The sequence below is a fragment of the Coffea eugenioides genome, chromosome 7, assembly GCF_003713205.1.
Source record: "Coffea eugenioides isolate CCC68of chromosome 7, Ceug_1.0, whole genome shotgun sequence".
NCBI lineage: Eukaryota > Viridiplantae > Streptophyta > Magnoliopsida > Gentianales > Rubiaceae > Coffea > Coffea eugenioides.
In genome coordinates this window covers 13,110,146-13,182,234 of record NC_040041.1, presented here as the reverse complement: position 1 = coordinate 13,182,234, position 72,089 = coordinate 13,110,146, and the positions used below count along the sequence as shown (strand labels likewise).

Below are 72,089 nucleotides of genomic sequence, written 5' to 3'. Positions count from 1 at the left end.
ATATTGAAATTTCAAATACTCTTATTACGCATTTGCATGAACCCAAATCCGGCTTGGGAAAAAAAATTACACTGATGATATACAAAAAGATTAATCTAAAACAAAATATTTAAAAAAAAAAAGAATTAGAAGGAACAATTACTGGTGCGACTTTTGCACTGAGCAAGGGCAAGCCAAAAGTCAACTTCCAATTCCAAGGGTAGGAAGCAGAGCATTTTGCCAAAGGTCAACTATATATATTTTTCTTCAAACCAGCTGAATGCGTGCAAAAAGGTCTTTGAGATTTTTCATTTAAGGAAATAGAAATATAATAAAAAGAATCAATTAATTTAAAGAAGCGAATTAATTGCAACAAGAATTTTTTTTAGAACTTTTCTTAATAAAGGAGGAGTAGGATCTAAGAAAAGGGCAAAAAAAAAGGAATTTAAATCCAGAATACGTGAGGGATGGGGTCACAGCCAATGCAAGGTCCATTTGAAACAGATGACATTGAGTTTTTTTTTCAGCCTATTCTTCTCTCTGTTCATTTGACTATAAAGCCGCCGGTAATTAGGTAATCTCCTAACTGGGTACTTGAATTTTTTAGCTTCTTGAAGATATTTTTTCCCGTCAAGGTCGGCCTTCCAGCTATGGCTGCTTGCTGACAGAAAACGACACTACAGATGATATTCTTTATCCAAAAGGACTTAGCTTTTGGGAAATATTTTTGCTGGAAAAATTGACTTTCACCATTTAATGCCTCTGAAGAATTTGGCCAGCCCTAATAAAGTGCAGAATACAACAACAATTTTATCAGCTTAGCCTGCTCCTACCAGACACCTTTAAATCTAATTTAGACAGATACACTATGCATTCGTATAAATTTAGAAAAAATCACATATAGTAACACATTGATGGGAGATAAGATTTGAATCTTTGATTTCTCACCTCATCAAGATTCAAAGTTTTGGTGGTGGCCAATGTTACTTTTGGTTACAACAATTCCTCTGATTGGATTCTCTATTTTTTCATATGCAATACTATAGTAGTACACAAATAAAAATAATTCCAAAAATACCACATCCATATAATACATCAAAAATTAATTTCAAACATACAAAAAAATTAAAAAAATAAAATTTACACCATTTCTTCTTCCATCCATCACCACCACCGCCACCATCCCCTCCCTCTTTCTCTTGCTCCCCTTCCACTCCCCTCCTCCCTTCCCCCTTCCCCTCTCCTTTCCTGCCACAACCCCACCACCCCTTCCTCCCCACCCCGACCTACCCACGACCAGATCTGGACTCGACTAGATCGCGATCATTGTGATCGCGATTTGGTCGAGTCCAGATTGAAGGAGGGGAGGGGCGAGGTTGGGGCAGGGAAGAGGAAGGAAGGAGAGGAGAGGAAGAGGATGGAGGAGGAAGAAGGAGGGGAAAGATAGAGAAGGAGAGAGGGAATGGTGGCGGTGGTAGGTGGTAGTGTTAATTTTTAAAAAAATCCTAAAAAATTTTTAAACTTTAAAAATATCCCAAAATATATCTCAAAAACAACTTTAAAAACACTACTAAGAACATTTATAGTAAAAGTTTTTCATATATATTGTTACAGTAAAATATTTCAAAAATACTCCGAAAATAGCTAAACCAAACAAAGAAATATTTTTCTAAATTCAAATTGTTTTAAAGGGAAAGGGACCAAAAGGAAGGAGAATGGGACGTGGAGAAGAGTAATAAATATTTAAGGTCTGTTTGATTACCTAATTAATCACTTAAACTTAATGGAATCGAATCTTAATATGTTCAGACGCATTTGATAACAAAAAAATAACATCTAAATTAATTAAATGGCACTGAATTTTCTAAGTAAAATTTGCTCCAAACAATAAGTGATAAGTTATTCATTTATCACTTAATGTGGTATATATTCAAATATATTAGATTCAGTAAAAATTCTGTAATGTAATGATTTCATTTTTCATTTTTTAGTTTTTTATCAAACACACCATTAAACTAAGATTATACTTATGTAATTTTACAGTATAGAATACAGTTAAACTTGTGGTAATAAATTGTGGATTTGGATAATATATATGTTCTAGTTTATTTACTTGCAAAACAAATCTAGTGGACGTTTAACATTGCTGCATGAGTATCAGCTTAATTTTGTTCTTGATGAGTTAATTAGCATACCAAGAAATGATTTTCATGTATATGACAATGTTTTACTATTTCATCTACATGTGACTTTTTTTTGATAAAACATCATAATTTCGTTAAAATCTTCTTTCAATGTTATTAGATGAAATGGTCATATCTAGTTCATAATTTTAATGTTTACAAACCTTTTACATCTATCAAAAATTAAATTATTTGTACCTCAAGCAAAAGTCAAAATTAATTTAACAATTTTGGCTTTTAGATATCTACAATTGGCTTGTCCCATAGTTCTCTAATTACAGTAAATAAAAAGTCGAAAACAGTATGTCATCTTAATATTGCATGGGCCCTTCCTGGACAGCTCGTTTGGTTACGGAAGCTCCTTAGCAACCGTTGTCCATCTCCCCCACCAGGGATCGAGTCCCAGGGTTAACGTGCTCGAGGGACGGGGCCTTTTCTCTCGGGCCGGGGGGATTTAGTCGGGTTCGGTTTATCTAGTGATCCGGATACCCCTCCGCCCGAAAAAAAAAAAAAAAATCTTAATATTGCTTGGACTGGAAATATACAACTATATCATAAAAGCTTCGCCTCACGCAATAAATACACTGGATCTCTTTTCCATTTTTTGACTAATTACAGGGATTTGTTTGGATAATTTATTATTGGGTTTTTTTTCTAGAATTCATGTAACTTACTATGTATATGCACATGTTAATAATTATTACCCTGTATTTTATTTATATACTTTTCCTATTTAATCTTACCTACCCTCCCTTGTATTTATTTATTTTTTCACTTAATTTTACATTTCCAAAAATATGACACTTGAAATATATCAAATGAACACTCCTTAGACAGACCCTTTATTATTTATCCAAAAAACTATTTGATTATATCATAAACATTTTTTTTCAACTATCTTTTTATCTCACATGCATTATGTCACAAAAAGTGTTTCATTTGTTTTTCAAAAAATTATCCCCCATATCGTCATATTAGCATGAAATTGATAATCAAGTATTAAAACTAATCATCCCATTATTTCTTTCCACCTTGATTGGCATCTGTTTGAAATTTTTGCACCTTGATTCTTGACATGGAATCCTTCAACTTGAAACGCAGGATCTTTAATCTTAATATGAAGGGGGCCTTTCAGTTAGATATTCATATAGGCATATGATTTCATTTTCAGAAAATGATTTTCATTTTAGGTTCTTTCAAAAGAGCCTTTCCCTCAATCTTTCCGGATACTTATAAAAAAATTGATTTGGCTGTTCATTAGTTCAAATATGTCAATGGCATTATGAATAAAATCCATACAATCAATTTTGTTAGATTCAAACCTGGACAAACTAGCAAAAACTAAAATTGTTAGCTTGCAACATATCCAAATATATCAAGTTAAGGGCAATTCTTTGAATTACCATTCTAGATTAAAAGAAGGATAAAGAAAACTTGAAATCTTTTATTCCATGAACTTGTCATCCCCAATTATTAATCTAATAGTTTTATAGGGTTTGTTTATCCTATAGCTAAAGGTCTCTCTAGCTCATGCTCTATTCCCATAGAATGTGAGCAGAAAAGACCTGTCGGATAACCTTTTCATCATAAATAATTGATTTTGTAAAAATTAAATTTTCATATACACCAGAATGAATATACAAATGGATATGAATGCATGTCATACTACAAAATCTGAAATTTAGTTTAGATTGTGAAAGATGATTCTCCAATTTGTACACCTCAAAATGAACCAAACATGAGATAAGACATGATTACTCATTAAGTCCCTTCTAAATTTATGAAACGGATGAGATCCAAATGATGCCTTATCTAGTTAAGAAGCATATACCAATGAGCATGACAATGTCTAATTAAGTAATTGAGCTTGGACTTTTATGGATAAAATCTCTGTAATCTGTTCTAGAATTGCAAATCAGAACTTCATCAATTGTTTAAAGAACGTTACTATTTGCTTCACATTTTAAAGATAGCAATGACAAAGTAACTGTTTGCTGGCATATGAACTAATTTAAAGTGGAAATTGAAGATGAGAAATTTTTTTAAAAAATCTTTGTCTCTCTCTGTGTCAGCAGTAACTTTTATCTTTTAAAAAATCAATTTACGCACCCTAAGTTTTTGCTTAACCTTTAAGTTATAATACTTTGTGGGTAATGATGATGACAGTTTTATATTTAATGAGATATGAACTAACAAATTATGCTACGTTTGCATAATTGTGAAACTCAAATTTGAAACTTTTCTATATACATTTGTCTGGCTACCAAAATTTTAGGGTGTTTTTATAAGCTTGTAGAACACAGTCAATTTCAGTGACTATGACTTATTTTTTTCACACTTAATTTTCACATAATGGAATCTTTCTTGAAAAGCATATTTTTCAGGAGAAGGGCAGGAAGAATCGCCAACTGCTTTGAAACAATGTGTATATCTTTACAATTAGTTGTAATTCATCGTGTAAATTACTTATATATGTAAACAGTGTACATTTTTACAATCAGTTATAATTCATCGTACAAATTACTTATACAACTTCATAATAAGAATATAATACGCAGTTATTATTCATGTCAGTCGATACAGGTCAATTTTGTTGGGATTGTATGGTGTATTTTTCACTCTAGATTCAATTTTTTTTTGGTGGCCAACTTATGAATCGTTATCCATTGACAACCTTCTTTGCCCTTATTCCCCACGTTTCATTCCATTACCAACGACAACCAAGCTCCTTTTTTCTTTTTCTTTTTTTTATTAAAAGTATATATCTAAGCATCTTTTTGGGTGTCAACTTTCAATTGAAGTCATTATCATATGACACCAAACAAATGTTGGTTAGCAAACGAACGGTGGGCAGAGTACGTCCATTCATCTTTTTGGGTGTCAACTTTTTTTTTTTTTTTTTAAATCTTTCCATTTTCTTAGGGATAATTCACATTTGTCTGCTTATTGATTATTCTCATTCCTTTTCTTTGCTATTTTTCCTATTTAATTTTCATAATGCATTATAGCAAACTTTAATTGAGACAGAGAAGTTGAGTACCATTCATCATTGCAAAAGGAATCAAACTAAGGACATTTTAGAATGTATCTAGCGATAAGACTTGGTTTATTTTCTTCTTATTTATGGAATTTTTTTTGGATTAATCTTATACATATAGATAGAGTTTATACTATCACCTTAGATGCTGGACAACTAACTTGAATATTAAATTAAAATTAAAATTTTATTTAATTGAGCATTCAACCGTAACAATATACACATCGCCAGTGTACATAAAATAAATTCTTTCTTTTTATTCTTAATTTGTTATGTTATTCATACTTTGGGGTCTTTGTTTTTGAGATCTCGTTATGTGTAAGTTTCTACAGATTAGGGGAAGTAATGTTTAGTACAATTAGCATCATAAAGGATACAGCAGGCAAGCTTATATGTTACCATTTCTATGTGATTGTAGAATAGGTTTTGTAGGTGTTATATTTTGAAAATATAAAATTAATTGTGAAAAGTAAATAAATACAAGGGAAGATGCGATCTTGCATTTGCACCAGCTCAATAAGGTAAATTAGATAATAACTGGAAAAGGATAAATAAAAGAAAAATCTTGTGCTTTCGAACCAGTCACTTGATTTTACTAGGTTCTTTGTTATTGGTATGATTCTAAAACTGTCTGAATTGTGATATCACATTTGTTATTGTATAAATAGATAATACCTTGTCCATAAACTCAAAAATTTATTGTGAAAGCAAATCATTCATCTGAGTACAAAAATATTTGTTTAACCAAAGTTAATGATAAAGACTCCTCATCAAAGACAATTGATTTCGTAAAAACCTCTTAAAGATAGTACTTGCCTTTAGCCTTTGTTTTCTTTTTCTTTTTCTTTTTCTTTTTGGGGCTGTTCTCTTTTCCATTATTAAGACTTTTTTTTAACTAAAAAAATATGAATGCTTTACCGTTTTGGGTTGAGCTTTGGAAAGACTTAATAAAGTGCATTTTACTGGTGCTATTTGAATATATATATATATATATATATATGTATTTATGTATATGTTTGTGTGTACATACATATGTATATATATATATATGTATATATCACATCACCCCTATTGTTAGGCAAGTCCTCAGTTGATTTGATCATATAATGTTACACTTGGTTCAATTGTTGGATAGAATTCAAGAAGTGCCCAAAATTCATGTAGGTCATATCACATCAGTTTTATGTGGATATGTATATATATCTATATGTATATATCACCCCTATTGTTAGGCAAGTCCTCGGTTGATTTGACCATATAATGTTACACTTGGTTCAATTGTTGGATAGAATTCAAGAAGTGCCCAAAATTCATGTAGGTCATATCACATCAGTTTTATGTGGATATATATATATATATGTATATATCACCCCTATTGTTAGGCAAGCCCTCAGTTGATTTGACCATATAATGTTACACTTGGTTCTATTGTTGGATAGAATTCAAGAAGTGCCCAAAATTCATGTAGGTCATATCACATCAGTTGACTAGCAACTTCATTATCGTCGTGTCAAAGTGGAGATGGGACAATGAATTTGGACTTTGGTCCCTTCTTTCAATGGTATTATGCTTATTTTGTCTTTAAAGACGGGTTCAGATACCAAAGTCCTAGCAAACAGGCACTTTGGTGGAATTTATCAAAAAGGACTTCACTATTTGACTGACAATTTGACCTAGACTCTTTCAACAATGGATATGATCCAATTGTTTCAATAATTTTTAGGACATTCTCGTAGTTTTGGTTCTTTAATTTCATGAGCAGTTTTATTTGATCTGTCTTGTTCTTATTTCATAACTTTTGGCTTCAATTCTTTTACCCACTCTTTGGCTAAGTTTTTAATCTCAAATATGGATTACTATATTTTTTTTTTAACTCCATCATTGTTATTAAGTTTTTTACGTGAGTAGATTCAGACACATCCTACATAATCTTTACACATGCAGTATGCATCGAAAGCCTTTGTTGCACAAAATTTTTTATAGTAATAGTGTAGGAAAAACTAATTCCTCAATATAATTCATGTTAACTTTTTTATTTTTTTAATCTTTTTTGGTAAGTGAGAGGTTTTAAATTCAGGATCTCCTATTTATAATTTCTCCTGCCTTACTACATAATCCAACCTTTGTATTTTTTTGTCGTTTTAAGTAATCTAGCTATTTTTATAGGACACTGAAGGTGTTGAAATTGAAACTTTAAATCCTTGAATTGTTTAGAACTGAGTAGCTTGCAACACAGAGGACCAAAAACAATCAAGTAAAACAATTAAAGAAATAAGACACCAAATTAGAAAGAAGTTAAATATGCTGACACAAATACATAAAAAATTGAAAGTGGAATAAAGATTAAATGGGTGCTAATCAAAATTATACTTGGTCCAACATTCCATAAGAACAAGACCTGTAGAACAAGTCCAACACAACCGATTCATTTTTGAGCAGCTGACTTTAACTTGAGGTCAAAATTTTCAGTTGTTTTAAATTTAAACTGTATTTTTTGACTTGCCCTTTTCTTGTGGTGAGACTAGTATCAAAATATTATAACCTAGATCCAAGTACTTAGGAAATGAAAACAGAAAATACGTACAACTAGGTCAATTTCCGCTTACATTGAAGTTTGGGATTTGATAAGGTACATAAGTATGTTGGAATTTGACTAGTTCAAGAGTTTGCCTAACTTAATTAAGTGCAGTTTGTTGTAGTCGCATGGGATAAGTTGGTCTTCCTATTCCAAAATGTTTTCATTCCATCATATTAACCTTTTTTTCTTTTGTTCGGATGGAAAGGATAATTCATTACAATATCTGTACTAATAGAAAAGAAATACATCAAACATGACACAGAAACATATAATTCCAAAAATCACTCTATACAATTGATTTGATAAACAATAAACATTAAAACTTCAAGAGAAGTATCTGTTGAATAACTATAATCCAATAGAATTGTACATGTTTTCTAACAGTCAAATATGATATATAACTGTTTCAAATCCAAAGAGAAATTTATATTGACATAGTAGACACAGCAATTCTAGATCTACGAAATCTCTCAAATTTCACAAAAAAATGAGAAACAATAAAGAAACTCTCACAAAATTTCTGAAAAAAAAATAAAGAAACTCTCACAAAGAAATTCTAAGAAATAAAAAAACTAAAAGAGATCAAACCCTCACTAGAAAATCCTTAGAGAGAAAAATCTCACTAGGAAACCCTAATGACAATTTGGTTCATGGGATGATACGGGATTAGATTACTAATCCTATGTCATTCCATATTTGGTTGCATTTTATACAAGGGATGATTTGTTCCTACTAATAATGTTAAGTTTTGGACTAATTTGTCCATATAAATGATATACCATAATTTTGGGTTGATTTGCCCAAACTATTAACAAAACTAAACTTTTTACTCATTTGCCCATATTAATGAAAACTAAAGTTTTGGACAAGTTTGCCCCTTCTAATAAAAAAATTTATGTTTTGAACTAATTTGCCCAATTTAATGAAATACTTAAATTTTGGACTAATTTACCCCTATTATTGATAAAACTAAAATTTTAACTAATTTGCCTCTACTAAAATTTTTGACTAATTTACCCCTACTAAAAACTGAGTTTGGGCTTACTAAAACCCAGTTAATAACCCTTATTGTAGGTTTGTCAAAGAAGGTACTTTGGTCTATAAATAAGTGATCCCATTTCATCCTACCTCCAACAAAGCACAGGTTGAGGTTATTTTCTAAGACATTCCATCTAACATAAAACTAACCAAACACTGAATAACAAGTTTACTCATCCGAAAATGATTCAATCCAAGATAAATAATCCAACCATAAGTTATTCCCTTTCCTCTAGTCTATCAACCAAACACACCCTAAGAGAGTTTATTTAAACAAAGGAAAAACTAGAAAGATGGCTCCCTCCCATGGGAAAAGATCAGATTATTCGGTTCATCTCTCCCATAGAAGAGGTGGAGGGGGTTTTGGTTAGAGGAGTTTTAGAGAGAAGGGGAGAGAATGAGTTTTAGAAAGAGAAAGAGACCTTGGTTTAGCCAATCAAACTTCTCAAATTCCACCATATCACTTGTAACTATACATTAATGAGCATATGTTTATGGCTGGTTCAGTATTTAATTATTTAGACATACTTTTATTTATTGTACGTACATAAAGCCATTATTTTTAGGGTAAAAAGCCATTTTATTCGGATAAAAGGCTCCTACAATTACAGTTTGGATTGTAGGGTACAATCAACGGTGAGAATGGATTCCACTTGAGATTGGATGGATAAAATTGATTTTGCAACACAATTTTGAAAAGATGTCAAAATTTATTGTGTTTTTGTATATTGTTGTGTTAGTAACTATATTTATATGTTAATATCTATACTTGTCTTACTATCTACATTGTATCATACACTTAGGACTGCTAATTAATAAAGCCCCGAATCCCATTTTATTTATGAATAACTGGGCTCAAATGCAGTTAAGTCACGCTGTCAACCGTATGTAGTTGATAGATGATCTACAAGAATTAGGGTAATCATGCTTCTGGATTAAATTAGTTAACCTAACTCGTAAGTTTTTAATCTCCAATAAAAGTACATTTTCCTTGTCATTTTTTGTTGATAAAACATAAGTCAATATTATTAATCATCTAGTTCGAAATTGTTCAGCATGATTTGCTTGACAAAGTAATCTGCACTAATGTCAGAAAATACATTGAACATGTCACATATATATTTGATTTGAAAAATTATAAGATTTAACAGAGTTATAAAATATAAAAGATTACACTGTGAATCACAAATTATCAAATCTAACCAATTGAACGAACAGTTCCATAGATATCTGTGCATGTCTATTACCACAGATCTGTTATCCAACTGGTTCAAACTCAAAACTGATGTTGAAATCTGACGAGAAGACTCAAGAAATTTTGGATTTAACATATAGATTTGAAGAAATTCTTAGATCTGAGAAAATAAATAATAAATAAAAACTAAACAAAAATCTCATCAGGAGAGCTTGAGAGAGAAGAAAACTCTCACCAAGATAGTGTGGGAGAGAAGAAAACTCTCACTAGTATATCCTAGGAGAGACTTTATTAAATAAAAGTAAGAACAAAGAAATATAAAGGGAGAACAAAGGAAGAGAAAGGGAGACCTTGGCTTAAGACTAAGATCTCCTTTCTATAGAGGAAGAAAAGTAGAGAGAAAGTTGAGGGTAGAGAGAGGGGAGAGAGAAAGTTTCTCAAAAAAATTTTCCTTGCCATGTTTTAGCTCAATCATTCTTGTGCATGTTACCTACTTAAACTAATTTGTCATCCAAACTCTTATGGCTTAATTTGATCTTTTCTTTCTCCTTACTTTGGTTCTTTTACTCACAAAACAGAAAAGAGAGAGCAGGCAGAGAATCCGTGAAGCCTAAGCCAAGTTTCCGTCTCAGGCAAGAACTACTGAAAAGAAGCATCAATAGCAGCTGCAATAATTCTATATAAGCCAAAGAAAAAAACTTCTCTAATTCTTTATCATGCGTGTATATATATATATTGATTCTATGCAAGAATGTTTTGCTAACCGATTGCACATAAAATATTAATGGTGTTAATACACTGTCAACTATAGCAAAAATTAAAATGCTTAAACAAACTTGTTGGTTGATTTTTTTTATTTTATTTTGGGTAGTAGCTAGCAAGAATTTCAAACTTGAATTGAGTTTGTAATATCTTTGTTCGTAAACACAGACATTGGAGTCCTGCGCCAACTTATGAGTAGATATTTAATTGGAGAATTAGGGATAATTTTAGATACCACTAATGTATTCTCCTAAATTTTGTGTAAACGCATTTGGTTTTTCAAGTTGTCAAAATGCTCTGGAATGGTAAGATCTTTTGGAAACTCTCGATTTTCAGATGTCCACGTGATTCTTCAACTTTACAGGCAAAATCCCATTCTTATTTTACAGTTTAGCGGGTGGCATTTTTGGTTAATTACATTTATTCTCCTTTGTAATCAAACTCAAGATGTTCACAATAATAACATCGTCGGTAAGTTCAACCTTGAGATTTCACAATCAACTCCGAAATGATTTCTAGTTGAATAAACTAGAATTATCAATAGAATTAGAACTAATTCTACTTTCCACTCCTGAATTTGTACCACATTCTCATTTTGCACTATAAATTTCAATATTGAATACTTCACACCCTAGCCTCTTGGAATAATCTAATTTAAGTCCAATTGATAACATTACTAACAAAACAAACAGAATAGACGAACGCAGAGTAATGATGATATATTGAAAGCAGTAAAAATAAAAAAATAAAGGGATCGCAACTATAAGAAAATGAAATATTATCATTGATTTACACGAGCCTCTATTCCGTTATTTGTTAATGACATTATTATCAATTAGACTTAAATAGGATAGATATGAGAAGTTAAGATGCAAAGCATCCAAAATTAGAGTTTAGAGTTCAAAGTGAAAAAGGTGCAGAAGTTCGAGAGTGCAAAGTAAAATTTAGTCCACAGAATTATTGTCAATGCCAGCTCTATTTTGGATGGTTGTTTTTGTTGTGGTGCTTTTAGAAAGATCTTAACTGTATTATCTATATCTTTAAATTTGTCTTCAAAATAAATATGTGGTTGAAAAATATGTTTAGAATTTCCAAAAAGACGTTCATAAAAAACAGGCCCAAACAAACGAGCCTAATCTGAATCAAGTAGACGCGGTATTGGGACCACACAGAGACACAACTAATCCATCAGCACAAATAAGCTTACTTGACAGTTGACAGGAGACATTTCAGCAGCGGTATTGAGACCGTAAACATTCAATTATCAGCACAAAAGAGTTTCATATCATCCCAATAATGACAAAGGAAATGTGTAGATTATGAAAAATGAGAATATGGATTAGTTGTTGATCTTTCATCAAGAAAAAAATGGGCATAAAAATTACCACCAGCATCAAAGAGACAAAGAAATCTTTTGTCTTCACTTCAAGCCGGCACATGATATCTTGGTTAATCAGCAACAAGAGAAAAATTAATATGTTGATGGAACCATTATGTTGTCATTGTTGTGTCACATTGGATGTTTTTCATTAGCTCAAATTGAGTTTCAAGAACCTAATGTCTGCTCTGTCTAATTAAATAAAAGTTTTGTTGGGACATTAACATCCAACGTTTGCAAAAAAAATATGCAAAGTTTAGACTAAAAGATGAACTTTTTTAAGAACCAAAAAAAGCATCATATAACTGGTACAACAAAGTGAAAAAATGTTCTAATAGGGTTTTACTTTATATCAAGCAACCATCAAAGATGTATCTACAAGCAATGAGACACATTCAATTAAAATGAATGAAGATTACTGTTTTAAAGTTGTACCAAGAATTGCTCAAAATGAGTGAGCACCTCAGCTTCGTTTTCAATGAACAGTAAAGGAGTTTTTTGATTGAGAAGACTTGGTCTAGTAGTTCAAATTGAAATTTTAAAAGTTTGAAGTTCTGGGTTTTAATTCTCCTACCCCTTTCTCACTTCCAAATCCTACACTTCCTCTTCTAGAATAATATTTTCAAATAATAGAACAAAAGTAAAGGATTTGTTTGTAAAGCTCTAGGGTCAGATATTTAAGAAAAATAAGGAAAAGAACAATTTATGGTAGCAACTGAAAATTTGGTTTTTTAGGGTAACCACATGTTCGTAAAAGAAGCTAGAATTGTAACATTCTTTGCAAGTAAACCAACATTGCATCTGTCCTCGGGTCCAAATGAACAGTGCTATAAACTTTAGTTTTGTACTCCAATTTTATCAACGTATTCATATGGCTATAATATGCTAATTTGTTGCTTAATGAGTAAAAATTTGTTTGTCAAATTCTAGATAGTGCATCTAGGCTCAGGATACCGTGGCTAATTGTAATATGGTTGATTAGGTAATCCTTTACACGAAATGGAACAAGAATTAGATTTATTTATTAATTCAGTTAATTGCAAGTCAAATTAGTTTTTTGCTCGATGCACTCAAATCTGTTCGTATTTTATATTGACAGTGTATAAATACTTGACCTTTTGAATATATATTTGCAAGTGAATTTAGTGTTTTGCCCAAACCATCCAAATTCTCTCATGTAAAATATTTTTTCACAGTGATTGTGTATTAAAAATTGATCCTTTAAATATATATGGTAGAATAATCGTTCGACTACTAGAAATTTTGAAAAGTCAATTTTGGTTATTAAAGGATTTTCACAATTTTCACATCATCCACACAACAGTTGAAGCCATTTACATTTGTTTATTTTGTTTAAATTCAATGTTCATTCAAACGAAAACCTTCTCATATGTAACACAAGGAATAAAAATCTAACACCAACTCAAAGAGAATTGGCAAAGAAAATCTAAAGTGTGATTTGGAAATAAAATTATTATGGGACTAAAAATGACCGTAGTGGCCAATTTTCTTGATCTTTTCCTCTTATTTATTATATACAAAAATGTTCAAGCACTGCTCCAAATTAGCTTCCTTGCATGGGAGAAATAAAATACTTCCTTGAACTACGATCGTCCCCCAAAGGTTTGTCCCGAGATACCAAAAATAAACCAAAGTCGGACCAAAATTGAAATGCAATTTCCGATTCCAAAGGGTCCAATAAAATACTTTGTGAAGCATAGAATTTGAGCTCTTTGTATTTTTTGTTTTTAGGTAATCAGAGTTTTCAAAAAGTATTCGTTAGAATTAGCAATTGACATCCAAATACCTCTAAATTACTCCTTCCAATAAATAATATGGAGTAACTGTTTGTTGTGGGTTGGGTACCAAATATTTTGTCAATTAGGAAAGGAAACTTTGTGATATGTCAATGTGGCTTTCTGGGCATTTACCTGCCTCCTGATGCAAAAGTCAGTGATCAGAAACTGAAGAAGAATGAACAGAATGTACATTGTTGGCCACTGTGTTATCAACCCGATGCACCTGTTTTGTCCCTGGAGAGAGAGGTGCTTCTAATATAATAATCATACCCAAAATGGGCTGTTGGGAGCATGCATGACGTAGAGCTGTTAAACGAACCGAGCTGTTTGGTAGCTCGGTTCGTTTCGGCTCGTTCGTGTTCGTGAAAGGCTCTCGTTCGAAATTTTAAACGAACCGAGTTCGAACGAATTTTTTTGTTCGATTAATAATCGAGCGAACACGAGCATGTTCGCGAGTTTTAACGAACGTTCGCGAACATGCTAAACGAACATTCGCGAACACGAACATGTTCGTGAGTTGTAACGAACGTTCGCGAACATAGACATAATTATCATTTAACAAATTTTAGGGTTAATTTTATGGCTGGACTTTTATATTTTGAGGGCAAATTTCTTTGTTTTATTTGTTGTTTTTATGTTAATGTTAGTTATATAGTTAATGAATAATAGAATTTAGTCACTTAGTGCTTTAATTATTTTTTAGAATGATTAATAATTTGCATGGCATATTTAAGGCATAAAATAATTTGGATTCGAGCATTTCGAACATGTTCGCGAACGGCTTGTTTATGTTAAACGAGCCGAACTCGAACTCGAACTCGAACACGAATTTTACTTAACGAACCGAACACGAACACAGGTTTGGAGTTCGAAAATTAACGAACGAACACGAACGTTGTTCGAACTGCTTAACGAACAGAGCTCAAACATGAGATACTCGGTTCGATTCGGTTCGTTTACAGCTCTATGCATGAGGTTTGTTTTTTGAAATTTTTGGACCAACTTGTAAAATTCTTTTCTTTCTTCTCTCATTTGCTCTTGTGAGATTTAGGGTTTGCTCTCTCACATTTTATTTGTTCTCATTCCACCTTGTGATGCTTAGATTCTATTTGAAACCAAAAAAATGAAATTTTCTATAGGGATAGTACTCATTTATGCCTCGATCCGCTTTTTGATTTATTTATTATTACTTTCTTTTTCGGAGGATAACGATGTGGACACCAACATTTTTCTATAGGAGATATGTACAAAAATAGATGTATTATAATGACCTTTCTATTTGAGTGAGTTAATTGCAAGAAAACGTTATTCTACTATATTATAAACATTTCATGTTTCTTAATATTGTACTGTGATATAAGCATATCTTACTTTTTAACAATTCATGTTAATTTCTAAATGTCTCAAACATTATAGATTCAAAAAATAGTATATTATTCTTTGAAGTATCAAATGAAATTTAGATCAATATATATTAAAAGAAATGTCAATTTTAAAGAAAGTCAAGGGATCATTATCATTTATTTCAAAATGCTATTACATTATTAAACCAAAACCACATACTGTATATTTTTGCAAAATTGTTGAGTTCTTTTTTTTTTTTTACTAAAGGCCTTAACTATTTTTTTTATTTTTATTTTTATAAAACACACTTTTATTGCCTTAAAGGAAAGACATCGCAAGAGGGGCCATAGACCTTGCCTCCCAGGAGTACAACGAAAATATTAAGCTACTTGACTGGGAAAGGGAGCTCGCTCACACCCAACAAAGACTCCTACGAAGAGCCCTAGCACTTTCGAAGGGAAGGGAGACCAATCTTGTCCAGCCTAAAGTGCCCTCGAGCTTGAATTAGAGAATCCCCTCATTAGCTAGAAGCCTAGAACAATTTGGAGTTGGATTAGCCTCATGTAATAAATTAACAAGTACTTATATTCACATTCTAAAACCCAAATCAAAATGCATAATACAAAAAAATAAAAATAAAAATGCAAATAATTTTACGTACCTATATAATAGGTATTTATATTTAGCATTCTAAAAATGCATCATTATTTTTATGCTTAAAATTTTACAAATTAACAATAAATAAACGTGTTTTCATATGTTGAGAACAGTTGAATTGCAATGAACTTTTTGGCCGGTTTCCACAATAATCTTCTTTTTCTTGCAAGGAAGAAATTACTCGAGAACTTTCATTTTTTCGTTTTGGAGTTAAAGAGATATGCTTTCACCGTCAGTCTCACGTAAGCGATTCCGTCACCAAGATGACGTAGGACCATACGCCTTTTGTACCACGCACAATTTGTCTAGTCTTGTTGTCTTATTTGCTCAAAAAATGAAGCATATTATAACGCTACATAAAAAAAAAAAAATAAGGCTATGTGGATAACCCTATTCAATTTAAATTTAATATATTCAGATTTTAATATGTTCAGATGTACATTTGATAACTAAAATTAAACATTGAATTAATTAAATGATACTGAATTTTCTAAACAAAATTTGCTCCTAAAAATAAGTGTAAATTATTCACTTATCACTTAATGTCATATACAATTAAATGTATCAAATTTAGTACTTAATAATTTAGTAACTTAATGGATTCAAATTTCAGTTTTCAGGTTTCAATTTTGTCAAACGCACCCTAAATATACATTAGAAAACTCTGCTATTTTTCTTTTGTTGCTTAAATTAATAAATAGTTTATTATACTTATAATAAAACCTTGCAACGTGTAATGTGACACCACCAAAGAAAGAAGGTGTTTGTACAGGATTGGCAACTTTTGGTACCCTCAATACATTAATATTCTTGATTGTTCAACGAAAAATGATATTAAAAATATGCAATGCCTGCTGGTTTTTGTAAAACTTTCATGTCTTCTTCAGCATGGTTCATGACTTCATGATGGTTAAGGTTTTTTTTTTAAAAATTTTTTATTAATTAATGACGCTTAAGCTTTTTGCTCCTCATATATTATAAGAACTAGGGCCATTGAATCTGATTTATTATTGTTTATAAGTATTTTCACAATTGATATTAGGAAAGCCAATTAAAGGTAGAGTTCCATGGATAAATTAATACCCTTTTATTCAAAATTCACACATTTTCGTGCATTAATGGCTCGTAATACTAATATTAAGACTAAGGCCCTATTTGATAATTCAGTTCAACACTGAAATTTAATGGATTCAGATCTTAACAAACCATTTGATAACAAAAAATTGAACATTTGAATTAATTAAGTGGCACTGAATTTCCTAGACAAAACTTGCTCCCAAAATTAAGTGATAAACTATTCATTTATCACTGAATGTGATATGCACTCAAATGTATTAGATTTAATACTTAATAATTCAATAACTTAATGGATTCAGATTTCAGATTTCAAATTTTAGACTTCAGTTTTATCAAATGCACCCTAAAACATAGAATGTTAATTTGTAATGGAAGAGTGGCCTCTTTCTTAATTTACATTCCTTTTTTTTTTCATGCTTTTCTTGTCATTCTAGCTTCACCAAAAGGCCACGTGCATAAGTTTTAATCAAGTTAAAAAAAAAGATTATTCTTGGTTGATTCTTGCAAATAGAAACCTCCATTGGAGATTGCTAAAAGACCAAAACTCCAAAAGAATTTAGAAAAGAAAAAATTACAAGAAAGATATATAGACACAACATCTAAGGAATTCTATAAGGAAGTTTTATAAGGTAGATAACTAACTACTCAACTACCGACCTCATTGATAGACATTTGGAACATGTAAAAAAAAAAAGTCATAAATAAGATATATCGACCAATTAGTGGATCCAAATAGATGATATTTGGATATAAAGAAAAATGATAACTTAAGTTCTGGGGCTATTGAGAAAATATTACAAGCTGTGGGTCCTCCAATTAGAATTCCTCTAAACTTGAAAACTACTGAAAAATAAATCATACATGGGAAAAAGAGAATGACTATTTGCTCGTTCAACTTTGCCATCTTCAATGAGGTCCAGACTCCAGACTGGGGAATGTCAACCCTAAAGTAAACTCCCAATTCCAAGAGTAGTAGGAAGAGTACTTCAAAAAAAAAAAAAAAAAGGAAGTAGTAGGAAGAGCATTTACCTAAGGGTCAACTTTCATTTTCATCATATGTAAAGTTCCTCGAACCCTGACCAATTTCATTTCTGCCAAGAAGCAGCAAGCAGAGGCAGGCACATCACAGGAGCAGCAGCAAGAGGCGTTTCTGTCCGTTTCATTATTCCCTTCCCCAAACCTTTCCTTGTAATAGAGTAGGATTTTAAAAAAAAAAATATTTTCTATTTTTAACTTATATTAGGAGGATTCAAATTTTAAATTGAGAAGATCTACAACACAAGTGCAATGTCGTATGAACTAAATTATTTTTCATCATCTTATAACCAGTTGAAACTGTGTAAAAAAGAATTTCTATTTCAAATATATTTTTTCTTTTCTTTGAGTACGAGGAAGTGAATCAACTACTCGAAGTAAATACACTAGTAAATGTTTTGGCACTTTATTATGAGATATTTGGTAAAATTTTAAAAAAATTTAAACTAATTTTTAGATTATCTTTTAGAGTATTTTGTCGTAACTTTTATTGTATTTGAAAAACTAATTTTTAAAAAACACTCCAAAAACAGGAGATCCAAACAAAGCCAATCGTTTTTATATTGTGTCTCTTGCAGCCCGATTCAAGTCAATCAGGATTACTATTCAAAGATACTATTCAATCGTAATTGTCAATAGTGCCCATTTCCATTGACTTTTCATGTCTCCACAATCTGTTGACATATTGTATTGTCTTTGCACTAAAAATATCGTGTATTGATGACAAGAACAACATCAATGCCGTAGCTTTAAGGGGAAACACACCCTCCCATCCCAAAGTTTTAGAGAATTGGATTTTGCTCCTATAAAAAATTTAAAATTATTAAAATGGTCTCTGAAAGTTTTAAACTTTTGGCCCACAAAAATTTGAAATCAATTTGTATTATGTATATAGGTTTAGATATATCTGAATTTGCCCGCTGAACCTAAATTTTTCGGTGATTTTAAATTTTCTCAATTCTACGATCACATAATTTTGTCTATAAATAGATGATACCCTGTTGATCACTAAAACTTTGTTCTCAAAGGAAATCATTCATCTTAGAAGACAAATGTTTGTGTAATTAAATTAATTAAATTGAAAATCATATGATAAAGACTCCTTATGAAAGGCAAGATTTCATAAACAAAAAAACTCTTAAAGATATTGCCTTTAGCGTTTTTTCCTTGCCTGATTACAAAACTTGTTTTTTATAAACAAATGAAAATCTAAAAAGTTTAGTAGTGCACTTGTCTAATCTGGAGGTTCTTCTTCAAACCTATACAAAGCCCAATTGAACTTTCCTATCCCTCCATAGCATAGGAGTAGAATAGATTGTTGACATTAGACAAAAATAAAATAAAATAAACAATGAATATCTCTAACATTTTTGGATGAGCTTTGGAAAAACTAAAAAGAAGTGCATTTAATTGGAGTTATTTAAAAAATAAAATCACCTCAATTGTTAGGTCAGCCCATAGTGATTTGACCATATAATGTTAGACTTGGGTCCAGAACAAACTGCTGGTTTTGCTACATCAAGTTCATGAAGTGCCCATTTCTTTTCTTTCTTGGCCTTAAAGACTAGTTCAGAGGTCTTAGCATACAAAATTTCTTGGAGAATTTATCAACAAGGACTTGCTCTTTGACTATCAACTTGACCTAGACTTCTTCAACAATAGATATAATACATTTCTTTCAATAATTTTAAGGACACTCTAGTGGATTTGGTTCAATAATTTCTTTTGTTTTTATAATATTACTTTTGGCTTTAATTCTTTTACCAATTCTTGTTTAAGTTTTTAATGTGAATGTGGATTAGATGCACATGCAATCTAAAGTCAAAGAATTTAAAGTCTTTTATTTCATATGCAATGTGCAATGCATTCAAACTATCTCTCGTGCAAAAATTTTTATTCTAGTAGTGTAGGAAAGATTGATCTCTCAACATATTCCACATTAAGATGTTTTTCATTTTAAGTTATCCGATTATATAGAAATCTGAGGGTGTTAAAATTGAAATTTTCAATCATTGAGATGTTTTGAAATGAGTAATTTCAAACATAATAACCAAAAATATTCAAGTAAATAATTAAATAATTTAAAGTAGAGGACACCAAATTAGAAGAAATTGAATATGCTGAAACTAGGACACAATTAATGAAAGTGGACTAAACCCTAAACAGGGTGCTAATTATAATTAATTATTGTCTGACAATCAATAATACTAATACCTGTAGAAGTAGAAGAAGTCCAACGGTACAACCAGTTCTTGTTTTGGAATTATCCAAAAGTCATCTCTTACCAAGACGAAATAATGCAGCTGAATTTAACTTGAGATCAAATTTTTCAAAACTTTGAAACTATACTTTTTGACTGTCCCTTTTCTCATGGTGAGACCAGTATATAAATCCATGTCTCTCTGATTCTAAGGGAGAAAAAGACCCAAAAAAAAAGGTACAATTAGGTCAATCTCCATGTATACTAAAGTTTGGGATTTGATTAGGTAAGTAAGTATTTTGTAGATTTGACTAATTCAAATGTATGTTTAATTAGGCAGTTTTTGCAACTTAAGTGCATTGTTGCGCATACGCTCAAGAGTGTGTTGTTGTCGCACAGATAATTTGGTCTACCTGTCCCAAAATAGTTCTATTTCACCATATAACTGATAATTATGTTTATGGGCATATGATAATGGCTTGTTCAATATTTATTAAATTGGCAGGGCATTAGACCAGGCTGGGTCTTTAGTTTGACCGGACAAGAAATTGACCCGATCAAACCCGGTTGATCCGGTGGTTCAACTGGAAATCGGCCTGATTTTTCAATTGACCCAATTTACTTTTTTTTTTTTAATTGCGGGTCTTTGATTTTGAAACAAAATATATATATACTTTTGATAAGGTTTGTACATTGGATATTCATTTAAATATATATAGACTTTATTACTTGTTTAGTTTTTATTTGATAACTAAATATTTTTTAATAAACTTGTTTATTTTTTATTATACAATTAATCCTTTTAACTTTTAAACTGACAATATTTGATTTGTTAGAAAATTACTTTATTTTTAAATAAAAATAAAATAATGAAAAATAATGCTATATTTTTTAAAACAAGCGCTATAAATTTTGTTTTATACTTGACTATATAATTTATTTATTTAAAAGTATGATAAATGAAATTAAATCTTCTATTAATATCTGTATATTTATTATATATCTTTCTAAGTATAATAATTAGTATCTAAAAGCACTTTATTATATATTTTATGTATATTAAAATTATTATTTTATATTTATAAATATTAAATTAATACTTACCGGTTCAACCAATGATCCAATCCCTCTGTCGAGTTTCTTATCGGGTCGGGTTTAATAACTATGATATTTAATTATTCAGATATATTTTCATTTATCGTTATCAAATAAAGCCATTCCTTTTAGGGTTGAAAGCCTTTTTATTTGTGAAATATTAACTAGGTTGAGATGTGAAGTTAAGTTTCAATTCATACCGCTTTTAGTTTGTAGTTTGTAGTTAGTAGATAATCTGTAAGAATTACTTTAATTTTGCTTTTGTCTTGAAAAAGAATAACCTATCTATTGAATTATTACTTTCAACCAAAAAAAATACATACATAAACACACACACACAACACACATAACTAAATATATACATACATATATACATACACACACGTGTTTGTGTGTGTGTATTCACCGCCATGTTTTAGCACCATCATTTTTCTGTGTATGTTACTAAGTAAACTGATCTTTCATGTTAATTATTGTCTCTTATTTCACAGCAGATATACTACGCTACTTCGGCCACAACCCACCCCACCATCCCGAGTAGAATAAGTCTTGATCTGGATTTCCCTACTATGAACACTTCAGATCCTTTTCATTTATTCACTAGACAAATTCTTACCCACCTTTCCATCTCAGGCAATAAGAAGTAGCAGGAAAGAACCAACAGCAGCTGCAACAATTCTATATAAACAAAAAGGAAAAATACGCTTTTCACTAATTCTTTGTGATGAGAATGTTTTGCTGACCAATTTGCATGTAATATTTGACTGGTATTAAAACAGTGTCGACTACAATAGTCTAAACTAAAATGCTAAAACAAAATTGTTGGTTCTTGTTTTTTTTTTTTTTGGTAGCAGGAACTTCACTCTTTAAGTAAAGTTGTAATAGCTATGTTCTTAATTCAGAAATTGGAGTTCTTTACTGATATATGAATAGAGTATTGAAAGAAGAATTAGGGGGTATTTTAGATGCCATTACTGAGGTATTTTCCTAAATTTTTTGTGAAATCAATTGGTTTTTCAAGCACTAAACCTACTCTGGATTAAGCAGCATAGAAATTTTAATTACATGGTTCTTCAATCTTTACACAAAAAATCACATTCTTATTTTGAATATTTAGAATTTTTTTCCTATTTTCATGGGTAGTTTGTGGGTTTCATCTTCTTTTGAAGTACATTCAAGAAGTTCGCTGTAAGACTAGGGTAATATTAACTGTAAGTTTAAATTAGAGATTCCTAAATGATTTCTAGTTGAAAAAATAGAATTATTTTATACACCAATTCCGTCCGGATTGTTTTTTTTTTTGTTGGAGGTGTTTTTAAAGCATTTCTGTGTAATATTCGATAGATGCATCTAAAAAATAAAACAGTATTTGAAAAATGTGTTTCAAAAATTTCAAAAAATTTGTTTCTTAAAAACAGGTTCAGATAAACAGAGGCTAATTTTAATCATGTAGATATGGTATTGGAACCACAGAAATGCACAACTAAATCTATCAGCATAAAACAGCCTGCATATTATAACCATGGTTTTCTTTGAGCACTTTGACAAGAGAAACTTCAGCTGGTATTGTGACCATAAAAAATACAACTAATTTATCAGCAAAAAACAGCTTAATTATGATTCCAATAATGACAAGAAAGATGTGAATTTTCTGAAAATTAGAAGATGGATTAGTTTCTAATCTTTCATTAACCAAAAAAAAAATTTGGGCATCAAAATCATCACTAACATGATAGAGACAGAAATATTTTGTCTTTTCTCCCAGCCGGCAAATGGTATCTTGGTCTATCAGCAACTAGAGAAAAATATGTTGCCGGAACCATTATGTTGTGCCACATTGGATGTCTTTTATTAGCTCAGTCTGGTCTATCAAATCAAATGATAGTTTTGTTGGAACATTAACATCCAAAATTTGCAATGACAAAAAAAATTGTAGTAGAAAGTTTAGACTAAAAGATACACTTAATGAACTACAAAAATGACAATTCAGTAGTACAACAAAGTAAAGAAATGCTTAGGATCTGTTTGATAATATAAAAAAGTGCTGAAACTAAACCTTTTCAGACATTCAGATGTTTTGAATGTTTGATAAATGAAAATCTATCTACTGAACTTGTTAAGCAGTACTGCACTTGTGTGTATTTTTTTCAACATAAGAATCCTAACTGAATGCTTAATTCTGATAAGAATCAATAGAATTACTTCAACTACTTTATCTTATCTACCAAATCTAGTCTTGTTTGTTAATTATGTTCAAAATTCTTATCCAATTAAACAACATGATATTCTCTATCTAACGGTTTTCAATTTCTCTTTTCTCCCTTTTTAATGACTTTCACATCTTCTCCATACTCCTCATATAAAATATTTCATTTTTATATTAATTTGATTTAAAAATAAATAATGTCATTTTCATATCTAACAATTTTAAACTAATTAAATCATAGATTTTATTTCTTTTTTGAATGAAAAGATATAAGGGCAAAATTATCAAATTAAACTTATTAAGCATTCAGTTATAAATATTTATCAAATAGTATAAATAGGCTTAGCATTAAAATTCAGACATTCATATCTTTATTTTCAATGCTTAAAATTCAGTAAATTAATTGTTTCAGTATTCAGATTTCAGAATTCAGATTCAGTTTTATCAAACGTAACCTTAAACTTGGGTGATATTAATGGATGAAAACTAATGATTAAATGGTTGTAGCAAGAATGGCCTGAAATGAGAAGTCCAAATCATGTCAATTTTTAACTTCGTGTCTTATCATCAGTAGGGGATTCGTTCCTAAATGTTTGAAATGGGTTCACATGAAAAAGGGAAAAATATGGAAGAAGCAGACAATAGAGGACAATCGCAGTAACAACTGAAAATTGGTTCTTAGTGACGTCTTGACATTCTTCGTTCCTAAAAGAAGCCCAACTGAATTGTACGGATTGTAGCCCAACAATCCATCTGTGGTTGAGTGGGAATGAATCATGCTACGGTTCAGTTTCTTGCCCTTCCTTGAAAGACTATCATTTTGTGGAGTATCAAGTTTTGGTATTAGGCAGGTCACTTCTGTTTTGACTAGCCCAAAAATCAGCAATTTATCACATAGCCCAAAAAAATGTGAGCAATATTGAACTTTGATATTGATACACAAATGGATGAAACCAACTTCACCACAAGCCTAAACATTGCTACAAAATTGAGTTTCATGCCCAACGATTGAAAGACTAGAGTACAACATTTTGTAATGGCGCCATTTTTTTTAGCAGAAATATACTTCAGTATTATTAATAAAACCAAGTTACAATGGTGTAGTGAAAAGCAGAGATAAGTAAAACTACGCCCTTACAACTTGTGTTCGGACAAAAGGAATTTCCCTGCCATCCAAAAGTATAGTCGCTTTGACGCCCCCAGGAAGTTGTTGAAATGCAGTACTGAGAAAATCATCCTGAGCCTCCATAGTTGCTAACTTGTCAGCCACACTATTCGCTTCCTTGAAAATGTGATCGACTGTAGAGTGAAAGCTCCGAAGCAATTCCTGAATCCTTCGTAAGGAGTTACACAACGGCCACTTTGACAGACTCCCTGCTTCCAGCAGATGGACTAAACTCTCCGAATCCACTTATATTTATCACTTTGTCCTCCCTCTCTTACCATTTTTGTTGAATTTCTTACCCTTCTTAGATTTACTCTTCATGTGAGAAATTCTGTTAGCTTTCTTCTGCCTTTCCTTCCGAACTTGTTCAATATCTTTAATTTCTGAACGTACGTTAGCATTGGGGATTGAGTGACGCTTTTGTCCCCCTCTAAACCGTCTGTTATTTCCTTGGACTCCAGGCGCCCCTGTTGAAAAATAGACGCATGATCAAATTTTGAACTTGTTACTGTTTTTTCTCACTTCCAGTTCAGAACCCGTTCCCCACCTTCCCCAAATTGAAATACGTAGGCGAGAAAAGAAGCTTCTTGCAGAAATATTACTGTTTGATAATCATAGAAAACTCTCGACCGACCATATTTAGTGATGTCTTAGTAGGCAAGTAAATGAAATGACCTAAGCTATGATTACCTGCAAAACTTCTAGAATCTTCACCATTTCCATCATTAGCATCTCCCTTTAGAGACACTTTACTGTGTGATCGTTCTTTCCACTTCTTGTATATCCCGGTTTTCTTAGCTTTCACTTTTGCACCACCTTCTGTCTTTACCTACAGACGCAGAAGAAAGACTTGAGCTTCAAAAAGCTCAAAGACCAATAGAACCACACAAGATAAAACTGAAGAAATATCGTCAGGAAACATCAGATACAGGATAAGTAGAGAAGGATACCCTCGTATTCGTCAATAACCATTTTACAATTTGCAATAAAGGGAACCTATTGCCTAAGGAAGTGAAAGGAAGAACTTCAAAGAAAGGACCAACTTTCCACAAGTTCCTGGCTCCGTGCACAACTTGCACTATGTTGCATATTAGAATTACAACAAAGGTCACCAGGGTTTCAAACTTAAAATCACCAGGACCAATATAAGTCTACTCCAAAATGATCACAAAGGGTTGGAATGAGCCCTTACAGTTTTTGAAATCTATAGATATTAGATTCACACAATCAAAAGAAAAAAAAAAAAGAAAAGGAACCAACACATATTTTGTGCATCATATGTGAAATATGACCCTCTTGGCTTATTGGAAAGAGAAAGTTACTTGTTACCCTGCTTATGAAAGATTATAGAAGAAGAGACTAGCAAAATAGTGATTTGAAGCATTAGGTTGTGCCATTATCTAAACACCAGCCACTGTAGTGACATGCAGGTAATGTTCAGTGAGCAGATTATCAACTTTTCCACCCAATGTAGGCATCACTGTACTTGAAATACAAAATTTGGTATTTCTCCTTGGGAGCAGCTAAGCAAAAACTTTATGTTCTCAAAATTTATTTGCCCGTAAATAGCAGCCCAAAAAAACCATAAAGCCTATCAAATATAAGCAGCACAATATGCACAAACAAAAGTAGATAAAAAAGAGCACCTTTCCGCTAGCTGTCACACGTTCCCCATTATTCAATTTGATATATTTCTTGCTCCTCTGCCATCAAACACATCAGAATATGATTGTCAACAGGAAAAAGCGTCAAGAATAAACAGATGGATAAGCACTTTAATAGTCCAACGCACCTTATCCCAATGATACGCTGATTTTTGCTTTACCAACCCCTCACTATCATCTGCAACTAAATCCAGAACAGCAGCTTCCAACCTGATCAAGTGTTTTTCAGTTCCAACAAGATTTTAATGTTTAAATCATAAAATTCCATAATGGGGATGACCATTAAAAGTTGCACATTCACATTTTTGCCCTCTACTCCTAGCATGTGCCTGTGCACATAAGAAACGGAGAAACGTTTTCTTCTTTCTGTAGCTTTTATCATGTTCCAACAGTCATTAATCCCCAATTTAAGAAAAGGTTAAAGTACAAAATAGCTCCATGTGGTTAGTAAATCTTAACATTAAAATTTCAAACCTATTATAATTCCTTAAACATTTGGCTTAACAGCAACTTGTTAAAGTTTCATCATAAATAAGCCAATTCAAATTAAGAAGTCAAAAAGAAATTAACCATTTTTGTACAAGGGTATGTATATAAGGGCCTAGTACCATTCTGATGAGACCATTGTTTTTAACGCTTGAAGTTGGTCTTACCCCCTTTATCCAAAATGAAACAGGGGTGAAAGGCAGGTTCTGATAGCACGAGTTGTATGTCCTACTGCCAAAGCAAGAGTATATAAATTACGAAGCACTATTAGGACTTACTTTCAGGAATTATCCTTCTGCAAATGCAATTGAGATGACTCGCTATTCTTTGCATATCAGACGAAAATTATTTGAATTGCAAATTTTGAGCTTTTCACTCTTCCAATGACATATTTTTTTAACAAACAATTAAGAAAAAGTAACACATTTACTCTTGACAGTTTAATAGATCACATGAGCTGAAATTAAGTGACATTAACATGCAGTTTAATTCAATACCTGTTTGATTCCAGCCCCTGATTAGCTCTGACAGAAAGTCCTGCCTCAAAATGCTGAAGTTGATAGAAAGAAATAAGTTATAACAGTACAGGAATGTTTGAGACTACCAAGAAACACACCAAATAGTTGGGGGGGGGGGGGGGAGAGAGAGAGAGAGAGAGAGAGAGAGGAGGAGAGAGCTCAAGGAATTAGAATATTGAACTGCAGCTTAAATTCATGATAAAAAGGAAGAATTCTATCTCACAATAGCTACAGAACTTCATATGAAAGGAGGAACTTTTTTACTAACCTGATTTGTGGGAACTGAACTTATAAAGTACTCCTCATCTTTGAAGCTCTTTGGCTTCTTCCTTTTTGAGCCAGAAACTGCCATAACATTGCAGAACGTTAATAACTATGTATCCAAAGCTTTTAATGAAATGTCACAGAAGACTCAACAATTAAACATTTCATCACGAAATTCAATTTCAAAAAGTCAATGACATCAGTTAGGGATTTGGTTTCCAAATACAATAAAGCTCATGTTTCAAACTGTTCATGAACTGTTAAAGTTGTATGACAGCTGTTGTATCATATCATGTACCTGTTCTCATTGGACCTGTTCATTGTGTCAACATTATCAACCCTAAGGGCCTGTTAGCTTATAGAAAAGTACTTTCCTAGTACAGCTTTTAATATAAGTACTCATTAACTGATTAAGTGCTTTTAAATATATTGTTTGGAGATATAATTCAATAAGTACTTATTGTATTGGATAATGTGTAATTTGAAAATTTTTAAAAGTGTTTATCTCTTTATTTGGTTCATAATATATGATAAAATGATTAAATTTGATGTTTTATTTTGTAAATCACAAAAGCTACTCTAAAAGCACCAAATTTGAGCTTTTGCTAAAAGTACGTTTAACACCAGAAACTCAACTCCTAATTTTATGGGATGATCACCAAACACTTTAAAAGTACATTTAGCAACTAAAAGTACTTTTTTACCAAAAGCACTGCAACCGCAAACGGGGCCTAAGTTTACTAGTATAGATTCATGTCAAACATGGTCCTATTGGTTTACCAAAAGCACCGCAACCGCAAACAGGGCATGAGTTTGCTATCATAGATTCATGTCAAACATGGTCCTATTGGTTTAATACACTAGCATGATTTGCACGATTTTAGCTTAATTGTTTAAAGCAAAATTACATAACCTGTTTGACTATAATTAATCTAGCAATAAACTTATAATGACAGAATGATATGAAATTAGTGTAACTCTAAGACATTAAATAAACTACAAAGTAGTGCATTAGCAATTTCCAAACTGCAGAGTCAACATGCTATTTTTTAAAATTTTGAAAGCATCACCAAAATATGAAAAGGTCATCATATAAAACTTGCATAAACTTCTTAAAAATCTCAAATCTTCATAAAATTGGAGCAATTTTTTTCTTTAATAATCATATCAAACAGGAAGACCAGTATTGCTTCTAATTAAGCAGCCAAATGTAGTCTACACAGTTCACCATATTGCCAGGAATCTCTAAATGCGGCAGCCAGAATGTCCAAGAGACATTTTAAAAACAAAAGTTAAAAAATTATCACCATGAGAAACATAGTTATTTTGCCAGTCTATAATGACAACTAATATCTTATGTCCCAGAAGCCAGAGGAAAGAAAGAGATACAGCATTCCTGTTCTTGAAAGATGAAACCACACTAACACAGTTAATGATTCGATATTTTGAAGAGTAAAGTAAGAAAGATCACAACTCTTTGAGGATTCACATATAGGAAACATTCAACTTTTCGAGGATTCACTTATAGGATGCATTCAGCCATATTTTTGAACTGCTAAACCTGGCTTAGGCCAGTGTTTCAAGCTAAAATGCAGAAAATCAAGCAACTTCAGCTTTTGGATCACTCAAATGCACCAAATCAAACTGGATTCAGTAGATTAGCCAGTGTCCATGAGGACTGATATATCCACTACAATGAGAACTGGCCACCTCAATTTACATGTAAAAACCCAAAACATATTCAGGCAAGTCTAGAATTCTTTTCAAATTAGAGATGCCTAAGTTGAGAGTTTTTAGAGGAAAATTATAAACAACAGAAAAGATGACAGATACAAGAAAAGAAGAGAAGAGAAAATTAATTACCTTATATACTGCTCTGGAGTTAGGAAAGAAATGGAACAATTTTGGACCAATTGAATATTGATTTTGTTGTTTAAAAATTTGTGGATAAACTTGGCATTTTGAAGCACTTTTAAGCTTTAAGTTGGTTTTCTCTCAATCTCTCCTCCCCTATTAGAGAGAAAACTCTTAAACTGATCCATCTCTTTGCTCTTCCCATTTCTTTTCTTATCTTCCAACTTATATCTAAGAAAGAAGGGAAAAACTCAACCTTCTTCTTCTCTTCTTTTCTCCAAAACTCAACATGCAAAACAGGCAAACAAGTCCTGCCTCTGGCCAATAATATTTGATTCTGAAGCTGATCCTAACTTCCAATTATGATTACTTGCAATTTAGTCGTGACTCCTAGAATAAATTACACCTTGCATTACTGACTCGTAATGACATGGATGCCAACCATAATCTCAATATTTTTTATCATTTTAATTCATACTATCAATTGAATAATACTAGCATTCAAAAATGTATATCCAAATGGACAAAGAAGAAACTAGCAAGTAACCAAAACAAACCTTGCATCTCCTCGCCCATTGAAGAATTGTTTTCAGTCAGAACTTCCTGAAACACAGAGAAGAAATCAAACAAGCTCAAGAACGATTAATCCAATGTCTCTTCCAAGAAATATTTCTGTTATCAGGGCACTCCATCTTCCCACATGCTATATGTAACTTCACATTAAATCTGATTAAAGAAACTCAAAAATGTTTTGATTAGGTGCTTTCTTTTCTTTCATAGTTAGTGTCATAGGACATAATATATGAACAAAGAACTTCAGAAAAAGAAAAGATCAGGAATCTAAGTTTTGACATGTAATATAAGCAAGATTTTATACAAGATCTGTAAATGAGAGATGGATATGATCTCAGCGCCAAAATAAGATAACAAAATGTAGCACTTGCATAGCATGCAGCACTGTACAACAAAATCAAAAGCCTAATAAGCAGACGGTAGCATGTTCCAACCATTATTCAATAACCTATTGCTTACTGCAAGGTTCCTAGAATCTAAAATTGGCAAAATGTAGCCATAATCTAACATGTCCTAGTTGAAAAGATTTTATTGAAGGATATACCTTTCTGACATTCTCAGTAGAACGCTGCTGATGGACTTTATTTATAACCTCCTCATGGATAGCTCTTTTCTTCCTCATGACATCAACCCATTGATCAGACTTCTGAAAATCAGATGAATTTGATAAATAAGAGCTAGCTCACTTTACCAATTCATTTGAGATTAAAATCTGAACTAAATTTTAAGCATCCATCTAATCATTTGATAATTGATCAACCTCTGCCCAATTCAAGGGAATCATGGGAAGGAACAGATCATGATTTTTTAAGACCAGAAGTACGATTTCATAAAATAATTCTCAATCAAGATAGATCATATACAAAACCTGCTGTAACGCCAAATAATTCTTATTAGAGATTAATGACCGTAAATACCAGTTAGACTCTTCAATGAAGTTCATATATGATGACAATTCAGTTGATAGACCTGGTTATTCATATGTAGGAGAAAGGATAAATCTGGTCCCACATCTTAAGTCTAAGAACTCATAGAAATTTGCAATATCAATTATCCCATTAAAAACCATTTCAACTTGGATTTTCATGTTTCCATTTAGCAAGCTGGATTGCAAAAATGCAGATTATCAAATGTACCTTGAACTATCAGCAATTAGACTCTAGAGAGGAAAAGGCAGGAGCATGTGCATGAAAAGTACAAGTACACTGCAGTGGTTAAAATTATCCATGCAACTAGCTATCATTAGAACCAAATGTAACAATAGACGAGGATGCGAGAGCAGAAAGTTACTAGATGTTTTGATTTAGCAGCTTCACCTTCAGCCTCCAAAATTGTTTGCTTTGGTCTAACAAAAGTCATCAATATAACAGTTAAAACTACATAATCAACATTTACATGCATCAAGTAGACAATTGCCAACCTTTACCTGAATGCTTTCAAGCGTTCAGAAAATGCTAGTGCTGTTAACTCATTGCCACCCAGGAGATTCCAAAATACTGGGTGCAACCCTTCACGGGACAGGTCTTTTAATCTTTTAATGGACTCCCTAGAGGGTTTTGCTTTTGTTTTTGCATACAGTTTGAATGCTTTTGTACAAGGTCTCTGTAAAGCAGAGAGCTCAGCAGATGAGTCAATAATTTCCCGAACTCTGTCTGACAAGAGATCTATAACTGTTTGGGGAAAACGACCATAGACAGTTTCTCCATTTGCAACTGCTTGATCTACGGTGGACATTGCACCATCCATATCCTGTAAAACCTCTTCTTCTGTTGGAGCAGCTCTGATTGGCTTCGAGAGAAATAGATGAAGATCTAACAGGTAAGGCATATCTTCAGACGTTACTAAAGAAAATGCAGCACCAGTGCGACCAGCCCGGGCAGCTCGTCCTACTCGATGGACAAAAAGTTTAGGTTTGGCAGGGAAATCAAAGTTTATGACATTGTCAAGCAATGGGATGTCAATTCCCCTAGCTGCAACATCTGTCACTATCAACAGCATAGTTTTTCTTGCTCTAAATCTTGAAACGTGAATCTTGCGAGCATCCTGATCCATATCACCATAACACACAGAGGGCTCAATGCCCTCTTCCCTACACAAAATACTCAAGAACTCGACATGATATTTTGTGGAAACAAAAACCAGAGTCTGCTGATCAGAGCTGATATGTTCCCGTATCAGATACAACAATGCAGCATACTTCTCTTCCTGCCTTAAGGTTAAAAATGTCAGTTTTAAGTCTGGACTAATTTTCATTTCTAAATCTAGACGCACAAGCTGAGGGTCCCGCAGACCAGCCTTGGCAAATTCAGCAAGGGCACCGGGTAATGTTGCACTAAAGAGTAATGTTTGGCGGTTTTCATTTAGCTGGGAAAGAATCTTATACAACTGCTCTGCAAATCCCTTCTCAAAGAGCTGATCAGCTTCATCAAACACAACATATTCCACAGTGCGCAATGACATATCATCAATCTCAGACAAATGGTGCATTAGCCTGCCAGGAGTTGCAATTATGATATCAGGATTCTGTGCCAATTCCTCAAACTGGCTTTCCATACTATCACCACCAACTAGTAAACTAATGCGAAGATCTACACAATAACAAAGAAAGACTACCTTTCAATATTTATCTCCAAAATCAATTATTCTTCAACTATAAAAAAACTAGAAAAGTTTAGAAAATAAAATGAATAACCTGTGAAGCGGCCAAGTTCTTTGGCGAATTTGAGGGTTTGAATAGCCAATTCACGAGAGCAAGAAAGAATCAGGGCACGGACGCCGGCTTGGGGTACATGTTGCTGGAGTTTCTCGAGCATGGGGATCAAAAAAGCTGCCGTCTTACCGGAGCCAGTACGAGCCATGGCGACGACATCGTTTCCGGCGAGTATTAGGGGCATGCATTTGCGCTGAATTGGCGTGGGGACTTGATAACCTTTCCTCTTAATTCCTCGATAAACATTTGGGCTGAGCTTCAGAGATTCGAAACCTCCGGATTTCGATTTCTTCTCTTGCTTTTGTTTCCGTTTCAGCTCGCTTTTCGAGCTAGCTAGCACCGCCATTGATGCCGCCGGAGAATGGTTCGGCGGCGTGGGGAGAGGGGCCGGTTTTAGGGTTTTAGGAGTAGAAAGGTTTTGGGAGTAGAAAGATTTTATACCCTATACGACGTCGCAGACAAAATATCACCTTAATGGCTAGATTGGGAGTTTAGAATAGAAAAAAAAGAAAGGATTGGCTAGGAAAGAAGACGGAATTTCGCCATTTTGGTCTCTAAAGATTTTCGCTAAAATCAATTTCATTCTTGATGATTTATTTAACTACTTTAGGGCTTGTTTGGAATCCAGTTTTTTATCCAAGTTTTTAAACTACTAGTTTTTTAACAACTTTAGCTACAGGAACCCAAAAAAACTTACCAAATTTTTTAACCTACATACCTTAAAATATCTAATACACAAAAAACTTCCTCATTTCTTCTTCTTTCTCCCCCACCCCAATCCACCACACCTTCATCGCCGGCCACCACCTCCGCCACTGATTTCGGCGCAGGCCTTCCCTTTTTTTTTTTTCTTTCTTTCTCTCTCTCCCTCTCTCCTTCCCTCCCCTCTCCCCCTCTTCTCCCCCTCCCCTCCCTGGCCACCCTGACCAAATCGCAGGGCAACAGTCAGTTGTCCTATGAGCAAAGGGAAAGCCACTAACAGTATAAAAAAACTAAGTGCATCACCGACCCTACATCTATTGTGAAACATCCTCAGCCATTTTCCTCACCTTCTCCAACAGTGGCTTTATCTCGACATCCAAATGGTATACCTCCTCAGTTGAAATTTTACCATCACATTTTTCCAGCATGGATGTCATAATCTCGAGTTTTTGTCTGATAGAAACAAGCTGAGATCTCTCACCAGCGGCTGGCCACGAAGCAACTGGGTTTTCAGCACTCTGTGAATGGAGAGAAAGTATTATGACTGGACTCCACAGCCATTGAAGAAGCTGAGGAATGGCGAACCTTGTAATTAACACTAGGAGCGGGGGAAGGGCAGGGCAGAGGGTAGTGGGCGGGGAAAGGGGGAAAGGGAGGGCAGTGGGCGGGGGAAGGGGGAAAGGGAGCGCAGTGGGCGGGAAGGGGGGGGAAGGGGGAAGGGGGAAAGGGAGGGCAGAGGGGTGGCGGGGGAAGGGGGAAAGGGAGTTGCTGCTGGGAGGTAACGGGGAAGGAGGGGGAAGGAAGAAGAAGAAGAAGAAGAGAGGAAAGAAAAGAAAAAGGAAAGAAAGAAAAAGAAAAAGAAAAAGAAAGAGAAAAAAAAAGAAAAGGAAAAAAAAATTTCACCTTACAAAAACTTCTACAAAAAAAATTTTTACCTTACAAAAACTTCTACAAAATTTTGTAAAAAACTTCTACAGTGCACTACAATAAAGTTTTAGACAAACTCCCAAAAAACTCAGGTTCCAAATAGGCCCTTAGTTCTGGAATAAGTTTTACACTTCTAATTAGGACTTACGCAATGGTACCACCATATTTTATACAATCTGTACGGTTGGGTAGCGGTATAATCATCATTAAAAGGCTAAACTTCAGCCATTAATAGATTCGAACAACCCACCTATGTGATTAGCTTTGAAAAATAGAAAAGAATAGGAGAAAATTGGGAGAAGAACTAGGGTTTCATAGAAATCAGTATGTGGTTAACTTTGAAAAATTGAAAAGAATTGGAGAAAATTGGGAGAAGAACTAGGGTTTCATAGAAATCAGCAATGGCAGCCATAAATGACATAGGAACATTAGGAACTCTGATAATGGAGAATGTCGATAGTAACAAGGATGATTACAATCAAACTGACTCGTAGCAAGATCACAGAAACTTTAATGAGAACTTGAAGTATTTAATCTATGTGTTAGTTAGTCGATTTCAGTCTCATAGTGTGTTGGCATGTTTAAATAATCAATAATGGTAGGATTTGAGAGAGGAGGACTGATTTTTCAGTATTATAAATTTGTGGTGAGGCATGAATAGATTCGGGAATGATGAAATTTGGTGTATTTTAAATTTGGGATAATTTCAGAAGCTTTCCTTGACGTTTCTAATTATTTCGCTGGTCTCTCTCCAGATTTCAAAAATTACATTAACCTCTCTTGAGATTAATTATCTTGTACGGGTAATATTTAGACCCAATCAATAATTAAAAATTGATATTATGAGAGAGAAAATAATATGATTCTATCATTACCTCTCATCTACTATATTATTTAATTAATTTAATATCAATCCACACATTAAAGAAAAATACAAAAATTTGTTGTTTGTCATAAGGGATCAAATCATATATAGTATCAAAAAATAGTATACCATTTTATATATTTCACTTAATACAAGATCATATTACTCTTTTCGGTTACATATCCATTGTCAAACATGATTAACAACAAATAATCAAAAAATTTGCAACCAAAATATTACAGAGAATAAATTTTATCATAAATATTTTTGTCAACATATTAATGTTAGTTGCTGAAATTTTTATGGTATTAAAGTTTGCTCTTTGTAATATTTTGGTTATAGATTTTTTTTTTAATTATTTGTTGTTGATCATGTTTGATAATGAGTATGTAACTGAAAACAGTAATTTAGATCTTATATTAAGTTAAATATATATAATGATATACTATTTTTGATGCCATCTGTGATTTAATTCCTGATGATAAATAGTAAATTCTAATGTTTTCTTTAATGTTTGGATGGGTATTAGTTTAATTAAATAAATTTAGTAGATGAGGGATAATGGTGAAATCATATTATTTTCTCTCTTTTAATATCATTTTTTAATTATTGGTTGGACTTAGATGTTACAAGATAATAAAACTCAAGGGAGATTAGCATAATTTTTAAAATTTAAAGGGAGGCCAGTGCAATAGTCAAAAATCTTAGGAGAGGTTCTGAAATTATCCCTTTAAATTTACTTTGTTTGGTGATTTGTGATGGTGAAATTTGATATTTTTAAAATTAATTTTATTTGTTTGTAATATGTGATTTGGTCCCTTTGTCTTTAAATTATAATATGTCATAGCTTTAATGTTCCTAAAAAGTTAGACATAATAGGAGCCAAAGTTCTTTATGTAAATAATAAAACAATTTCTATAGTTTTTTAATCTGAGAGTGCATTATGGTAGTGTATATTAAAGATCCACAAGAGATATATATGGGGGATAGTGTGGAAACCTTTAAAGGAGTTATTCCAATGACAGTGAGTAAATCAATCATACATGATTTCTGCATTCTTATGGGATATACTGGGGATATGAAGATGATGTATAGAATCCCCTATGAAGATAATTTGCTCAAGTTATAACAAATAGGTGGTGAAGATTATGTAATTCATGTGGCTTGCATTGACAAAAAGAATGAATAACCTAACATATATGTTGTCGATGACATCCATATAAAATATGTTAATAGTAATATAGGGAGTTCAACTGCAACAACTCCCGAGGAGATTCAATTAGAAGAAGATGACTTGTTTGTTGATATAACCTTTGATGATATTGATCTAGTCGACCTTGAAGACATACAAGTTTATATGGACAAAATCATGGAGCATGTGAAGAAAAAAAGGAAAAATAGAAGCTGTTGATCTCGAAGGAAATTGTGATAATGAAACCAATGATGCTTCCCTTTAAGATTCATCTTAAGATGAAAGCTTTCACAACAATGATTCTGATTTTAGCAAGGATGATGAAGATGTGACATTCCACAGTTGTATTGTTGCTTCTAAACAAGAGTTGGGTGCTTGGATTGGGAAGATTCAAGTTGGCAGTGGAAGACAAAGCAGAGACGAACAGTCTAAAAACCAAAAACTACCACCACCTATAATGTAGCCAAGAAGAAAAATTGTGGAGCCAAGCCAGCTGGTTTGAAATACCTGCCCCTGGATGAAGGAGACCAAATTCCGATCCACAAAGAATTTGATTCACTTACTCAGATGAGATGACAAGTGTACACTCTTCCTTGGATGAAGATAGTAGGTAGAAGAAGCCTAGTCTTGTGAGGTTCAAACCTCAAGTTGACAAGGAAGATAACAAATTCTATGTTGGTCAGCTCTTTAATGATAAACATTTGTTCAAGTTAGTGGTGGATAATACGTGCATATTTTAAGTATTTTAAGCATGTTTTATCATTTAGTTTTTGTGTGTTTTAACTACTTTTATAGCTAATTAACTAAGTTTCTAGTGAAAATATATATTTTGTAGTTTAAGTGGTAAAAATTGCATTTCTATGGATTTTAATAGTAAAAATTTCATGTTTTTGTAGGTTTAATGATTAATTATCAAATGGCATGAATTGAGAAAATAATTGGATGATTGATGATGATTTGAAATGGTTTTAAAGAGAATATGAAGTGCAAGAGATGAAATGCAATTAAGGAAGCTTCACAACTTTGACACCTTGTGGTATTTCGACTATATCTCGAGTTACAAGTATTGGATTAAGGTGATTCTTGTATCATTTTGAAGCTAAGAGATGGATCTATATTTGGCATGAAGAATCAAAGTCCATTTTAGTCGTTTTTCTTGTCAAAATGTCAAAATACAGAAGTGCATTTTCATTGTCAAAAGTTGAAACGAAGTTCTGACCAGTCAAGGGTATTTTGATCATTTCTCAGTCTACAAAGCTCCAAATTAGATGCTTGATGCATTGGAAAGCTAACTCAATTTGCAACAACTTTCATGTTTTACAAAAAAGTTAGCTCAACCTCCATCATCAAGAAAATATTAGTTGAAATTAGACAAAAAACAGAGTAAGGATGAAATCTGTCTAGAATGAGTAATCCTGCAAAAAAAAGCAAAATGGGGTATCAAAATGAAGGCATAGGCTACGTTTTCATGGATTTCGGCTGCAACTTACTCTGCAACTTGTGCTCTATTCACAAAACATTTTTGACCACTTTTTTTGCAAAGATTCCGACTGAAAATGATTAGATGAGCATGGAAACTTTGAGAAGCAACTTTTGAGGGTTTTAACAGTCAAAAATACCAACTAGAAACAGCTCATCTTACGCTTGAATCTCTCTATAAATAGCAGCCTTTGAGGACATTTTCACAACTTTGGAAGGATAGAGAAACTCCACAAAAATGTAGTATTTACTAGAGTTTTATTAGTTCATTAGTTAGGGAAATATGGTATAGTTAATGTAGTTTATCCTTCTTGTATTTTTGTAGTTAGATTTTGATGAAAATTTGAAGAGCAAAAATGGAGGGTTAGAGCTAATGTGACAAGGGTGATTTCTTTCCTATCACTTTCTCTTTTGTATTTGAATTCATGTTTAACTATAATACAAGTTTGGATCTTGTTCTTCACGTTTAATTAAAGTTTATGTCTAGAGTTATGGATGAACTTTCTATATCTGGTTAGTGATGTTTACTTGGTTATTTGATGATATTATTTTGACCAAGTTATTTATCACTTTTGCTTTTCCAATCATGATTAACCGACCATTAATTATGATAATCTTAAGGTGTTAAGTTTGCAATGAGAATTGAGATTTAATACTAGTTTAAGAAAGTGATAAACCTAGAGAGTTCACTCACGAAAGTAGAGGTGCACCTTTGTGATTTTAGTGACTTGTTTCATGTAATCTTATAGAAGAGATGAGCTTGTAGTTAGTTTCATAATCTCAAAAGTAGGTATGAATTAACTATAGGTATAGTTGGTACACTGGCGAAAGCGGGTATCACGTATATTAGGAAATTACACCTGTGACGCTCCCACTTCTCCCAAGGGCGAACCCGAGGGTATCGGCGGGACGCCTGCCTAACTCGCGTCAGGACTCAAAAACACAAAGCAATAAAAACTAGATAAATCAAAAGCGTACTATTCACAATATATACAACCCCAAAAGAGTTCTATTTACATTCTCAAAAGGAGTTATCCAAACTACTACATTATCCTATGCTAGTATTCAAAAGTAGGAAGTAGACCCAAAGAGGGGTGCTTATACAGATCACCAAAATAAGAAGAAACATCTTAGTTGTCCGGCTATTACAAACCAAGCCTAACTATTCTAGTGATAGTGCCAAAAGTTTCCCGCGTCGGCCCCTGTTAAGGAAAACAAAGAAAAAGGGGTAAACTATATGTTTAGTAAGTAAACAGGGGTAAAAACGTAAATTTTACATTAAGACGAACAATTACGTCACAAAGATGTCCAATCGAAAATATAAAAGTAACAACACAAATTAAGGATACAGGTTGGCTCCAAAGCCACGTCATGTGCCATGGGTGACCTCCTGTTGACCACCGGTAAGGGTCCGTAGAACTCCACTTGTACTCCCACCTAACACCTTATCACCCTTACTGGCCAGTCACCTCACGAAATGGCTCGAGCAAACGAAACGAAATTGAACTTGACTCACAAGCTCGGTTCACAAACTTGGTTCACAAAACCACAAACTTGTTGACTTTAAGACTAGGTTGGACTGGTTTCGATCAAACCCCGGTCGGCTCGAATAGTCCGTCTAGGTCTTGAGATCGGGCCCCACAAAAGTCACCCCGAACTACAAGCTCAAGGGTTCAACACCAAAATAATTCATATATGCACATCTCATAAAGAAGCACATGTGCAAAGTAGGGTTTAGGTCGAGTGTGATCAAGTACACCCTCGCCTAAGTACCCTCTCATCCACATCAAAGCACATAAGCAAGTTGTACACAAAAACGGCCTGAATACTTACACAGAGAGCAAGTATAGCAAAAGTACGAAGATCACATCACGTGACAGCTAGTAGGCCCCAGTGGCACCGTCTAACCCGTCACCGTCTGAAATAAAAGATTGCACCACATTACTACATAAACGACTACTAAAATGCATAAATCAAGCAAAACGGCAAAACAGGCATATGCACGCGCGGAAATGGCAAACGGAAACGGGCAGATTTGGCACCTAGAACTGTTTTGATCAAATTTCAGGATACGGTTATCGGATCGAAGTACAAAAGGTACCATTGAGAAGCTAAGAAGAAGGGCTACAACTTTTATGAAAACACCTCAAGTCAAATCTCAATGGAACTAGGACAAAAATGCACAAGACAGTCCCATCCGTTTCAATTCAAGTTACCGAGCAGGCCCTGTTTGAATGACTATAACTCATAACTCAAAAATCAGAATCAAGAAATTCTAGAGGCGTTGGAAATCTCATTTATAAGGCTATAACTTTTGTGTTTTGATGAAAAGCTGAATCGGTACAGAGCATAGGGAAAAATGGGTCCAAAGTTCCTGTCAGAACTGTCCAATTTCAAAGGCAGTTCTGACACCCGATCTTGTTTTGGATATAACTAGAGCTACGGAACTCGGATTTGGACGCACTTTATACTATTTGGAAGCTGAGACAAAGATCTACAGTTCTTATGAAGACCTCAATACCCAATTCCTTCGTTATCAATGTGAACTGAGCACGGGCAGAAGCAAAATCAAGAAACGTAGCACAATTCAGAGTTTAGAATAGAAGCAAGGGTTTTGGCCATAACTCAGGCTACACAGATCTGTTTGCCCTGAAATTTTGCAGGCACAACAAAAACTTAAGAAGCTACAACTTTCATGTTTTGGAAAAACCCTGAATCAGTACGTAGCATAAAGAAAAATGTAGCCAAAGTTCAGGTTCTGGGCTGCCTTGTTTTCCAGTTTATCCGGTTTCGCACGTCCCAAACGCATGGTCCGTTGCTATGGTTCTCATGCAAGTTTTCTACTTGATTTAACCTTGTTTGTTGTAGGTTATCCTTAGCTAAACAAGGTCGTTCATGACCAGGATTCAAAGGAAAAGAAAACAACTGAGTTTGGTTTCGTTTCGGCGGCTAGCTGCAAATCTGGTGCATCTGCAAATTTGGTGCAGCTGTGCATGCATCGGATTTGCATGCATCTAGCAACAAAATTTTATTGGTTAGTTCCTTAGGATTCCCTTCAATCTCAGGTTCCAGCTAGCATGTAAGGAATGACTCAAGAACTAAACAAAACTTGAGACTAAATTCAAGAGCTAAACAGAACCTTAGCTCATTTATGCTTTTTAGCTATAAATTCTGATGCAAAACGTTTTCTTGAACCAGAACTCATTCTATTGCTAAACTCATCATATAAAGCTCAAGTTTAACTAATTAAACCAACTTTTACAGGTTTCTATAGCTAAACGTGACATAATATCAGAAACCAGAGGTAACACTTCCATGCATCTTCTTATCAGAATTTAGTTCAAAGTTCTTACGGCCTGCATCAGTCCAGAATTATTCGAGCTTTAGATTAGAAATTTCCCTCAGTTGAAGCTCAACTTACAGGTTAAACATATACTCAGGACATATGAATGTTATTCACGATCTTACCTCTAGTCCTAAGCTTTAGAAATTGCAGCCGAAATCAGTTCCTTTCCAGCTTCTCCTGCCTTCCTTACTGTATTTTCCTTATCTTTGGTTGTTTGGTGATAAACTAGCTAAGCTCTTGCTCTCACTTCCGCACTCTCTGTTTTCCTCTCGATGTTAGTTGATAAGAAGAAGGTCTGCAGTTTCATTTTGCTCTCCTCCACCGCCCAGGCATTCTTAACAATTGGTCTCTCTTAGCTGCACTCGGTCGGTCTCTGCTTACATAGCAAAGTTGGTAGTTTTCTCCCTGACAACTGTCCCAATAAGTGTTATTCACCGCCCAAGTCTTAGCTAACCTCATTTCCACCGCTTAGCCTAACAAATTTGCATTTGGTTCAATGAAATGTGTCATTTTCTCTCGATTGTTTTCTAATTTCTAATAGTTTGTCTTGGCTTCATGGTAGTTATAATAGGATTTTAGGGTTAGGTTGGTCTTTTAGTTATAGTTTAATTACTCTCTAAGGTCTAAAATTTTGTGATTTCATGTATAAATTCCTAACTTCATTTGTATTTTCGGAAAAATTTTTCTTACATTGATTTTGACACATTTCACTTTAAGAAAACCTCATTAGACATGTACTTCATAGATTTTCATAGACATGTACACTAGAGGTTTTGCTAGTTTAGGGTCTTCTAACCTTTTAAAACCTACTTAACCTTTAAAAAAATAAATCGAATCCTATACTTACCTGTACCAAAACACACACTAGTATATCGAATTTTTAACTACAACTCGAATTTGTAATTAATACAAAAACTAGGGTTTTATAAATAATCCAAAGTAGGGTTTTCTAATAAATTCGTACAAAATAGAACAAAATGCTCTTAATATCACATAATATCAAAATTAATGACTAACCGGGGTCTCACAACACCATAACTAACCAAGATAATAACATTCAATTAACCGGTAACTTCATTTGCAAGAGTAATAAGGAATTTCATATCTCTAGCAGCTTTATATTGTTATTTTTAGGGCAAAAAACCTCAGTGGCTACTGAACTATTGGTCGGATCATGTTTTGGCCATCAAACCATTTTTCATCAGTAATTGGCCACTAAATAATTTAATCAGTAAACCCGTGATCATTTAGTCGATAATTGATCTTAATTTGTGAAATTAGTAGTACACGTGGCAAAGCGCGAGGGCAATTTTGTCCAACAACTACATGATCCTATTTCACAGATTAACTGCTAATTTTACACATTAAGAGCAATTATCGATCAAATGGTCACGGATTTACTAATCATATTGTTTAGTGCCAATTACTGACAAAAAATAGTTTGATGGCCAAAATATGATCCGATCAATAGTTTAGTGGTTGCTGAGGTTTTTTACCCTTATTTTTATTACTTTTATCTTATATTTATAGTGTAGATTTATTTTCTTACACTTGTGATAGTCTAAATAATAAGGAAGTTCGAAAACCATCGGTAATTGACACTCTTCCCTGTGGGTTCGACCTATAATATCGTATACTCAATCACGACTCATATACATACGAAAAATCATATGTGAGATATTTAGAAATTTATAAATGTAAAATTTGACTGTGAATGAATTAATTGTTATATATATACCTCGTACTCGTCAATGGACGACTATGCAGTCAAATGGGATATTAGATGGGTAAACCAAGATGCTGCATGAACGAGAGTAAAATGCAAGGATGAACACCATTATTAGATGCTGTTTGCTTTTAAAGTTGATCTAGGTGATGATTTCCTTGTGATTAAGCCTATGGAACCACAGTACACTTGTGTTCAAACTTTTTACCACCAAAGAGCAACTTTAGGTTTCTTAGTTGGAAAATACGTTGACAAAAAAAAGTTAGAAAATATGTAGATTTTTTTAAGGTTGAACAAAAGAGTGACTATTAATAAATTTAGGGAAGAGGTCCATTTTGGAATTGAGCGTATAAATCATTATAGCCTAGGTATACGAGACATTCATGAAAGTAAAGACCTTAGTCCACAGTAGTTATAAAGATCAGTACAAAAGGCTATGAGATTATTGTAATGAGTTGTTGAAGTGTAATTTGAGATTCACGGTATATGAATATAGAATTAGATAAAGGCACATGGATAGATAGATTTTAAAGGCTGTATATCTACTTTGAGACACTAAAGAAAGGATTTAAGTATGGATGTAGGCATCTGATTAAAGTAGATGGCTGCTATTTAAGAGGTCCACATCCTGGGGTACTGTTAACAACTATAAGGATAGATCCAAATGACTGCCTTTATCACATTGCTTATGCAGTAGTAGAAGCTAAAAATAAGAGGTTTTGAAAGTGATTCATTGAATTTTTGAAATATGACCTATTCATTCATGACCAAAGAAATTGGACATTCATTAGTGACAGACAAAATGTGGTAAATCATATTTGATTTTTGACTAGTGCTTGTTAACTTAAGTACATGTTACTTGTTGTTGTTTTTTTTTTTTTTAATTTTTCCCTTCAAAATAGGATTTAGGGACTAGAATATTCTTATTTTAAGAGAAAGGAAGGAGAAAACTAAACAAAAAAAAAGGGAAAAAGTAAAAGAAAAAGGAATAGATAATAAGAAAAGAAAGGGCATTTTTTTCCCTTAAGGTTTTAAAGGGAAAATGATCCAAATAGTTATTCAACCTCTTTTACTGAACCACTTTTGATTTTCGATTTTAATTTGAAATAATGTTGTCGCTAAACTTTTATTATTGGCCAATTTGGTCCTTCCACATTAACTTCGGATAATGTCATCTGTTAACTTTTATTATTATTGTTGGGCCAACTGGGTAGTCCAAATTTTTATTGACCAACTTGTAAAAAAGTAAAGTTATTAATTTCTATTTTTGATCACTGAATCAAGTCTTAAAATCAATAAAAAATAAAAAAGGCCTAAAAGCTTAAAACAGACTAGCTCTACAAAACGGTGGAAAATGCTTAAAACAAAAGAGTAATATCCCAGCTCAACTTTTTTTTGTCATAAATTTTATTAGGGAATGTCCAACTGTGCATTGAGAATTTACAATAGTCAATTGAGTTTTATGGTAAGCAGTTGAGTTGCGCAATATTTTTTTTTGTAAGCAATTTTCCCTTCCCTGATTTGTATTTCATAAGTTTTTGGTATTTTTGTTGTCCATGGTCAAAGAATATGCATTGAGGATTTTGTTCCTCCTAAAGTTGGTTAGTAAAAAGCAGAAAACCAAATTGGCCCAATTATAAAGTTAAGTGACGATATCATCTCAAATTATAGTTGAAGGATGAAATTGTATGAATTATGTAAGTGAAAGGATGACATTGTCCCAAACTAGAGTTGAATTGAGCTCAACTTGGCTTAACTCGAATTGAGCTTAAATTCAGAAAAGAATAAAGTAGGGCGAGCATTTCTTGAGTCAAGCATCTAATATTGCATGTATATTTACTTACATCCTTATTTTAATTGCATTATTTATAGTTTTCCTAATAATGCATTTGGGTTGAGAAATTATTTCGTGAAACTTTGCATAAATGCATTACATTACAAAAAAATTACTACACTATATTCTCTAAAATTATATTCAAAAAAATAATCTACAACCGAAATGCACTCATAAGAACATTTGTAAAACTTTTTGAAGGTAAATTGTGAGTTGTCATGATAACCAAAAAAAAAGAGAAAAAGGTAATGAAAGAACCAATTTAACCAATATTCCAAGAAAAAAATTGTTTGAGAAAAGAGCACCAAAAAAAAAAAAGACAAAAAAAGAAAGAAAGAGAAAAGAGAAGAAATCAGTTGAGACCAATTCAACTGTCAAAACCCGGTGACCTCTCAGCTCCAACCACGTACTCCCTCCCCAGCTCCAACTGTCCCTCTCGTCTCCGTATCAACCCATGGGTCCCACCAATTTTCCCTCTTCTTCCTCTCTCTCTCTCCATTTAAATTTCCCCCTTCCTTCCCTCCATCTCTACCATCCAACGCCCCTTCCCTTCAGCTGCCTCCGCTCATCGGTACGGACCTATAATCCTCTCTCCAATCTGCATTATTCTCATTTCTAACTTCCGCTTCTCTCCTCTCTCTCAATTTCTTCTCTCTCAAATTCGTTGAACAATTTATTCTCACTTTTTTTCTTTTTCGTGTTTTCATCAATCATAATAATTGCAGGCGAAGGCTAGCTGTCTTCTTTCTCTCCTTCTTGATCGTAAGCAATCTTCTGTTCTGTTTTCGGTTTTACATTGTTAATATTAGTCAAGCATTTAGGAAAATATTAGTAAACAGGTACATTTTTTGCTAGTTAATTTGGTTGTTCCAGTATCTCCTTCGACTTATCAATCTCTGCAACAATTTTTGAGTAATCAATTTTAGATTTTTTTTTTGAGATTTGAATGTATGTATTTGTGTATATTTAATGATCTCCGGTTTTTTTTTGAATGATTAACTTATTGGAAGAAATTAAGAAGAAAACATTATTAGGTAGGTGCATTTTAAAGTTAGTTAAGAATCAATTCATTAATTTGTGCATATATATCTCTCTGTGTGTGTAATTATTATCGAAAGAAATTAGGAAGAAGGATGCAAATAATACAGTTTTGTTTTGTTTACGTAATTTGATTTTTTTGGATTGTTTCTTTCTCTTTATCGATTTTCTGCAACAATTTACGAGTAATTATGGTGTAGATTTAGGAAGGATCAAATTTATAGATATACATGAGTAATTGTGTGTGTGATAATGTGTAGATTTCAAGACAATTAAACGTTGATATATTGTTTGTTTGGATCAGAGATAGGAGAATTGCAGGCAGAAAAGCGAAGGGGAGATAGAGAGAGGAGAGAGAAAAGGTGGTGAGTTAGTTTAGAAGCTTGGTACTGGATGGTTGGCTAGCTTGATAGGGCTAGCTAGCTAGCGAAGCGGAAGAGTAGACGGAAAAAATGGCGTCGACGACGGGACAGGAATCGGCGACGCCGACGGCAGGCGCCTTGTCGAGGCGGCCGTCCCGGAGCGCTGCCATGACAACGTTCTCCATGGAAGTCTTCGACACTGAGGTCGTTCCTTCGTCGCTTCAGTCCATAGCTCCCATTCTCCGAGTCGCCACAGAAATCGAACAAGAACGCCCTCGCGTCGCCTATCTCTGTACGTAGCAAAAACTTTTCTCCACATTGATTTTATTATTATTTTTTTTGGTTTTGGAGAAATTTTTTCGTATATTTGGTTATATGATTTTCGTGTATGTATAGGTCGGTTTTATGCGTTTGAGAAGGCCCACAGATTGGACCAGACGTCGAGTGGACGTGGTGTACGGCAGTTCAAGACACGTCTTCTTCAGCGATTGGAGCGGGTAATTATTCCCTATTTTGATTTTTAATTGTGATCATTATTTCTCGCTTTATTCCTCTTCTTCTTTTTTTAAAAGGGAATTAATGTTGTTTCGGTGCATTTACATTTTAGTGATGTGAGAGAAGAGTAGAGGATTGAAATTGGGGGATAAAGTATGTATGACGTGTTGGGAAAGAAAGGGAGAATTTGGTAATTGAATGATATTTGTTTTTCTACCCAACGAATTAATTCAATTTTATACTCCTTTTTAATGGGGAGATGATGATTAGTAGAATAATGTACGAAATTTTTATAGTTTCAGGGATTCTATTGACTTCAATTGCACTTCTCACATTTGTGAGAAGGTTTTGAGTTAGACGAAAATGATGATTTATTTGTGTGCGCATTTATTTGATAAGCAATTTTGATGTACTACAAAGGGATATGGAGAGAGAGAGAGAGAGAGGAGCTCTGAACTAATAGTTTTATTATGCAATAAATTTCTATAGGTAAGTGAATCGAAAAAGTCTTAAATGGTTTGAGTATTTAGCTGATGTTTCAGTGCTCCTTTTGCATATTTGTAATGTCCAATTTCCAGATTTCCAGAAATCTCTTCGTGTTTGAATATCATATTTAAGAAATGTATTTTATATTGATCAATTCTTTTGGAAGATGAGGGCATTTTAACTTGCTGGGGTGCTTGAAGACTAATGGAATAAACTGTTATTCAGGACAATGCATCGAGTCTTGCTTCCCGAGTCAAAAAGACAGATGCGAGAGAAATTGAGAGCTTTTACAAACAATACTACGAGCATTATGTTTTGGCACTCAACAAGGGGGAGCAAGCTGATAGGTAATATAATCTATCCAGGGCTATTTTCATAGCTAAAAGATGTTGTGTTTGCTCTCATTGTCAATTGCTGTACTGGTACCAAACTTTCCTTCCGCAGGGCTCAGCTTGGCAAAGCTTACCAGACTGCTGGAGTTCTTTTTGAAGTGCTTTGTGCAGTTAACAAGACTGAAAAAGTTGAGGAAGTTTCTGCTGAGGTCAGTCTTTGTAGAATATCAATTCGTTGTTGATTCCAAAACTATCTACCATGTACTTTCTGATTTTGGGATAAGAAGCTCTCTATTTGATGATGTGAACAGATTATGGCCGCAGCAAATGATGTCCAAGCCAAGAAGGAAATCTACGCTCCTTATAATATTCTTCCTCTGGATTCTGCTGGGGCATCTCAGTCCATTATGCAGCTTGATGAGGTTGCACATTTGCCTTGATCTTGACAAAAAACTGGACTGTTTTATCCCATATAGAAATATATGTGGCTAAGATGATAGACTCCTACTATTTTGCTTCATACCAGGTTAAAGCTGCTGTTTCTGCTCTCCGGAACACACGAAATTTGAATTGGCCGGCCACATTCGAGCAGCAAAGACAGAAAATTGGGGAGTTGGACCTTCTCGATTGGCTGCGTGCCATGTTCGGGTTTCAGGTACTTAAGAGATACTTAATTATCTTTATCACTTAATGATCATGTGTTTGTCAAGGTGATCATTTATCATGGGTTTGACGTCTACAGAGGGACAATGTCAGGAACCAGAGGGAACATCTAATTCTATTGCTTGCTGATATTCACGCAAGGCTAGTTCCGAAGCCTGAGCCACTGAATAAGGTATGGAACGCTGTATGATGTGAGAATCTGAATTTGTTGCGATAACAGAATCAATTTTTAGCTTCTTGTATCATTTGTGTTACCACCCACGTTTAATGAATGATATAAAATTGCATTTTGACCGACTTATGAGTTGATTTTGAACTGGTCCTGTATCATATTCCTGCATCTACATTTTGCTCACTCTAGCGATTGTTGTTGAACCATCTAATTGCCCTTTCTATTACTTTTTAAGTAAAATTCTTTGCCTGTGCTTGTCAAAAGAGTAAGTACTAAACGTGCAGCTGATTGGCAGCTTGACGATCGTGCTGTTGATGCACTCATGAACAAGATTTTCAAAAACTATAAAACATGGTGCAAATACTTGGGAAGAAAACACAGCTTACGGTCAGATAATTTTCATCTTCCTTCTATTTACTTATTTTCATTTCTTACCTTGAATGATCTTGAACTTCTGATCTGAATTATGACTGTTCTTGCTTCTAGTCTCCCTCAAGGACAAGAGGAAGTGCAACAAAGGAAACTACTATACATGGGTCTCTATCTTCTTATATGGGGTGAAGCTGCTAATGTCCGGTTCATGCCAGAGTGCCTATGCTACATATTTCATAATGTCAGTGCTTCAATTTTCCTTACAATGATCGTACTATTGATTTTATTAGAAATAAACATGAAAGTATATCACGTGGTAATGTTTATGCACATTTCAGATGGCTTATGAACTCCATGGTCTTTTGGCTGGAAATGTCAGCATCGTCACAGGAGAAAACATCAGGCCTTCTTATGGTGGAGATGACGAATCTTTTCTGCGGAAGGTCATAACACCTATTTACCGAGTAATTGAAAAGGTACTTTCATGCATAAATTGCACATAATTTTTTTTGACATTGAGAGTGTCTCTCTAGAGGTTAGCTTTTTGGTGCTTATTTTCCACCAGGAAGCCAAAAAGAGCAAAAATGGAAAAGCCCCGCATTCAGATTGGTGCAATTATGATGACCTCAACGAGTACTTCTGGTATGCATACGCTTAAATGGTTTATTTGATGACTAAACATGAAATGCTTGTTCATTTTCTTTAGAAGCATTACATGGTCAACATCCTCCAGGTCTACTGATTGCTTCTCTTTGGGTTGGCCTATGAGAGATGATGGTGATTTCTTTAAATCAATACGCACTGTGGGTCAGGTCTGTATTTATTCCAATCCAGTTTCCTTTCATTATTTGTTAGTCTTCTGCATTTTTTCTTCATACAACTCCTATTTTAGGGAAAACATGCGTCTAGAAAGAAGCCAGGAAAAACAGGCAAATCCTATTTTGTTGAGACCAGAACATTTTGGCATATATTCAGAAGTTTTGACCGTCTCTGGACATTCTATATACTTGCTCTTCAGGTGATTGACTTAATCCAATAAAAAATTCATAAAACAAATTTTTCCTTTATCCTAATTTTGGTGGTTGATTCAGCAGTTGACTGGAATTGTTTTGTCGCAGGCCATGGTTATAATAGCTTGGAGTGATGTTTCTTTAATTGACATTTTCCAAAAGGATATCTTATACAAGCTGTCCAGCATTTTCATGACAGCAGCCTTTTTGCGCTTCCTTCAGAGTATGTAATTCTTGTTTGGTTTCTGCAGCAATAACTTTGATGCCTTTAGTAGTTGTTCTCAAACCTTATCAAATGCTATCATGCTTCTGCAATGCCAAATGGTTTTTCATTTTTATGATTTTTTTCTAATAATATTTTGTTTGTAAGAGTTGATGAAATGCTAATATTGGAAGATAATCAAAGGACCTAGAATTCAAATTCGTTTCTGACATACAATAGTTTCCTGCCACCCTTGTCATGTATTATGCTGCTCTATCATTCCTAGTGCTTTAGTTCAAGTTTCCTAGCCAATTTATTTATATTAGGTAACTGGTAGTATCTGATTTTGTCAAAAATGGTTTGTGACCTTCAGATGGTTGTAGAAATATCATGGTATGAAGCCTTTCACTTTTGTTATTCTAGAGATACTGCGATTTGGACTGTTTTAGTGTGATATCCTAAATCCTACAGCAAGCTAGATTCAGATGATTTTGTTTAAGTAGGCATTCTAATTTAATATAGCATCAAACTGTTGTTGTTCAAACATGGATAGAGGAAGAACTAGACTAGAGTGGGCTCTCAGTTTTGTTTTTTAATTAATTCACTGCTAATGATTTGGTATAGGGTGTGATAACCTGGGATTTTGTCTCCTCAGAAAATGTATAAATGAAATTTACTGCTATATTGCTCTCAGTTCACGTGATGTTGGATATAACATTGGGCATTTGGAAGAGAATGATTGTCTTCTTGCAGCCTTTTTAACTGACATCTTTGTTTCACAGCCTCTTTGATATGTGTTTTGCACCATCTGGGAACTGAAATGCTGCTTTAATAGTTTGCACCAAATACTTTCTCACTAGGCAGGGATTTAATTTTCTGTCATACTGTATTTTGGAATGTTAGGTCTCTGGTTTTGGGACTGCTCTGTTTAGAGATTAATATCCTTCTTGTATTCTTTACTAGGTATTTTGGACCTTATTTTGAACTTTCCCGGGTACCATCGATGGAAATTCACAGATGTAGCGAGGAACATTCTCAAGATAGTTATCAGCCTTGCATGGTCCATTGTCCTTCCCCTGTGTTACCTCCACCAAAATAATAACTCTTTTTTACGTTTGGGAAATATGAAAGATGTTTTATCCTTCCTTGATAAAATGAAGGGTATTCCTCCATTATATCTCATGGCTGTGGCTATATACCTTCTGCCTAATTTGCTGGCAGCAGTTTTGTTTATCTTTCCAATGCTCCGGCGCTGGATTGAGAACTCAGATTGGCTTATTATAAGGTTTCTTCTGTGGTGGTCACAGGTATGGTTCTTTACCTTTTCTTTTTCCTCTTTTTTGTTTCTTCTATTTTGATTTGAACATGGTGGGGGTTTTGACATGAAGTCAAACTGGTTCACTTGATGGTATATGAAGAGTTATAGAAGTGGTGGATTACGTGAAAAAATTACCTCCTATAAATATGAAGTGGAAATCCTGATATAAGTGCAAATATGGTAAGCTTCAATCTTTACTGTACACCGAGGAATAGAAGATAGCAATACTTAGATCTTTATTAAATTTCATCCATATAATTATCTGTCTCTAGGTTAAACAAGTTAACTAGATCTTTAATTCAGTGATTTAGTTATAGGTCGGGAGGAGAATTCTTCAAATAGCATTTTGTTAACGGTAAAAATTTTACTTGAATATACATGCAGTACAAGTGACATTTTTAGGTTCTGAATGCACACATAATTTTTGACAAATAATAATGCTGAAAATGATGTACGTCTTTATCTTTACATGCAAAAGTGTATCAGTAGCTAAAGATGATGACCTTTACTCCTCTCCATATTTGGTTAGTTCTTACTTTGTAGTCTCAATGTTTAAGCTTTTGGTGTAGTTTTTGCTTTTTAACAGTTCATAACTCTAATTGTTTCTCCACTGACATGCCAGTGAAATTGCTGGCTAGTTAATAATTGCACTATTACTTAGTTATTCAGAATTAAGTGTTAAAATTTTTTTGAATCACCTAAACTGGCTTTACAAAATAGGCTTTGGTTTCTGATAAAATTTCATGCGTTCAGCAGAATTATGCTTATTGTATTACATGACAAATCTATAACTGCATAGCAGATATATTTGTAATGCATAGATCGCAAAAAGTTCTTAGATACCCAAGGTATCTGAACATAGTTTTGGGCTTATCAACACAGTTCTTTTTTAATTGGTCTGATTCCTTGGTACTCAGAAACAATAAAGATGCATTTTCTAACAGTTGTTCCCATGAATGTCTCCTAAGACAATTACGTCTCTCAATGACTTGGCACTTGTTTTTGCAGCCAAGGATCTACGTGGGAAGGGGAATGCATGAAAGTCAATTTGCACTAATAAAGTATGTTGAACTAGGACCATCTTTGCACTAATGTCCTTTTAAGTACTATCATTTAACATGTTCTGAACCGTTCATATTCCACTGAAACCAGATACACTCTCTTTTGGGTCATACTTCTATGTTTCAAATTCGCAGTTAGCTACTTGATCGAGGTATTTGCCTCATCTCTAGTTTTTGTTTTTTTTTTGTTTCCACTATTAAGAAGAGGAAAGATTCTTTTTTGTTATTTACTAGCTCTTTGAATATGATGGTTATTTTAAACTCCAGATAAAGCCTCTGATAAAGCCGACAAAGGATATCATGAATATACGCAGAGTGCAGTATGCTTGGCATGAATTTTTTCCCTATGGTAGATGTTTTATTGTAGCATGTCGTTTCTTATACTTCTCCTTTATCCTACTTCCTTGACACTAAAGAAATTATACATGATGCAGCGAAGCACAACTATGGAGCTGTAGCTGCACTTTGGGCACCAGTGCTATTGGTGTGTCTTTCTTGTCTCCTCTTCTCGGTCTTACAAAGAAGTGAATAAGCTTCCTTGTCCAGAATAAGTATCTGATATGATTAAAAGTTATTATGCAGGTTTATTTTTTGGACACTCAGATTTGGTATGCAATTTTCTCGACCCTGTGTGGTGGTGTTATTGGGGCATTTGATCGTCTGGGAGAGGTACAAAACTTATATTCATGTATAAAAACCATCTGCAATGATCCTCTGCAATGGTCCTTAAAGGCTTAATCATGTATGAAAACCAAAACTTATATTCCAAAACTGAGAAATTTCAAGTTCGAATCAGAATTATTTCTTGAATGCAACTAGTAGAATGAAAGAAAGGGACTTTATTTTCTCATCATCACAGAAAAGACTATAATGTATTCCCTATTTTCAACACATCTTTGTAGCTTCGTAGGTGTAAAACTGTTCTTTCTTTTGGTTTGCACATTAGCAAATTTTCTGGTTACGTAAATTTTAAGCAGTTTGTTTATATCATTTTGTACATTTTGGTTACTTCTATGGATGTAAAATTACTCAGCATCCCTATGAGTAGCCACTTTTCATGCATTTATCATAATCATTCATTGTTTCCTGGTTTTTCTTCAAATGTCATCCTGTAATTTCTGCTGTGATCAAAGTCACATCCACATTTTTTTCTTCACAGATCCGCACCCTAGGCATGCTCCGGTCAAGGTTCCAGTCTTTGCCTGGTGCCTTCAACACATACTTAGTGCCTTCTAAAGGAACCAAGAAAAGAGGCTTTTCTCTGTCAAAACATTTCGATGAGGTTAATGTTCATTTGAGCAGCAATTGTGATAGGTACCAATGGTGTTAAGTATCCACCAAAGAAAATGGGGTAAAATTTATATGCATTTGCAGGTTACTGCAAGCAGGAGAAGTGAAGCTGCAAAATTTGCTCAGTTATGGAATGAAGTAATTTGTAGTTTTCGCGAAGAAGATCTCATAAGTGACAGGAAAGCCTCTGATAACTTACTTCTTCTCTGCCTGATCATTTTTTTATCCTTTTGGAGTTGGAGCCTAAATTGAGTATTTTTATTATTTCAGGGAGATGGATCTGTTATTAGTTCCTTATTCCTCAGATCCTAGTTTGAAGATAATTCAGTGGCCACCCTTTTTGCTTGCAAGCAAGGTAGCATTCATCTCCTGAAGTCTTTCTTAATCCTTTACTTTTTGTCCTGTTAATTTTTTTTTTGTTCTGCAGATCCCTATTGCACTTGATATGGCAGCCCAATTTCGATCAAAGGATGCTGACCTTTGGAAACGTATCTGTGCTGATGAATACATGAAATGTGCTGTTATAGAGTGCTATGAATCTTTCAAACTTGTTTTGAATGCCCTGGTTGTTGGGGAAACTGAGAAAAGGTTGTCTATTCCACTTCTCTATAGCTTTTGGCTTCTTGTCCTGTCTTCTACATGTTATCTACCTCTGCAGTCTAGAGATACTGCTGCAAAAGTTAGTTTCTTCAATATGGCTCTCATGATGCTAAATTACCTTTAGTTGGTTCTTGCTCATGGCTTTGATTATTTGTTGAACTTTGCAAATTTTTGGTTGTTATAGTATCTCGCTTTTTTCTTTTCCCTTGATCTCCCCCTATTGAGTCTCTGTTCCCCTATCGATCTATCTTTCCCTCTCTTTTTCTGTGGCTCCCTCTATCTCTCTTCCCCCCTGGTTGCCCCAATATCTGCATGTTGTTTAGCTTTTTGACTTGCAGGAAAGGTTCATGGCAAAACTTCTAGCTTTCTTAATTTTACTGTGTCCCATTTTATCACTTAGCCATCTCAGCCGTTATTGGAATTTTACTACTGTTGTCAAGGGTATTCTTGAATATTAGATCATATCATTATTCGGATGGTAATTCTGTTTAGTATGTTATAGGGTAATTGGAATCATCATCAAAGAAGTTGAAAGTAGTATTTCAAAAGGTACATTCCTCTCAAACTTCAGAGCAGGTTCCCTTCCTCAACTTGTTAACAAATTTGTGGAGCTTGTGGAGATATTGGTGAGTTAATAGCAAGAATTATTTATAGGATGCCAGACATTTTTCCACAAGTCTTAAAAGTAGTTTAATTCTTGTTCAAAACATTTGCTGCAGAAAGATGCCGATCCATCTCAGGGAGGTTCTGTGGTCTTTAAACTACAGGACATGTTAGAAGTGGTAACGCGGGACATGATGGTGAATGAAGTCCGGTAAGTAGATAGGTTGATAGCTATCAATTCGATATCTTTTTCATTTCTGGTGGCACAAACAGATTTTTGGTTCTTCTCTAGTATAGGTACACTGAATTCATTTGCTTGCTCATTTTATTTCAGTGAGCTGGTAGAACTTGGTCATACTAGCAAAGATTCTGGAAGACAGCTATTTGAAAAGTCAGCTATAGCCTACCCTCCTGTAGTTACAGCACAATGGGAAGAACAGGTATGCATATATTTTCAAATGTAGGATTTCATTCGTTAATATACCATGCCTCCTTTCCTTGTACTTGTACCATTCAATTAATGACTTATAAAAGGTCCTTGATCAATAACAATTGCAGCATTGTCATCAAAATGATCAGGACAGATGTGTCTACCTATATATGCAGAGCAACTGATTTTTTACCTATAACACATTGGATTGTGTTCCATTTGCAGATTAGTCGTCTTTATCTCCTCCTTACTGTGAAAGAATCTGCTATTGATGTGCCAACTAACCTTGAAGCACGTAGAAGGATTTCATTTTTTGCAAATTCATTGTTCATGGACATGCCACGGGCACCTCGAGTTCGTAAAATGCTCTCATTCAGGTAAGCTGCTGTTTGATAAATTAAATGGCATATTTGAGCTATAATGACCTTTTAATGACATAAGCTTTCTGATCTTGTTACTTGATGCTTCTGCTAATCCAATTTGTACTATAGAGAGATGCATATCCACATCTATGCAAGAATCTTTTGAGTACTTGATCAATTAATGAAAAATCATAAATATAGTTGTTCATCATATGGAAGTGTAGACTTCTATTTCAACCAGAAGAATAATACAAATTTTTTCTTTTCTTATTCAAGATGCATCAGTCATTGCCGATCCAAATTGGTAATTAAGCATTAGAACAGTTTTTAAATTTGAAAATGTAGTTACCCCATATCCACTGGAATTGCAGTGTCATGACTCCCTACTACAGTGAGGAGACTATCTTCTCAAAGACTGACCTAGAAATGGAAAATGAAGATGGTGTTTCAATCATATACTATCTCCAAAAGATTTATCCAGGTCCATCCTGATTACCCCTTGTTCTATTGATCATTGTTTTGGTTTTGCGTTGTTTAAATTATTGTGTTATTTATCCAACATCTCCCTATGTCCTTGTCAGATGAATGGAATAATTTTCTGGAACGTCTCAACTGTAATGAGTATGAAGTTTGGGAAAATGAGGAGAACATACTGCAGCTGCGTTACTGGGCCTCCTTAAGGGGACAGACTTTAAGCAGAACGGGTTTGTTATAGACACATTACTTATTGCACTTTTTTTATTTACATTTTTTGTTCAATACTTCTATATTTGTTACAAAATCATTCATTCTGCAGTTAGAGGAATGATGTACTATAGAAGGGCACTGAAGCTTCAGGCATATCTTGACATGGCTTCAGAAAGTGGTAAGAGGAAATTTATATCAATACTTCTGGAATTATGTCTCAACATCTTAAGAATTTGTTTTTTGACCCAGTTAGTAGATTTCTAGTTTCATAAATGATGACTGTGTAACTTTTACCCAACATCATACAGCATGACGCTCTGCAATTAATTTAAACCATCAATAAAACGAATTAATTGAACTGCACCCAATTTGTTTATCAAAATAAAAGCATATTTCATATAACCAAGTACCTTATTAAAGTAGTAATTACATTTTCTGTGTTTCTGATTGACTCTCAACTCTGCAGAGATACTCAAAGGGTATAGAGCAGTTACAATGCCATCAGAAGAAGATAAGAAAAGCCAAAGATCTATGTATACCCAAATAGAGGCTATAGCTGACATGAAATTTACATATGTTGCAACCTGTCAGAACTATGGAAACCAGAAGAGAAGTGGGGATCGTCGTGCGACTGATATTTTGAATTTGATGGTCAAGTAAGTTTTTTCTTTCTGGACATTGGATGTTGTGATTCGGTCTCTTGATTTCTTAATCCATGTGTTTATATGTTAATAATGTCTTATTTTTTGGTTTTCTCATTTAGCAATCCATCTCTTCGTGTTGCATTCATTGATGAAGTTGAAGAAAGGGAAGGTGGAAAAGTGCAGAAAGTTTATTACTCTGTATTGGTAAAAGCGGTCGATAATCTTGATCAGGTATAACCATATTTTATCCACAAAATATTACCGTGCTGATTCTCTTGTTGCTTCAAGTCTGACTATATTTTGGTTCATGATGAAGGAAATCTATCGCATAAAACTACCTGGTGCAGTAAAGTTGGGAGAAGGAAAGCCAGAAAATCAGAACCATGCTATCATTTTTACTAGAGGGGAAGCTCTGCAGACAATTGATATGAACCAGGTAAAACCTCAGATTTTTGAACCCGTAATAATTTAGATTGAGTCAGAAAACATGACAAACTTCCTTCTATAGGACAACTATTTGGAAGAAGCTTTTAAAATGCGTAACTTACTTGAGGAATTTAATGAGGATCATGGGGTGCGCCCACCGACAATTCTTGGTGTTCGCGAGCATATCTTCACTGGAAGGTAAGAATATCATGTTATGTAGCTTAGTTCAACTTGTTTCACCCCAAATTTTTCTCATCTAACACAATCTTAACATGAACAGTGTTTCGTCCTTGGCTTGGTTTATGTCAAATCAAGAAACAAGCTTTGTCACTATTGGTCAAAGAGTTCTTGCGAGGCCCTTGAAGTATGTTCTTTCTCACATCAAAGTGCAAGTTCTTTTGTATCTATTATCTAAACGTCTTCCTTACTGTAATTGTGGTCATTTGCCATCAAAGGAGTAATAGTTTGCGTATCTATTATCTAATGTGGGATAGATGGTCAAGTGAAATTTTATGACCTTTGAGTATTGCCAAATGAAATTTTAGGATAGGGGGTAGATAGATATCCACTTAAATTGTAAGTGTAATAATCCCATGCTTGGAGATGAAATGTTTTCCCTCTTCTTGGAAGGTCCTCATACCATTGTCTCTCCAAGACAATTTCTCACATCTTTTCAGATGCTTTTCTTTTAGACTGTTATATATTTTTCTGATGCCATTTTCTTTAGAGGACAAGAACGAACGTACATGTGTGTGGATATACTTTGATGAATGTATATATAAATTTTTATTGAGCTGTTTCCCCGATTTTTGTTTCTTCTTTGTTTGCAACTTGTTAGATAAACCTTAATTTCTTCTCTTGAAATGGGTTGGACTAGGGTTCGATTCCATTATGGACATCCTGATGTGTTTGATAGAATTTTTCACGTTACCCGTGGTGGTATCAGTAAAGCTTCAACGGGCATCAATCTCAGTGAGGACATATTTGCCGGTGAGTTTCCCAAATTTTCTGACTTCGTTATCTAGATTCACAATTGTTTCCAGTGGAAAGTGACATTAATGGTACATTTAAAGAAAGAAGGTTGACAGAGAATGATATTTCCATGATATTTGTTGTATAGGTTTCAATTCTACGTTACGACGCGGGAACATCACTCACCATGAGTATATCCAAGTTGGGAAGGGTCGAGATGTTGGTCTCAACCAAATCTCGCTTTTTGAGGCAAAGGTGGCATGTGGTAACGGGGAGCAGTCACTTAGCAGGGACATATACAGACTGGGGCATCGTTTTGACTTTTTCCGTATGCTGTCGTGCTTTTACACAACCACTGGATTCTATGCCGGCTCCATGGTAAGTTCAGGATACTGGTAGATATAAACCTGCATTGACACATGATAGTATTGTCTTTTAGGAATTCATAATGAAAATGTTGATCAAAATTGTTTGGCTGTGAACGTTTGGATCATTAATTAGAAAATTTATCTAACTTGTCTAGAAATATCAGAGGGATGAACATCTTTTTCTGCGGAAGTGTCTTTCCTGCTTATTAAATTGTAGAGGCATTATTCATGTGAATTTGATCAAATAATGTTGGCCTCAACTTAAGAGGGCAGGAAAGGTTTAGGAGGAACGAAACACTTTTCCTACCGTACATGGTGGCCAATTATTCTGAATAATTGTGTGTGGGTAAAGTTTGGAGAAAGGGAAAGATCTATACTTTTTCTGTCTTCTAGACAAAATGCAATACGATGATCTGGTGAATTATCTCTGAGACATGATTTTCTACATTGGGATATGCCTAAATCATGTAAAGTGAAATTTCAGAAACCAAGTACTATTTTCTGACTTGCATTTTTCAGTCTTGTGAATTGAAGCACTTTACAAAGTTCTGATTGTCCATGCAAGATAACCTTAAATTTTGTTTTAGTGTACATGCTGGAAGACAAACAATTCTTAGAGTACTGTATTTCTGTGCTAAATTTGTAGAGTAATTGAAAAATCTGGTTTGAGATATCCTATTGGTTGTCCTTTACCGGCTGACATGGGCTTTTTCTTCAAAACTGCACAGATGGTGGTCCTTACTGTTTATGCTTTCTTATATGGAAAGCTCTATCTTTCGCTCAGTGGATTGGAGCAGTCCATAATTAAATTTTCAAGATCCAGGAGAGATAACGCTTTGAGGACTGCAATGGCTTCACAATCTATTGTTCAGATTGGGTTTTTGACGATGTTGCCGATGGTTATGGAGATCGGTCTAGAGAGAGGGTTTAGAACTGCAGCTGGTGACGTAATAATCATGCAGCTCCAGCTCGCACCTGTTTTCTTTACCTTTTCTCTTGGGACGAAGGTTCATTATTTTGGGCGTACCATTATACATGGAGGGGCTAAATACAGAGCTACTGGTCGTGGCTTTGTCGTAAGACATGAGAAGTTTGCAGAAAATTACCGGATGTACTCAAGAAGCCATTTCACGAAAGCACTGGAGATTATGGTTTTGCTCATAGTTTATGAAATGTATGGATCAGCGGCTACGGAATCTGTTGCTTTCCTTTTTCTAACATTTTCAATGTGGTTTCTTGTGGTCTCGTGGTTGTTTGCTCCTTTCCTTTTCAATCCATCGGGATTTGAGTGGCAGAAGATAGTGGAAGACTGGGATGATTGGATGAAGTGGATAGGTAACCGTGGAGGTATTGGTGTTCCAGCAAACAAAAGTTGGGAGTCCTGGTGGGATGAGGAGCAAGAGCACCTGCAACATACAGGTTTCTTAGGGAGATTCTGGGAAATTTTCCTTTCCTTGCGCTTCTTCCTCTACCAGTATGGTATTGTTTATCATCTACATGTGGCAAATAATGAGAAAAGTATCATGGTAAGTGTGAGAACGAGCCATTGGACTGTGTGGTTTCTTTCTTCTTCCAAAGATACATCTTAGTTTTTGACTTGTGATCTAACATGCACTAAATGTCTATTTTCTTTTCTTTATTTTTTTTTCCCCGCTGCATTACAGGTTTATGGACTGTCTTGGCTGGTCATTGTTGCGGTGATGATTATTCTGAAGGTTAATTAGTGCACTCTAAGATCCTCCTCTTCATTGAAACAATTCATTTTTCTCCAGAAGATTGATTGTCTTTCCATGGTCGATGAAATTCTATTTATATATTTTTTTACAGATAGTGTCAATGGGAAGGAAGAAGTTCAGTGCAGATTTCCAGTTGATGTTTAGACTTCTGAAGATGTTCCTGTTTATTGGGTTTCTGGTGACCATTGGCATAATGTTCACTTTCCTCAGTCTTACGGTTGGAGACATTTTTTCCAGCTTATTGGCTTTCTTACCAACAGGATGGGCTCTACTTCAGGTGCATATCGCTTCTTAGGTCCATTTAAATCTTCATTGTCTGCATTGCAGTATGAAAGACTAAATAATTTGATTTTCGGGTGCAGATAGCACAAGCATGCAGACCTATTGTGAAGGGCATAGGGATGTGGGGTTCAGCCAAAGCTCTAGCAAGAGGGTATGAATACCTCATGGGGCTGGTGATCTTTACACCGATTGCCGTTCTAGCCTGGTTCCCGTTTGTCTCAGAATTCCAAACCAGACTGCTCTTCAATCAAGCCTTCAGCAGAGGACTTCAAATTCAGCGTATTCTTGCTGGTGGAAAGAAGCACAAATGAGCAAAAGATTTTTAATATGATCATACTACTACCGATTTTGTAGGACCTTTGCCAGGAGGATATGACACCGGCCCTGAAGGCGAAGCTTCATTTAATTAGCACAGAGATTTTTGAATGCACAGGGATCAATCAATCATGTATATTCTCATTTCCTCTATGATCCCTGACTCAATCAATCATGTATATTCTCATTTCCTGTCAACATCATAGCCAAATATATGTGTTATATTCAATATATCTGCTCTTTGATCGCTCTTCGCTTTGCTCATTAGCTTTCCTCATTTCCAACGTGATATAGAATTCTAGCACTCTCAAAAAAAAAAAAAAAAAAAGAGAAGGCCGCAATGCACCACAATTACCACCATATACACAAATGGTACTGCAGGTGGATGAGCAGAACTGGAACATCCAGACGTGCATGAGGAGAAAGCAAGAATGGGAAAAGAAGAAGGAAAACATGAAACAAATCTCCCCAAAAAAAAAAATCATAAGAAATTTAAAAGGACGTTACAAACTCCAAATCCCATTTACTGCAAGAGTTAAAAATCTAGTAAACAACAAGTTCTAGATAGAAAACAACACCAGTTGGAAATGTTGGGAGGACAATATTCAATTGGACTGGAAACCTTTCGAGGAGGCGAATTTGCCATCAAAAAAGGACATCAATCGCTGTTCAAAATCATCCTCCTGCTGAACGTTGCTTCTGGAAGAACCAACTCCGCTAGCAGAAGGAGAACTGAAACCCATATTTTCTGCATCGCCAGCTCCTTTAAAACTTGCATCTTTACCAAGATTTGGATTTTTCCTCAAGTAGTCTTGAAGAATTGCTAAAGATGATTCACCTCCCAGGCTGCTGGTATCCGTATGATGGGGGACTTTTGATGATGATGGTGCCATAGAGAAGAAAGGGCTTGTTTGAGGTGCTTTGATAGTTGATTGACCAGCAGAAAGAAGCTGATTTGTGGGATTTTTGGCATGATCTTTGCTCAGAGCTGAAAGATGAAGAGAAGCTGCTGGTGCGGAACTTTGGTCATTTGCAAGAGGCTGTTGCTGCTGTTGAGCAGAATAATGGTTCCGAGTGTTGAATGAATGAGTAAACTTGGCCATGCTCTCTAAAAGATTAAACAAAAAAGGACAAGATTAAGAAGCTCTAGTTTTTCTCTATACACGTTTGTATTTTTGTTGGCTTAGTGTTGAAAGAATGATCTTGAATTCAATTGTAAAAAATTTTTTTAGTCGTTTTTTATCACAGTTTAGTAGGGTCCTTTAGACTGCATATTAAGCAACAATCCATCCTTCTGTCGTGTTTATTTTGGCTTTATAGCATAATAATTTTTAGCCTTCACAAGAAAGGACACAACATCTTCTCTAGACACATAACATTTTAAATGCCAAAAAAGAAAAAAAATTACACACACTCACGCAGAGTTGAGGTTGTGTGTACACATTTTCAACACTTAACATGAATATGGAGTTTTATGCTTAAATGTAAATTGCATACAGCATCAACTACCATAACAAAAATGTAACTGTTACATGGAAGCAATGATGACTGGAAAGATAATAGTTCTACTACTGAGTAATCCATAAGTTTATTTTCTGCAGTTACAAGTATCTAGGGTACTTTTCAATTTGGGTCATAGTTTTGTTTTCTTTATTTGAAGATGAAAATCCAATTTCACTTCTTTCTACTATAACAAAGTTGCAGTTATCTTATTTGCTCATTTGGGCATACTAATCATTGAGTATGGAATGGATTCCTTAATTTTTTTAAATCTTGATTTAAGGATCAAAAGAGCAGTGCTTCTCGTATGGGACATGGAAAAAGTATTACTTGATAAAGCTTACCTATAGGTCCAGTGCCAAATTTGCTGCTATAATCCACTATATCTTTCATAGAGCTGATGATTTCCGATGTCTACAAACCACAAAACATAGATACATCAAGGTTAAACATAAAGAGGCAATAGCTATCTCATTCTCTACTCCATTTCATAATATAAAAGGGCCATAAGCATGTAAAAAGAAACCATTTTACGAAAATCGACAGAAATTGATTCTCATAAACAACTAAGAATATCTAAAAACATATCTGTTTAATTTTGAATCCATGTTAAGTTCCTTACAAAAGATGAATAATGACAGTTTGTAAGACAATAAAGGGTAAATTACACTTTACCCCCCTATGGTTTAGTGTTTTTATACATAATCCCCCTATGATTTCAAAAGCTATACATAACTCTCTTATGATTTAGATTAAAGTGTCAGAATAACAAAATTTGCAATCCATAATGGAGTTACCTAAAATATAAAAAATATCCCTATGTAAAGTTGAAAATTATTTATTAAGCACACAGAGGGGGTTATGTGTATATTTTAAAAATCATAAGGGGATTATATGGTAAATTACTAAATAATAAGGGGGTTATATAGTAAAATATAAAACCATAGGGAGTTAATGCATCACATATATTACGTTTATATATTTTGGTCATTTCAATCATTTTAATTTTTAAATAAGGGTAATTTTGACATTTTAAAAGTTCCATTATGAATGATCATTTTCATCACTTTGATACTTTAATTCAAACCATGAGGGGTTATGTATAGCTTTTAAAACCATAGGAGGGTTATGTCCAAAAACACTAAACTATAAGGGGTAAAATGTAGTTTGCCCGAAAACAAAAGCCACGAAGGGCTTACCTTATTTATGCTGAAGAAAGATGAACCGGAAAAGCTTTACCACAAATATGAAATTAAACTTTTTGCTAGAAGCAACCATATCTAGGGTGGGCATGGATCGGGTACCTATCCCGTGCACCATTTGGCTGATCCGACCGGTACCTTGTGGGTCAGTCATTTTCGAATCCTTACCCGTTTTGCATATCAACGGCTATCCAATTGTAGGGTATCCGTTGAGAAAGAATCGGGTCAACGGGGATCTGCCTTACCCCATTTATCATTTAATACTTTCAAAAAAATCATTTATACTAATTTAATTTTGTATTTTTATTCATCTAAGATTTAATAAAGATTTTTTTCAAAAAAGTCTCCTACCAAAAAACAAGCATGTGTAGAGAATACACAAAAAAGTTAAAAATTAAAAGAATTCAAAATCAATAAAAGTTTGAATTAAGTAGCACATTTGTTTAAATATATGTTCCACATTAATTAAACTCTTTTCTATAAAACATAAGATCATGACCTCTACAAATGATTCTTGTAAATAAATTATAGTCTCTCATATTTGTAATACAATTTGTTCAATGGAATCGCTTATTTAGTGATAAAAATATTATTTTATAGTATGTGCATAAAAATAAAAAAATAAAATATGTATATGCAGGATGGGTTGGGTACCCGCGGGTTTTTATTTATGTGACCCTAATCTGACCCGCGTCTAAGCGAGTACAGACCCTCTTTTGACCCGATCAAATAATACGGATCGAGTATCCTAATTTTCAGATCAAATTTGATCGGATATGGCGGGTTTTCGGATTAACGGGTAATTTTGCCCACCCCTAATCATATCTGAATTAAAATTAACCTACCTAACAATATCAGCCAATCGCTTAATATGAGTATAGTCAAACTGAACCATATAAGTCAAGTTTTATAAATACCAAACTGATCAAACAACATGGTAGGACAAGAATCTCCTAAGTTGTTCATGCTGATCAAACGCTTCTGAAGTGCTTTGGAAACAAGGTTAATGAAGCAGAAGATTGACTACACAAGTTATTATATGCTGTTATGGTGATAGTGGTAATTGATGTGAAGATGAGAATTTTTGTTCCACTATGGTTAATTGAAGATGATTAGCTTTGCTGTTTTTCAACATGAGATGATGATTGTCAAATTGACGATGGATGGTACAATGTTAGATGAGATCATGGAAGTGGAAAACATAAGATGATGGTGGATGTTGATTGAGGATGTGCCAACTCTTGCATGGCAGTTAGGTAATGAGCTGAGGTAACATTGTGTGAAAGCCTGAACTGGCAATGGTTGCTTGTTAGAAGCCAAGAAGAAACAATAGAAAATAAACAAAGGAAAATATATGAGCAAGAGGCTCAGAGTTGGTTAGCCTTTCTCTGAAGAAGGTGCAAAAAGAATTTCATGATGCAAGTAGCCAAGTAGTAATAGCAACGGGGCAGGTTTGGGGCAGGGATCCCTCCCCCGCCCCCAGCCCCGTTGCCCACTACTTCCCCCGCCCCGTCCCCCGATTTCCACGTGAGGTTAATAAAAATTTATTATATAATTTTATTGTAGTCAAATTTTAGCAAATAATTAAGTACTAAAATATTAACATATCATCAAGTCATTATCCATTGTAATTTCACAATTGAAACCCATAAAAACAATCAAACAAAAACTATTTGAATACAATCCAACATAATAAAAAAAATACAACTAAAGTAGCCAAGTTTTCACTTTTGTAATAAATACAATCACTAAATCATTATTGTATTTTTTTTTAGAAAAAAGTGTTAATATGTTCAGTGTAATTAGGGATTTAGTATAAATATATTAGTAAATTTAGTATAACTAATTATTAATTTCTATTAGTATACATATATAATTGATAATATCAATTATATTACATATATTAATATATATTATATAATATTTATAACTAATAATATCATTATTATAAGTTCGTAACTAATTAAATTAAATATTATGTATATACATATATATATATTTTTCGCAGGTGGCGGGCACCAGCCCCAATTGACATCCCTTAGAATGCCGGCTAAAGAGACAGTCATTTTTTTGCATCAAGAAATTTTGGGTTCAGACATATGCATATAATTATGTCCTGGTTCTTGTACCATGGCCGTTGAGTATGATGCCATGAGAACTAGACTATCTGAAAACATGTTCAAAAGTATTTGAAAGACAGTTTCCCAAAAAGCAAGAATCTTGGATTCAGCATTTCGTAAATCAACTTTTAACTCATATACCAACAAGCCAGAAGCAATGTCATGTGAAGTAAGCCCTTGAAATCACTACATCCTCAAATCACAATTACTGAGTCTGCGCCTATTCCACTAGAACGAGCAATTTGGAAAAAAAAAAAAAAAAAAAAGGAATACTGTACTTGTCGCTTGCCAGATGCAAAAGTTGTTAAAAACACAACCATACAAGGCTTGGAGTGAAGGACATTAAACGTGATACCTGAAGATGTCGCATATACCGCTTTTCATATCCCAGTTCATTCACAATAGGCTGCAAAGCCTTTGTTAACTGGCTAACTGAGTTTGAGAACCTACAAGATTTAAAGTGTTTGTCAGATAGTCTCATAGTTGGCTTAGAAAAGTCCCTATTCCATTTCACCCACTTCCTCTCAACCAAAGAAAAAGATGTCGATAAAGAAACCAATCAAACAATAGCTGATAGTTCCACTCGAAAAGTAAAAATAACCGAAAGATGATAAAATCAAATTTCCAGAAATAGAGGTAAGAACAAAAACAGGACTCATTAATCATGCCACTTTAAGAAACTAAACAATTTTTACTGTGCATTTGTCAGATTCACATGGAAAGATTGGAGACATTCATGAGAAACATGGTCCTGCCAGCTAAGATTGCTAAACTGCCCAAAAGAAATGATAATGGATTAAACTGATAAACCTTTGCGGATGTTTATCATTTTTTAATCATTCTTTTGAAAGCGTGGTATCAACATTGCCCATGCGAATAACTTAGAGTTTTTCGCTATAATCATCTTAACAAGGATACAGAATTCAAGAAACAACTTACTTTTCACTGCTGCTAGCTTCTATTTCTTGAGCAGGCAACGCTGAATTCTTCTTAGCATCTTGGTATTTCTTTGATATCAGTCCAAGTTCATTTACCTGGAGGAAATTGGCTTCAATAACTGGCTTTTTACATGAATGTGATGCTCTACATTTTGCACAAAAAATATGGAGTTCTTTATCTTTCTCCTTTCGCTTTTGCTTTCAATAAAAGAGACAAGCCCAATAGATACATATTCAACTTGCTTAAAGCATTGTATGGATTCGTGTAAACTTTCTGTTCAGGCATTTTCAATCTTTTTGTTCGTTTTTAATTTTAGACTGATAGATCAAGGTATAAACTATTAACTCAGGTGAAAGCACTTTGCTTAACTGGTTTGATAATTTCTTTCAAGCATCCACTCAATTAGCTCCTCATAATTTGTCCATTTCAGGAGTCTATCTATTACCACCAAAAAAAGAAAAAAAGCTAGAACTTTTCTTCAAGTATCACTCCACCTTCCCATACAGTTTGAACAAAATGGATTTATAACATGATATTGCAACACTAGAAAAGGAAATAATTATTACCAGGGGGAGAAGTTCTTTTCTTGGTATAAGCTCATCGTGATGTTGAACACAGAAATCCCATGAGCAAATCTACCACATTAGGAAAAGTAAGAGATTTCAGTGACTAATAATCAGGTAATAAGTTAATATGCTATATTTTTTTTTTTCTAAAAATAGATAATGATTCTTCAGTGGAATGGGGAAAACCAGAATGGATGTTGGCATTTGAAGATGTGGAAATAAGACTCTTGAACATGGAGATACATTTTATTCCCTAGAAGTTGAGATTCTTCTGTATAAAGGAACAAGAACAAAATCTTCTTTAACCTTTAAGTCTGGAGAAAATGCAACTCTAAGCCGGCCTACATGATACACACGTAGTTTCTGAAACACAGTCTCATGTGTTACTTTTTCGCATTGCAGGACAGTTTGATTGCTTGAATATTTGTGCTCGATCGGCATCTCCAGATGATAATGCTCTTTTATGGCACCATTCTCGTACTTGACTTTGAACAGCCTTGGTAGTATTTCAGTAGTAATATCTGTTACATGATAAATGGGAATTGAAGAGTTAAAAAAATTGTGAAAATTATAACTGGCATTCACTTAAAATTCCTAAATTGAAATTTGCATAAGCCCATATTGCTCTCTTCTCTTCTTTGTCTATTCACAGTAGAAGCTGCTCCTATATTAGTGGCATACAAAAAGGTTGTTTAAGCAGCTTTTACAAGTGATCAATTATGTCTATATCATGGTTCAAAGTAGCGGTCGCGGTCGTGGCCCGGACCATTCTACATCAACTTCGGTATATCGATCACGGTCTCGGTGAGACACAAATTAATTTTAAAGCATTTAATATGCTAAAAATTGTGAATAATATTCAAAAATATGCTAAACAAAAATAATAAAAAAATTAGCAAAAGAAAATCTGTAAAATGTAAATTTACGAGTTGACTCGGGATGACTCGAACCGACTTGGCCGAGACTATCTGTATCGGAGACTTCTCGACTGAGTTCTTGGTGACTTGACCAATTTCTCGGTGATCTATGTATCTCGAAATCATCTCATCCTGGTATCGGAACGGAGAGGTCCGTTCCGATGATAACTCAGTCGAGTCATCCCAGTCTCGGCCAAGACTTTGAACCATGGTCTATATTGCATTGAAATCTCATGTTTCTGTCTACAATCTTAATTGATTCCTTTTTCTTGTTCATTCACCATTATTAGTACCAAATTTTAAGCATTTTCAATCTCTTTAGAGGAATGTAGAAGAGAAAAACTCTAACAATAAAATGCTATTCGCATATTTGCAAATCATTTATGTGGTCTCATTCTTGTCCATTACCAAATTTCACATTGGACAAGGAAGCAGATAACCTGAAAGATATAGACTGTACGGGGGTGGTTCTAAAAGTTTGAAGCAAGGCAAAAAAGGAAGCACAACGGGAGATAAATGTGAAGCACAATGACCAGTAACCTACCAAAACCATGACCAGGCGTTACTTTGCATAAGTTGCAAATCCACTCCCCCTGCAATAAATGAAATAATGGCATGAAAGGATGATGTTTTATCAGCAATATTAAATATTAAATATAGTCTCAGAATATTAAATGTAGTCTCAGAATATTAAATATTGATTGCATAGGGAAATCGTTAAGCTTAAATCTCATTTCTATATAAGAGCATCTTCCACTACCCAGAATCTCTGATACCTCACCCACAAGAAAAGGTATGGCAAACAGACCTTATCAACAACGCCATCAGGTTTTCTGCCATATGAAGAAACACACAATCTCTTCTTGACATCAGGGAGAAAGAACTCAGCTACAAAGCTTCTCCAAAACTCAATGTTGTTGTCCTGTTTAATTATGTTTGATCAAACTCTTAAGCTTTGTAGAATAATAAATGGAAGTAATTCATTTTGGCTTCAATTATATATACCTGAGGCCTTAGCTGCATCTGCCTTGTGTAGTTTGCCAATCGTAGAGCACACATCCCTGGTTTAGAGACTAACGTTCCTGAATCTTTTTTAACAGGCGCTTTGCCGGTTAGAACTTCTTGCTCCTTCAAAACTGAGGTATGAGATGGCTGAAAGGACATTGGGAGGTATCGCTGCTTCTTGTGTAGTCGATCATCTTCTTGCTCAACTAAGTCAAAAATGCTTGTACAACCTGCATTTGCTTGCTCCTGTCCAACAGAAGTCGAATTTCTGGTAGGGTATAATACTTGTTGGAAATGATTCTGAGCTTCGACCATCTGACTGCTGGTTTTTCCCAAGGGATGTGACATCTGTTGGGAAGCATTTTGATCAGATGCTGTTGGCTGAACCAATTTGTTGATCGTTGTTCCCGTTGCTGAATCATGAACCGACTTTGATTTCTCTTGTGGTTGGCCTGAATGTTGTCCCATCTCCTGTTGCTTCATGATTATCAACAGTAAACTGGACTAGCTGGCTGATTGAGAGATTCCTTAATCAGATTCTTCTTCCCTTTGGAAAAAGCTGAAACAGCAAACATGGATATCACGCACATTGAATAACTGTTGCGGAATGAAGAGGAAATGATAATCTCTATAACTGCATAGGTAGATTTATGTGTTAAATATGCCAATGCATCAGATATGCAGTGTAATCCAAGATTCACCACAAATCAAACCACATTAGATATCCCATTTCAGTTCTCCAGTTTTTGTGGAGACGAACAGAATTTTTTAACCAGGAATTCAACCAAATTCAGGACTGCCATTTTCACTTCAGATTCTAAAACCAATCTAGTTGAAAAAAACATAAGGAACTTCTAAATTCCGGATATAACTTCTAAAACCAATCTTCTCTGAACTGGAAAAAAGAAAAAGGAGAAGATCACTAGCTACAGTCCATAAATTACTATCATCTTAAAAGCCAAAGACAAGTTAAAAATCATCAATGCAAACACAACTAGTTTTGAGCTGGTCTTCCACCATTTGCATCTCAATGCGTTTATGCGTACATACCTGCTGCTAAACCCGAGTTGGAGATATGATTTCTTGGTTTTGTTTAAAGAACAACTTAATGAGTTCTGGTGGAGTCTTCAGTCTTCAATCTTCATAGCTGTTCGTTGGATTCTGACATTAATTAGAATCCAAATCTTTGCTTGTTTCCATTTTGGTATTGGCAATGATTAAATTTGTGGAAGATGACGCATGAATTTTAGATTTTCTTTAAGATTCCATATTTGCTTTTGTAACGGATGCAATGCACCCGTTGTAACTACATGACAACAATTTTTATGGTTGTTTTCACTATACCCCTCAAAGTTTGGGGTACTTTCTTTTGTTCCCCTCATCCCTTTTTTTCTAATGATTCTAATTATAATCCAAAAAATATAGATGAAAAATTAAACTTCACACCCACTTGAGCTCATTTGTTTCATGTTATCCATCTACACACACACACAAATATATATATATATGTATATGATTCTATTTACTGACAGTGTATACATTTTCACCATTAGATGCATGATACATAATCTAAATTTGAATTTGAAACTCAAATTTTGCATATGTGTCGTATATCCAACCGTGATAGTGTATACACCATCAGTATATATAAGATTTTTCTAGAGAACAAATTCCGGAACACAATAGATAGATAAAAGTCAAGCGTTTTTCCTTTTGTCTTGTTTCCCAGCGTTTTATTTTTTGTTTGAGTGCAAATTGTTTTCTCCACTGGGCATGTATCCATTTTTTGTGTGTATGTGATTAAATTATTTTGCCTGCCTCAGTCTATTATTCTTTGAAACTGTAATAGGTCTTTTTTTTTTTGGAGCTAAAGTGTAATAGTTTAGTTTTACTTTTCTTTATTGATAAGGCTAAGTGAACAGTAGTTGTTTCAAATTGGGATTGCATACCATATATAGTTATATACATTATATTTACGTGTGTTGAAGTAAAAATACGTATCTACTGAATTAAATTCAGAATATATTGCAGATTCATTAAATACAGCAATGATTAATGTTAGTTATAAGTGGTGCATACATTCATTTGAAAGAAGATAAGTAATATGTAATGCCGTTTTATGTTTAATATATAATTACAAATGAAATTTTGAGAAAAAAAATATAATTACAAATAGACTCTAACTTAAACGCTTCGGTATTGGAGGGTACGTAAAGTGTGAGGAGAAACTATGGTTGATTACTATTTGAATTGCTAGAAAGAGATTGAATTTCTGAGAAATTTGATTGGAATATATGTTCCTTTGTTGCCTTTCCAAATATAGAATGATCGAAATAAAATGTGTTCTTCCCAAAAGAATTACTTGTTTAGAGTAATAATATCCAAAAAATTTATTTTCTGATGAAGGGTATCAAATATTAAGAGTCAAAATCTAGTAACCCATAAATAACGTTCAACTATTAAAAGAGCAAATGTATGAATGATAAATTAGAATATATATATATATATATATATTAAACTCCATAAAATAAAGGAATAACCAAAGAATTACCAAAAATAACTGTTTACTAGAGTTAGAGATGTATCTTTTGTATTATCATAGCTTCAAAACTTGGTTATGAAGCCAAAAAAAAAAAAAAAAAAAAAAAAAAAAAAAAAGATGTTGGCATTATGAAGTCTATTTGACACAAGAATAGACCATCCATCCTAGTCCACAAGCTCAACCTATAACCTAATTCAAACCTTC

General features: G+C 33.9%; 3 protein-coding genes across 3 annotated transcripts; 1 reads left to right on the top strand and 2 right to left on the bottom strand.

Annotated features, from left to right (window-relative positions):
- Positions 1-24,471: 24,471 nt before the first annotated feature.
- On the bottom strand, positions 24,472-33,188 carry LOC113776698 (putative DEAD-box ATP-dependent RNA helicase 29). Its single transcript, XM_027321760.1, has 11 exons — positions 32,780-33,188; positions 31,514-32,675; positions 31,378-31,432; positions 30,632-30,733; positions 30,072-30,117; positions 27,665-27,741; positions 27,376-27,428; positions 26,521-26,602; positions 26,375-26,431; positions 25,419-25,557; positions 24,472-25,195 (listed from the first exon to the last, which is right to left on the bottom strand). The coding sequence occupies exons 1-11, from the start codon at positions 33,141-33,143 to the stop codon at positions 24,984-24,986; spliced, it is 2,349 nt and encodes a 782-aa protein (XP_027177561.1). The 5' UTR covers positions 33,144-33,188; the 3' UTR covers positions 24,472-24,983.
- Positions 33,189-46,409: 13,221 nt separating this feature from the next.
- Positions 46,410-61,090, top strand: LOC113778250 (callose synthase 5). Its single transcript, XM_027323583.1, has 42 exons — positions 46,410-46,560; positions 46,665-46,765; positions 47,475-47,596; positions 47,694-47,790; positions 47,893-48,003; positions 48,108-48,236; positions 48,324-48,416; positions 48,712-48,803; positions 48,903-49,029; positions 49,127-49,264; positions 49,354-49,430; positions 49,522-49,600; positions 49,681-49,806; positions 49,907-50,021; positions 50,964-51,307; positions 52,327-52,379; positions 52,471-52,531; positions 52,647-52,728; positions 52,814-52,863; positions 52,962-53,048; positions 53,539-53,661; positions 53,754-53,852; positions 53,944-54,024; positions 54,097-54,257; positions 54,772-54,895; positions 54,989-55,083; positions 55,207-55,312; positions 55,528-55,679; positions 56,036-56,145; positions 56,246-56,368; positions 56,461-56,529; positions 56,818-57,007; positions 57,115-57,226; positions 57,312-57,431; positions 57,504-57,619; positions 57,702-57,785; positions 58,299-58,411; positions 58,542-58,771; positions 59,490-60,287; positions 60,426-60,476; positions 60,589-60,774; positions 60,860-61,090. Exons 1-42 carry the CDS (start codon positions 46,437-46,439, stop codon positions 61,088-61,090), a joined length of 5,682 nt encoding a protein of 1,893 aa, XP_027179384.1. The 5' UTR covers positions 46,410-46,436.
- Positions 61,091-61,699: 609 nt separating this feature from the next.
- LOC113776952 (transcriptional corepressor SEUSS-like) lies at positions 61,700-69,826 on the bottom strand. Its single transcript, XM_027322005.1, has 9 exons — positions 69,344-69,826; positions 69,147-69,260; positions 68,779-68,878; positions 67,728-67,942; positions 67,422-67,490; positions 66,856-66,950; positions 66,272-66,362; positions 62,939-63,008; positions 61,700-62,202 (listed from the first exon to the last, which is right to left on the bottom strand). Exons 1-9 carry the CDS (start codon positions 69,824-69,826, stop codon positions 61,700-61,702), a joined length of 1,740 nt encoding a protein of 579 aa, XP_027177806.1.
- Between the last annotated feature and the right edge of the window lie 2,263 nt (positions 69,827-72,089).

Excerpts from the sequence above, each read along its gene's own strand:
- LOC113778250 (XM_027323583.1), top strand. The coding sequence starts at position 46,437 with ATGACAACGTTCTCCATGGAAGTCTTCGACACTGAGGTCGTTCCTTCG. Across the intron at positions 52,380-52,470 it reads AGTCAATTTGCACTAATAAA|ATACACTCTCTTTTGGGTCA; the intron begins GTATGTTGAACT and ends CACTGAAACCAG. Across the intron at positions 60,477-60,588 it reads CGGTGATGATTATTCTGAAG|ATAGTGTCAATGGGAAGGAA; the intron begins GTTAATTAGTGC and ends ATTTTTTTACAG.
- LOC113776952 (XM_027322005.1), bottom strand. The coding sequence starts at position 69,826 with ATGAAGCAACAGGAGATGGGACAACATTCAGGCCAACCACAAGAGAAA. Across the intron at positions 69,261-69,343 it reads AGATGCAGCTAAGGCCTCAG|GACAACAACATTGAGTTTTG; the intron begins GTATATATAATT and ends ATAATTAAACAG. Across the intron at positions 67,943-68,778 it reads GTACAGTCTATATCTTTCAG|ATATTACTACTGAAATACTA; the intron begins GTTATCTGCTTC and ends ATCATGTAACAG.
- LOC113776698 (XM_027321760.1), bottom strand. The coding sequence starts at position 33,143 with ATGGCGGTGCTAGCTAGCTCGAAAAGCGAGCTGAAACGGAAACAAAAG. Across the intron at positions 27,742-30,071 it reads AATGGGCGAGGAGATGCAAG|TTTCTGGCTCAAAAAGGAAG; the intron begins GTTTGTTTTGGT and ends ATGTTATGGCAG. Across the intron at positions 26,432-26,520 it reads CAGCGTATCATTGGGATAAG|AGGAGCAAGAAATATATCAA; the intron begins GTGCGTTGGACT and ends GTTTGATGGCAG.